Raw genomic sequence first — 72,089 nt, 5'->3', positions numbered from 1 at the left:
AATACAAAATAAAATTTATGAAATTTAACATTAAAAATCGAATTTCTTGAAATGAAATAATTTTGACTTTTGAGTGAGTATACATAATTAATTATATATCTACACATGTGCAATACTCACAATATTAAAAAAGGAATTAAGGTCATGTTCAAGAACACAACAAACAGACAAATTTTGTCTCATAAAATCTTACTTAGTTTGCATATTTATGCAATCGCTATCAATCCATTGGCGTTTCAACACTTATACAGAACCTGTCTCTTTTAAACCACTTGGGATGAAAAGACACGAAAGGACCCTGACCGAGTTTATAACGCTTTAATTTGGGTTATGATTAGATATTGTATATTAGATAAATTATGGTGTTCAACAATTCGAACTTGAGACTTACAGAAACCAATTCGAGATGTGGTTCCCGTACATCGCTACGATTCTCGCCGTCGTGACTTGCGCACATGGATTCTCTTCGGGTGCCCCTCAAAGTGTATGTCAACACATGACCCCAGGCCACCCCGTTTCTCCTCAAGAGAGTCAGTCTCCTTATGTTATTACAACTAGTACTAAGGTAAGTCTTGTAGAAAATTACTTTTTTTAACAAAATAAGTAGGTATTACAATAATATATTATAATACTAGCGACCCGCTCCGGCTTCACACGGGTATAAAATATAATTATAGCCTATGTCATTCACTGAAAAAATGATTAAAATCGATTCAGTAGTTTTGATTTATAAGTTACTGCCCGTGGCCTGAACGCGTTAACTTTAGAGTAAAAGCCGGCCGGAACCGCCGCAAACGCTACGTCCCGCAATTTTTAAATCTGTAATATCTTTGAAAATATTCATTTAAATCATATGCTGTAAAGGGCCATATAGATCTATATTAAATCAACAATGTATTTAAGGTATTTAATTATATAAGGATTAATGCTGTATTGGTTAAAATCGTTTCGAAAATTAGCCATTATTTGTCGTAAAAAGTAAATGACAAAAAAATGTTATTGTGGGATATCCATAAGAGATAGACATATACCATAGCGGAGTTTTCTGTAGACCTTTTCAATGTGTACAATACTAGTACATTATTTTGATAAATCTCGTAGGGTTCAGCCTGCGTTTGCAATTTAAGCGGATATTTAATAGATGTTATTACATATAAACCTTCCTCTTCAATCACTCCATCTATTTAAAAAAAAACCGCATCAAAATCCGTTACGTAGTTTTAAAGATTTAAGCATACATAGGGACACAGGGAGATAGGGACAGAGAAAGCGACTTTGTTTTATACTATGTAGTGATAGGTTATAATATTATATATTTATATAAATAATATGTTATAATATTCATTTATTTCGTCTACTATTAAACAACTTAACTTAACTGAGATAATTTAACTGAGGTAGGGCACAGCAGGAAATTTCCTGCTCAAAATATGGAGCAATCCAACTGGGGTAGTACCTCGAACTTAGAAAAGATAATAGCTAAATAATACTACTTTTAAGCAGTGTTATGTTGGTGAGAAGGTGACCAACGCTCCTGGGGGAATTGGGGATAGGGTCGGCAACGCGCTTGCGATGCTTCTGGTGTGCAGACGTCTATAAGCTACGTTAATCGCTTACCACTAGGTGAGCCATACGCTTGTTTGCGAACCTGGTTATAAAAAAAAAACAAACTTTCTTTGAATGCTTACAAAAAAGACATATTAAAATAAAAAGGTTTAATAGTTAGGAACACTCAACCTACAGTAATATATAAAAGGAAGAATTATTTGTTTCAAGAATTCTTTTGGCTCTACCCCGTACCCTACGCACCAGAAACCCGCAAATTTATCTCATGAAAGCGTAAAACCATTCAACACGCGCTTTACCGAACATCCCTGAGGCGCTTCAGCATCGAGGCAGCCCCGACAGTACCCTGAACGCGTTATTGTATTGAACGCGGAGAGCACTATAAGATTTTTGAATATATCCTACCCATAGGCTGCAGATATAAAAAGATGTACAATTTTTGAATATCATATCAAAAATTGACCGCTCCAGCGGGGTTCGAACCCGCGTCTTCGACTGACCGTGTCGGCGCTCTAGCCAATTAAGCTATGGAACGATGCACCCGCTCGAGCGAAATTTTCGATATGATGATTTTTATATTCGGTTTAAGCGAACCGTGGCGCCGTGGAACCGGGTTCGAACCCCGCTGGAGCGGTCAATTTTTGATATGATATTCAAAAATGTTTAGAATTCCTAATGTGGGTAACACAAAAAATAAAATCTTAGATATTAAGATGTATAATGTTATATTATCTATAATATATATAAACGCGAAAGGTCACTCACTCATCACAAAATCTCCGAAACTGTAACACCTACAAACTTGAAATTTAGCAGGTAGGCTCCTTATAAGGCGTAAACTACCGGTAAGAATGGATTTTACGAAACTCGACCCCTAAGGGGGTAAAACGGGGGTTAGAAGTTTGTATGAAAGTCCTATGTTTTAGAAGAAAGAGACTTGAAATTTAAAATGTATGCTCTATAAATGATGAGAAGGTGTCTAAACAACGTATCTTTAGAAATCAACTCCCTTTTGGGGTTAAAACGGGAGATGGTAGGTTGACTTACTCATCACGAAATCTTCGAAATTATAACAGTTATAACCTTAAAATAAGTCAAGTAGGTTTTTATAGGGTGTAGACATCCGCTAAGAACGAATTTTATGAAACTCGACCCCTAAGGTGATGAAACGGGGTTTGGAAGTTTCTATGAAAGTCCTATGTTTTTGAAGTAAGAGACTTGAAATTTAAAATGTATGCTCTATAGATGGTGAGGAGGTATCCAAATAATGCATCGTAATCTATATATATAAAAGAGAAAGGTCACTGACTCACTCATCACGAGAACTCAAAAACTGCTGGATGGTCCATTCATCCAGGATGGATAAAGATGAAATTTGGCCGGGAGGTAGATTATAATTAGTAGACGTCCGCTAAGAACGGATTTTGCGATATTCCAACGCCAAGGTGGTTTAATTGGGGTTGATAGTTTGTATGAAACATATACAGTAGGGTCGGTTTAAAGCAAAATAACTGCGTTGCAAACCTTTGTGTTCAAGAAAAATTTATATTGATCACTTAGAAGTAGTACAAGAAAATATATTTATTATAATATCTAACCTTTACGTTACTAGAATACTTTTTATTTACCCCTGTCGTCATGGAGTCACGGAGGAGCGTGCGTTTCGCTATTCCCTGGCATATAGTTACGTAGAACCATATTAAAAACTAAATTGCAGGCAGTAATTTTAAACATATTTACTCTACAATACTATATTATTACTACATTATTTCATACCACAATTCTGACGAATTCAACAAACCATTTTGTTAAACGCGACGCACGCTTCACGCGGACGTAGTCGCGGGCAACAGTTAGTGTATTATAAAACAAAGTCCCCAAAAGTGTATGTGATCGATTCCCTCAAAATCTACGGAACGGATTTTCATACGGTTTCACCAATTTAGAGAGGGCTTCAAGAGGAAGGCTTACGGAACGGCTAAGCCGATTATGACGAGAGTTTCACTGGAAGTTTCCCGAGAAAACTTTGTGTCATACTGATTTCAACGCGGGCGAAGCCGCGGGCACAGCTAGTTAGTTTATAACGTTAAGTGAACTACGTGCTAACCTTCGAGCAAGCGTATTCGCTCTCACCGACAATGCTCTCCACTCCCGTTCAATATCAGTTTCGTCTTTTAAATCAGATGTCAGATAGTGTCCTAGACATTTTAAATTATATACCCTATCCAGAACATAACGTCCCACGAATGGACGTACACGTTAAACTGTGTGAATGCTGCCAAATACTTTAGAAATGACAGCTGCCAATGAAATGGGCCTATAGTTATTCTTATCAGCGTTATCTCCCGTTTTATTTTTTACTATAGGAACTACCAACGTACGCATCATATCATCCGGCATATAACTATGATTTAGGCATAAGTTAAATAACATACACATAACACGGAGTAAGTGAGGACGAGCCGACTGTAAGTGTTCAATGCTAAGACCATCGTGACCAGGTGACTTATCTCTAGTCATTGTCATTATAGTTTCAGTAACACTTTTAGTTGTTATTTTTATCAACCTGTTCACTCCGGTCCCAGCATTCTGCATATGATTCGCCTGACTAAGTGGTGACTTTACAGAAAAGTGATCCATGAATAGATTAGTAATCTGCTCAGGATCAGGCTCAGTTAAACCGCTGATTCTCACAGGGACAGAGCTTCGTTTGCAATCTGTTAATTTACTTCCAAAAGGAACAAAAATGTTTTTTTTTGTACGATATGATGCTAATATATTCATTTTAATTTTTTCCGCGAGGGTTTTGACACCATTTCAAACCTTTAAATTGGGTTGATTTATATATATATATTTTGTAATTTTTAACAGGAAGTTAAGGCGGGCCACTCCATGACGGTGACCATTTCTGGCAAGACCGCGAATGACACCATCCGCGGGCTTATGGTACAAGCACGAGTGGGAAACAATATCGTGGGGACTTTTGATGTGGACCCCAACGATCCTCTCATCACAAGCTTGAAGTGCACGGCTGATGGTGTAAGTACTATTTAGATGTAATGTTCATTCAATTTTAAGCTCTTCTGCCCTGAAGTAATTTTTGAAATTCCTATACCAATCCTATCATTTTCTTTTCTCACATTTTATTACTTATTTATTTTTTTATGTTTTATTATTAAAAATCTTATCTGCACTATACTGTCATTTAAAACCAGTAAGTACCACCAGTTGTGGATAACCGTAGCCAGAATAACGTGGATAACGCTATTTAAGGGGCTACACTACCTCAGCTCGAATTCAGATTTCACCCGTGCTAAACACACATGAGAATTGAGAGCGCTTGGTTGTTCATCGCGCGAATTATATGTATTTTCTCCCCACAAACATTAACAATAGTTAATTTTACGATTTTTTTGTATCGAGAATATTTTATCCCACCAAAAACATTTTCATGTAAAATGTTGCCAAGACGAGGTCATATGGCTCGCACTGTCAAAAAGTTATCAGATCTCATGTAGAGCCAAGCTTCTAACTCTACACGCCCTAACTCTACAGGCCCTAACTTCACAAACTCTACACCTTAGTCAAAATATGTGGCTTGGCCGTTTCGCTACCGTCACGTGGGCGTAAGGTGAAAAAATTACAACTTAAATATTCAGTAGTTTGGAAGATATGGACAACCTGCCGAGTGGAAAATAAGCAATTTGAGGTACCATACAGTCTTAATGGATGACGATACAAATAGTATTTGACAGCGAGAGGTAGAATAGGCCAGTAGCACCTGTTTCTTCTCAATTAATAGACTGCAACTTTAAGATTAATATATGCAAATAGAAATGTCTCATAAATATAGTAGAATTCGATGGTAAAAAATAACAATGAATCAAAAACATTTTACTGTCATCAGTCAAATAGCATTATCTACAACTGGTAAAACCGGCAATGATAACTTAATTATTTATTTAATTGAGCTGATTTAACATTAATTTTATCTATTTTAATTAATCATTTAAATTCATTACATGAGCTAAAGACAATAAAATTTATCACTACAGATATATACATAACTAATGTTTCGTTTATTTTTTTGTTTGAACAATATTTTTTACCTTAAGTCTCTCTACATAAGAAAAATAGTACGTAGAGGTGGATAATAAATAAGTAGAATGGCTATAAGACACTCAACGAATTACAGATCACCGCGAATAATACTGTGGGGTCGTATCTAATGTCATAATGTCTATAATATGAACCATTCAAGTTTTTTTGACGACTCCATTGATTGATTTATTGGTTGATTGATCGATGATCCCAATTATTTGATAATTTTTTTTTTATTCTGATGTATTTTGCGACTTTGCGTTAATATTCCTCTCTTTATCGTGGCTGTAAGGAATACGCGCGGAAAAAACCGTCCGGGATATCTAATATTTTACAATAAGAACCTAGTAATAAGTGTACTGTTTATATTTATTTCATACTAACTACTTTTATACTAACAACACTAATGCAATAGATTTTCATGTACCTAATAGACACGTATATACATATGATATATTAAATGACTGTGGAACATTTATACACCCTCTGGTGTCAGACAATCGACCTTACAAAAGACATATATTGTACGAAAGTGAATTTTTTACATAACAACTGAACATAGGTAAAATAAAATTATAGAGGAAGGAGGTCAAGTATATGATTTTTTACAACAATTTTTAATACTCAAAAGTACTTTAGCTTTTTATTAGTAAATGGTGATCAAAAATTTAAACTACAGTCAGGTTTTTCCGTTGTAAACTGGAAGTACCCGAAATATAAACACGATCAAATCATGACATTTGTTATACGAATAAATTAAAAAAGAAAATAGATAAATTTACATCTCTATAACAACTATGCAGAACATGCAAATAAAATTTAAAGAATATTAAATGGCTAATTAAATATTATACTTACGAAATATAAATAAAGTGAGACACAAAACAATAATGTAAACTAAATAACTGTTGCAAACCATTAATCCATGTTGTTTGGATACACACCAATTTAATCTCCAGGTTTCCTTTATTGCCCTTACAAATGAGTTGGGACTCTATGTGTAATCTATACTCTATATACCTATACTGAATATATCTAGTTAGAAGACTAATTGTATTACCTACAAAAGCGTACTAGAAGATCGTTTACATTATTTTTTGCAGAAGGCACTACAAACAGATATTGCTTTCGATCAGAGCTACTAGTGACCTTCAGCAAAACATAGCTCAAAACAGTGGTGTCAATTTTGGAATCAACCAATTAGCAGTGGCAGCGCTAGGCGTCGGCGACGTCGGACACCGCCGACGGCCTCGCGCCTGAGGGGCCTCTCAAAAAAAGTTTTACAAGTTACCTATTTATTTTCGTTTAGCCAATCATACTGGTTTAGCCGACCTGAACAATTCGGGGAAAAAGCTAAGCAAATGATAATGACTTTTATTATTTTCGAACACGTGGGTGATGGAAGTGAGTAGTACTTTTTACGGGTATTCAGAATCGTCCGTCTGGCAACTAGTCTTAGCTACGATACAATATTGATAAAATTCAGTGAGGCTAACGCCGAGTTGCACGAAAAGAAATTAAAATTTACTTAAGTAGTTATTAAACTAATTTAGTCGCAAGAATTGTATGAAATTCTTGTGATTAAATTAGTTTAATCTCTTCTTAAATTTTAATTTTGTTTCGTGCAACTCGGCGTAACAGTCGAAAAGTTCGAGTATTTTAATTTCTGTGTGTAATTATTTTTTGTCATCATTTGTTTATCAAAAATAAATCTCGTTTACTCATACTATATTTTATAATTTGGCTCACTTAATTTAATTTTTTTTTTTTTTGCGAAGTGAAATAGGTCTCACGAACTTAATGTAGCCGACGTCCACATGTGGTCTAGCGCCACCACTGCTAATTTGTATAACATCAGACGGTCACTAACTTGACGTCTGACGTATAGTATAGTGTCTCCAATTTAAAACGCCTTAGCCAATCCGAACGATTTTACGATGTTTGGCGTAACCCCAGTTTCGAAGCAAGGCTTCATACAAACCGCTTCTGTATCGCTTCTATCCTATTAATGTGATTTGCATAGAACGGTGACCATACCACTCTACTGTATTCAAGCAAACTATTTACCAAGCTAGTATATCTACAAAGTAATCATACCTTTATTATATATTTACACTTTTATATTTGTACTCGCATCTTCATATGAGGTTAGTCATATTGCATTAGATTCATCGTCATCATCATCATCATCATTTCAGCATAATACAGTCCACTACTGGACATAGGCCTCCACAAGTTCGCGCCACAAATGGTGTGAACTCATGTGGTTTGCCCATAGTCACCACGCTGGGCAGGCAGATTGGTTACCGCAAGGCTTCCTTTGTTGGACCGAAGACGCTGATGCCCGTCTTCGACCTGTGTATTACAAAGCCAGCTGTTGGATGGTTATCCTGCCATCGGTTGGCTTTTTAAGTTCCAAGGTGGTAGTGGAACTTTGTTATCTCTTAGTCGCCTCTTACGACACCCACGGGAAGAGAAGGGGTGGCTATATTATTACTGCCGTAACCACACAGCAAAAGAAAACACAGCAATAGATTAGAATTAACAAGCCAAGGTCTGTTGTCAGCCTTTAAATATACATCCTCCTAAATACCTGTCATTTTGCGTGTTTTGCTGTGTTTTGTCACAACAGAAAAAAAGATAATACTCATTTACATATAAACTGTTATAGTCCATTACATTCTAAATTGCTTTTTGGTAAGTTAGAAAGTATCAATAAAAATTATCTTTATTGTACCTACGTTTTAATAAGTCATTATTTTTTTCTTATCTACATAAATAAATAAAATTGGAGTGTCTGTTTGTAATATTAAAATAACCGCTCTTTACTAAATGCATATGGATGTATACACAGTACATATACCAAAATAACATTTTTTATGATTATGCAAATTTCACGCGGACGAAGTTGCGGCCACAGCTAGTACGAAAATTTAAATATACGTTTATACTAGTCCTCTCGACACTATACTATCTACTTTTTTTTTTGTAACATAAGTTGTATTTTAACGATAATTTGAACGACTCATTAATTTCATTTTATAATATCTCTGTTAAATTTACTTATTCATTATTGACTATTGTAATTATGAGAAATATAACAAGCTAGTGCTTCGTTTAGTGTGTTTAATGATGCAGTTACATTTTACTTTTTTATTTATTAAATAGTAATTGAAGATTACCATTTTCTAAAACCTATTAGTCATTGAAGACGTAAAACTTATGAAAATAGGTAAAGGGAATATTGGCTGAATTTTTTGTAACAAGTGCAGCTTCCTTAATGCTGTCTAACGTTCTGCAATGTTGATGTTTAATAATTCCATTTAATATTTTTGTGTTCCGTGTTTTTTGTCGCCTATAGACATAGACATCGTTGGCGCACAGGGCTCGCAAGTGCTTTTCAAGTATAAGGTGATTTTAGCGTTCAAAGGGTTAAAAAACTTTGAAAATAACAAATAATAATTTTGACCGTAGTTGAACGGAACCGTCTAAACGAGGCGAAACGTTTAGGCGAGGCTACATACAAAAGATAGTATCCAAAATTTAAATTATTATATATGTATATGTGTGTGTGTGTGTGTGTGTGTGTGTGTATGGGTGTGTGTGTGTGTGTCTATTTAAAAGTGGTTTCGGCAACGCGACGAAAAACCCAAGCACAGCTTATGTGTATAGACTCATAATAAGCAGTAATTTTGGGAACAATTATAACAACGAACTCGTGTTTGTTTCTTTTCTAAATACGTTCCCATTTTTGTAAAATATATATAGGTAAATATATGAATGTAACACATGTAACATTATCAAAATCTTTCATGTACTCGATTAAAAATTATACAATAATACATGATAATTACAAAAAATTAGGTCCAATATAGTTAATTATCATACATTAATTTAGACATAGTAGGGACATATCCACCAACTCGCATTGGAGCAGCGTGGTGGATTAAGCTCTGATCTTTCTCCTACATGGGGTAAAAGGTCTAAGCCCAGCAGTGGGATATTACAGGCTGAAGCTTAACGCGTAGCGCGTACATTAATTTCATATATTAATAATATTTTTTCTGGTAATAATGCGATAGCATCGTAATAAATCTTGCCATCTAAGCTCGACCTCATTACTACTATTAACCTTGAGTGTTGCAATCTAAGGTTGAAAAGTTCATAATGTATGATTTAAATAAGCCTTTATTTAAGCCGCGCGGAGCCAACTCGTGAATGTCAAAGCTACATAACTATTCATTTTACTCAAAATTTTTGAATATCAAATCTTTATTAAGTATGTTATGCTTAATAATCATCATTATCATTACAGTCTATACAGTCCACTGCTGGACATAGGCCTCCACAAGTTTACGTCAAAAATAACGTGAACTCGTGTGTTTTGCCCATACTCATGCTTAATAATAAAAAATAATAAATATCTTCATAATAACGTTAACAATATAATAAGTACATGTAAAGTAATGTTACGTGACAAAAATATTTATAAACATTCAATTGATTTTACATCTAAATTTATTACGGCCGATATTTGTTATATCTCTAAAGTAATAAAAATCACTTAATACCAAAAAATGAGTTGTTTTTGTAGATTTGTCATGTAAGGATTATAACCTAAATATTTAAAAACAGGCATTGTAAGACCAATTATGAAAAGAAACTTTGACTCATAAAAATTATAGACCTATAACTTTTTTACCAACAATTAATAAAATAATCGAGAAAAACATTCATCAAAAAATTAAAAAAATATATATAATGAAAATAATATATTATAATAATCAATTCGGTTTTCAGACAAAAAAAATGTACTTCACAACTTGTCATATTTTCAATCAATATTTTCAAATTCAATAAATAAACATTTGAACGATAGAAAACACATTTGATAACGTTTATAGATTATAGCAAAGCATTTGACTTTACTGTACAACATAGTATATCTATTTCTTGAAAAATCAAAAAATAACGGAATCAGCCCACTTTTAAATCTTCAAATAGAACATATCGTGTTAAAAACACCCTCAATGATGAAATACAGTTAGGACCTCTTCAATACATAACTCTTATATACATATGAAAGATACCTCATATATAACGATCTTAAAAACATAATTAAAATCTTTGAAATGCATCAATTATGCAGATGATACGTGTCTTCTGTTGGCCCATTGTGGTATAAAATCGTCGTGGTACCCGATCGAAAGTTTTTTCTAGGTCGATGAATATCATGTGCAAGTCTGTTTTGTTGTCTCTGTACTTTTCCATCAATGTTCTGACCGAGTGTATAGCATTAATTGCGCATTTACCAGAAGCGAATCCGCATTGGTTTTCAGTGACGCTAGTTATTTCAAGTAGCCTTTGGTTGATGATCCTTTCCCATATTTTGAAGGAGTGTGAGATCAACTTTATAGCTCTGTAGTTGCCGCAGAGTCTTATATCACCTTTTTTTTATAGAAAGGGATGAGAAAAGTTTTTCACCATTCATCGGGATTTCCGTCAACTAGGAACTTGTTAAAAAGTTTTGTCAGGAATAGTACGCCGGATTCTCCAATTCGCTTGCAGAATTCAACAGAAGTATCGTCAGGACCAGAGGCTTTATTGGCCATTCGTTTAATTGCCAGAATTATCTCTTCCGGCTTTATACATGGGATAGGGCCTTCTGTAATAGGAATATCTTGTGATGCCTCACTGGGGAGTACCTCATTTAGCAACTCCGTGTAGTATTCTGTCCAGCAGTCTCTGATGTCTTTATTTGATGTTAGTACATAGTTTACCTTCTTTATTGTTGATTAATCTGTTTGTAGTACTATCCCTACTACTTTGGTGTTTGCGTTTTGCCATCTTAAAGATTTCTTTATCATTTAAGGCAGATATTACGCGATTTGGACCCCTTCCACTTCGTTTCCTGAATGCAACAAATGTTGATGCGTCTTCGATGTAATAATTTGCTGAGTTCTGAGCTGCGTCCTGTCATCGAGCCCAGATTCCAGCTTGCTATGCGCATCGTGGGTGATATCCCGGGTGCTCCGATTACATTTGCGTCGCTTTGGGGGTACGCCCTAGCATTTGTTACGTTTCCATTACTATTGTCGTAGTTTAAGGGGGACACCCTAGCATTGATTGCCCTTTAGTTATCTGTGCCTTTCATGATTTGGAGTTAAATGACTGGCTTTGTTTTTACGGCTGGTTGCCATCTGACGCCAAGACTATCACCCGCTGCGGAGTGTGAGCGCCGCCGTTGGCCCCGAAGAATTCTTCCGCCGTCGTCTCTTCTGCGAAGCCCAGCCCAGACTCACAGCACTGCTACGGCCTCTGCTCCGAAGATGTCGAAGAGGCCCGCAGCAGGGGTTTTTAAATCGCAATGTCCTTCTACAACTTTTTGGTCCACGGGAGCTATTTTATTTCGCTCCTACCCTCCTGGTTCTGCTCGCACAGCACCAGATGAACACTCCCCTATCCGCCACCTTGGGGATGCGTTCCCATAGGGGTTAAAGGGCGCCAAATGGTCCGCAAAATAAAAAATTGCTGGACTATATAGTTTTCGAATGGGGAAATAAGCTCGCTACGTCACTGACTAACCTCAGCTGGGAAGAACAATGTTTGCGACAAACTACGTGCCCTTTTAGCAAAATTAACTACAATTAGACCCAAATTTTCTTTCTCATTACTATTAATGTTTTATAATTGTTTGGATGAATCTATTATATCTTTTGGACTAACGTATAACCTTTAATTTAAATCACATCTCGATAGTACGAGTTATCATCTGCAAATAAGAATATTAAAAACGATTGCACCTACCCATATACGAGTACATAATAGATAAATACAAAAACCCTTAAGTCCTTAAAGTTGTTTAATTACTGCAAAGTAATGCCTCTACCAAAATAAAATATGTATTGATAATAGAACAATATGTTAATTCAAACATCGAAATAAAAATGAGTCAATAAGTTAAATAACAAGAAATATTACAAATCAAACATTAAAAATCCCTAGACATACTAGTTTTTATTAAAAACGCACGCTTATACGAATATATTAACGAATGCCATCGGATTTAAAAAAAATAAATTAAAAAAAAACTATAAAAATATACTTTAAAAATTCTTCTTAGACCAACATATACTTAGAACGCGAATGAAATGGCCGCATGTAGATATTTTTATATAAAAAAAAAAATTATTAAATAAAATTAAAAATAGAAATACAAACCTTTTTTTATCATTATTTTTTTTTAAACCATTATTTGTTATTTTTTCCCAAGTATATTTATATTATGTATAACCGATGATTTGTGTAGTTTTTAGCATATTTCTATAATAGTTTAATAATATCTATAGAAACACAGTGCACTGTTAAACTGTTGTTTTTGTTGCACTGTTTATCACATAAATTGCATATTTTCTGTGAATAAATAAATAAATAAAATAATTACAATTAGTTCAATGAAAAAAAAATTATAACAACATCCACGGGATTGTAGTTACTTACCCGTGGCGTACAGGAAGATAATATTGATGTCGAGTAGTGTTTTTCCTGTGGTAAGGTAGCTAATTGAAATGATCGGTCTAGTCGGAAACGCGCTTGCAGTGCTCCTAGTATTACAGGCGTTCTTAGGCTACGATATCCGCTTATCATCAGATGGTCCGTACGACGAACAAAAAAAAAAAAAACTTCAATCACATCGACAATTAATACAACGTAAGTTTAGACGAAAAAATAGTCAAGTAAATACGCGTTATCAAAGATTACTCAAAAAGTATTTATCAGATATCGATCAAATTTGAATGGTACCAACAAGCAGTATAATACAATGTACGTCGACGACAACAGTACATATACAAATACACAATTAAATAAATAGGCATTATTAGATATAGCTTGAAAAGTATTTGTTAGATCGCAATTATATTAAAATGGGACCACATGACATACACCACCTTTCGATTAAAACAAAAATCATCGAAATCGGTCCATCCAATCAAAAGTTCTTAGTTAACAAACATTAAAAAAAATACAGTCGAATTGAGATCCTCCTCCTTTTTTTGGAAGTCGGTTAAAAACGAGTGCGCTTAAGACCACACGAATGGAGTAGTTATAATTTTATTTGCTCGCAAACGAAAAAAACCGACTTCAGTTTCATTAACAATAATACAACGTAAGTAGACGAAAAAAATTAACAAACGCATTAGCCATCACTGAGCATGCGGATTTTGAGGGCTTCCCCTCGATTTCTCTGGGATTCCATCATCAGATCCTGGTTTCGGTTCATAGACGACGAAGTTATTCCCGAACATACATAATATATATATATATATATATACGGTCGAATTGAGTAACCTCGTCCTTTTTTAAAGTCGGTTAAAAAACTTCTGCACAAAAAGCCTACATGGTATCTTAGATATACGAAACGTAACTGGCTGTGAGAGAAAGGGAGAAAGAAAATGTGTGCTCTCAACTCTCTCTTGCTCCATTCGCCTCGCCCGATCAAACTTTTCGTAACGCTCTCGTCACGCATGGGAGGAGTAAGCAATCCCCAAGTCAAGCGTGCGTAAAGAAGTTTTACTACAAAAAAACGTCCTACATATCCTATAGGGCCTCCTGTAATTGTTATTGAGAAATATTAAAGTTTTATTTAGTTTACTACGATTTTATTGGTCAAAGGGCGTGACTAAGCTAAATGACATTGAAGACTTACAATTTTCTTAACGCGAGATTATTGTGTAAAAATGTCTAACTTATAAAAGAAAGGTGTTAAAACTAATACTAATTTGATAATTTTTTTAGGACACAGTAACCCACAAGAGTCACGACTATTCGTATGACAGACAAACTGTCATCCTCAAATGGAATGCGCCGGCCGACCTCAACGATGTTATCGTATTCAGGTAAATTATTTCTATAAAATCGAACAATAAAAATAATATTGCTATCAGGTATCACTGCTGACTAGAAATATTTTCATAAGAATTTAAAATTTTCTACACTTATGTTAAAATAAAACACTCATATTTTTTCTTTTCTTCATTTACAGAGTTACAATAGTTTTCAATATCAGTGTCTTCTGGGTTGGCATTGAATCCGCTCCGGTAAAAATTATGCAATAAGTAATATTACGAATATTTATAATAATTTAAATAATATAATCTTGTTATTTTTTACGCTGTAATGGGTAGTTATAAAATAAAATAATATAAATAAATTATGTCCTTTATTTCAAAAACATAAAAAAGTACCGAAATTTTCGTAACAATTATTTAATTCTAATTGTAGCACCTAGAAAAATTGTCTTAGAGATCAATACAAAAAATTCGTATAGAAAATTACAATAGATGCAAGCACTCATATTTAAAGGTAAGATAATAATTTTTAGGCAAGAATTAAAGGAGTCAGGATATTTGATTGACTTGACTGTGAATAGGAGTGCTCGCAATACGTAATTCAAGTGCATGAGAATCACAAAACCTGTCTTATTTAATATTAGTTTAATTAAGTCTAATTGAAGAACCAAGTATATTTACCTCAAAGAAAAATCAATTCCAAATTTTTTTGTACCAACTACTTAAACCTATAATTATAAAATTTCAAGTCTCACTAATGGCAGTATATTCGACATTTACAGACTTATTCATTACTTCAGACATTTATATATGAATATAATCATAATACACATATAATCTCAACACACTGAAAAGGAATATGTATGCCATTTATTTACATGAAAGAAGAATCCGCCATATATGAGACCAATGATTTGGCAATATTTGATATGAAATATAAAATAATTGTTATGAGTATATATTTAACCAAAAACCATAAAATGCAAGCAATGTGTGTTATTTTAAAATAGTTTAAATATCGGTGCTTCCTGTAATAAGTGATATAAGTCGAGTTAAAACCTTTTTTTTATCTGAACATGGGCACGTTATTCTGTCTGCTATAATTAAGTCATAAAACTGTGTTCAAAAATTTCCAATCCACCAATCACTCAAAGTATTTTTCGTGTTTTGTGATTTAAATGCGATTTTACGTGTGGTATATTTAATTTGACATTTATTTCTCTTTACATTTTCGTGATAACTGATTTAGCTATCTAGATTTATATCCCTTTGTACCTAAAACTTTCGTAAACTGGTAAGATTCAGGAAATTATATGAATAGGGGAGTGAAAAATTAAATCCAAAGGGTTATATTATTTTCTTTTGTTTGAGGAACATTGCGCTAGTATCATTATTCTAGAGTTTAGGCAATGATAAGCTATAGGTGTAACGTAATGTAACTTCACAAGTATCATTTTATCACATCATTTTAGCATTTAATAAATGTGAAAAAGGTGCAATTTTTTTTTTTCGTAAATTTAGTTTTTAAAATTAAATATTTACCAGAAAATTACGATTTTTGAATTGTATCACTTGTCATAGGAGGATATATATTCGTAAAAAGTTTTATATCTTAATTTTTTTTATCGTTTAAGTCACTGCTGGCTGGATTCTATATAAATCAATATCATAATAAATACTTCATACCCACAAATATTAGCGTATCACTTTAGTTTTGTATCTCTAATGCAATGTTCTAAATACTGATTTGACTAGTCAAATACATGTTTGTAATTTTAATTCCTTATTTAGACTCGATATAAAGCTGTACTAATATGATTTCTGTGAGAAACACAGAAAATATTTCATACCTGTACATTTTTTAACTCATCATAAAAACATTTAATGACAGTTTTGGCTAAATACAGCTTCTGTATCTAACATAAATGGTATTATAAAGAATTCCTTTAGAAATTCCTTCCTAGAAAAACTATAATTCCAAACATCGCTTGTGTTACATATATAGTCATAGCATTACTATCAATCAAGTCATAGGACACCAACACCTTCACAGACATGATGATCTACTACGTGGCATTACAGCATTTCAAAGACTCCTTAACATTATGTACAAAAACAAAGTAAATAATGTACAAATATTTAAAAAACAGAACCTACTTATTCAACTTTTTTCTCATCATTTAATGTTGTAACATTAAAAAGGAAATGTTTCTTCATATTACAAATATGCAGTACGTATTTTAACATTTAGCGCCGAGGGCCTATGAAGTTTACTGCTCAATTAAAACAAGCGTATATTTCAAAACTAAGCAGTGAGGTGCAGCTTCAAGTGCCACTCGCTGCTTACGGCACCGGACCATGACTCTTTAGGCCCTAGAGTAAATACGGCAATTACAAATATAACAACTTTTCGATTTTTAATTTAAATATTACAAGGACTTATACTATTTAATTTATGTTATAAAAGGAATACACTGTAAAAACCCTACATTTATCTAATAGAAGACGAATATGGAACGACTTGAATGTATATGAGGACTTTATAGAATAATCATGAATGTAAATGTTTAGAAAACTCTAATTGACTACAACATATAACTTTTTATAGATACATTATATGTATTAAATCGTTTTCAATACACTGAGATATAGTTCGATTAATACTAATAAAAGGATATGCAACATCGACTTAATGTAAAATTGGTTACTTTTAATCGAAGTTTACTAACTATAAGCACTTTATTTGTGAGAGCTAACTTAATTCAAATAAATAAATCAAAAATTTGTTTATGGTAACATATACATTTGGAAGATAAGTATTTTCTGGAAATAATACACTATATAAAATCATTTTTAGACATAAAACTAGGCCATTATAAATTGATTACTTGTAGTAAACTTAAAGAAAAGTAATTATTAGTCTTTTTTTTAATAATATTATTAAATATATCTGGTCCGTTCAAAAACAGAAAATGTAACACAGCCTCTCTTAGCCTTTGTTTGATTTTAATATCTTATCCAATTATATATAGATTAGACTGTGATAGATTTAAGTAAAAACCAGTTTTCTTTTATTACCAATCAAAAGTTAAGTAAATATAAATATTTAAATAAATAAGAAATCAAATAAATCTATTTGGTTTAAATTAAATGCATTTAAATTTCAAAATTACTTATCTAAATATTAGAAATCACAGATAATACTGAACTCATAAATAAATACATACAATTAAAAAATAAATTAGATAGGCTATCACTGTTTCTGTATGAAATAACTTTGTCTCTTTAATTGTCTATATAGTGATATATATTTTCCAGCAGCAGATGTTCGTGGTACCACATACTGTTTACAAAATAGTTTAGGGTCCTGTGCTCTTTCTGACAGTTCTCCACAGTCAAGTGCTCGGAGAAATGCTAATACAAAGGTAAAGCAGTTGTGTCTTTCCTCATTATACCTCTCTGCCTCCCACAATGGACTAAGGCTCACCTGAAATAAAATGAAATTCACATGCATTTCATAAAATTTTACAATTAAAGAGTACAAGATTTATTATATTACTATAATTTATGTACTTTTATTTAAGTTGTACAACCTTTTATATGAATTCTATACCATGGCAAACTCATTAATATTACAAAATGGATATAAAAAATAAAAATAATATACCTTCAATAACACTCCATCCCAAATTTCATTCCACAATTCATCGAATTGTTCTAATAAAAGACATTGGTCCCAGTCTAGACTAGTTTCACACTCACTCCACTTTTTAGTGACAGGGTCAACGGCCCGGATGCCCTCCTCGCTGAACTCTACTACATACCCTTGTGAATTAGTGACGCCTATATGTAAATCTTTAGAGTTATAATAGTCACTGAAATACAATGAACATATTGTATTCTTATCTAAAAGGGATGTGAGTCACAAAGAACTCCATGACCTCTATTGCTTTAATTCACATAACAATAGAGATACTTACTTGAGAAAATCCCCATGAGTAGGTTTCATAACGATGGCCCGCGGATGTTGAGAGGCTTTTACGAAGGGATATGGTACTCTAAAATGAAAATAGGATGTTTAGCAACAAGCTTTTTCTAACGTTTTAGTTCTTAAATATGCATAAATAACATAATACATAAAATTGTAATCACCTAAAAGGCAAGAGATTATAGTCGTATCTGTCTAGTTTCTGTTGACAAACAGGACAATTTTCTGGTATTATGGTACAAAAAACTTTGTGTTCACAATGGTGGAAACAAAGAATTCCCGGATCCATTTTATCGGCAAATTTTCTTCGGAAATTTAAATTAAATAAGCACTTTTTATGTTTACGATGTGATCTTAAAGCCGTACCGAAGTTCTTCAACAAAATAAATTTTAAAAATAAACAGCAAGAAATGACTGACTAAGCAAATCTTTTTCTAATTGGAATTTGGGCTATTGTTCTACCGTCAAGCTCCTTCCACATCTTTCAGGTCTTGAGAGTAACATTCAGAAGTTATATATTAGCATTAATAACATTACTAACGGAAATTTAAAAATTTCATTGCATTGATATGAAGAAAATAATTACGTAGAAAATTGTCACCATTGCAACATAATAAGTTAAAATGAGCTATTAATTAAATCAAACATTTTTGGGCAGTACATTTTGTGTTAAATTCACAGTACAAACAAATTCGTCACTAGGTTTTCGAATGTTCTTTTAGTTAAATGTCAGTTCCAACCAAATATGAACCATATGATAAGGGATGTGTTCCACTAAACGACCGCAATGATTACAGAATCCTTTCTATCGATTCGATCCAGCTAAAGCCCGTGATCGTCGCGAGCGATGTGAAATTGTGAATATTATTTCTCATCGAGTCACGAACAGTGACATCATCTATGATGTCGAGCGATCGCTCGCGACGACCACGGGCCTGGGACGATACAAAAGAAGTTACACTGATTGTGGACGTTTAGTGGAACGTACCCAGTGACTGTTCAGTAGAATAATAAACGCCATTGGTTAAATTTCTTCATATGAGGAAAAAAGCGGTAATTTAAAAAAAACAAAAACGTGTTATTTTAAATACACTTCAAAACTTTCCTGTTATTTATTTACGAGTACTTTCGTTACGTTTTGTATCATTCTCATTATTTACCTTACTGACCTGGCGAACTTCGTACAGCCTTATTTTTTTTTTCTTAATTAAAATAATTACATAGATATATCAAAATAAAATATAGCTCATCTTTCAAGTTGGATCAAACTGCACACGGTGTACAAATTTGATTTAAATCGGTTAAATAGTTTAGAAGCCCATAGCGGACAAACAACGTGACGCGTAATTTATATACCTACTAGCTGACCCCGCAAACGTTGTTTTGCCATATATCTTATTAACCCCCTTAATCCTCCCCCCCTCTACCACTTAGGGGTATGAAAAAAAAAGTTGTTCTATTCTCAGACCTACCCGATATGCACACAAAATTTCATGAGAATCGGTCAAGCCGTTTCGGAGAAATTTAACTACAAACACCGCGACACGAGAATTTTGTATATTAGATATTAAGATTTATAGAAATTTTATAATAACATGGATAAAATAATTTTTATATTACTTAAATAAATTCAATTGAACACAAAATGTAGGTATGCTATATTTAACTACTCCACAATTTAGAAATATATCATCAAAATATTGTCAATATTTGAGGCATCATTGACCGCGAGTATTGTGTTCATGGTTACCATAGTAATATGGGCTCGGTGAACCACACCTAAGAAGCAATTCTGTTTAAAGTCGACTGGCTATACGCAATTTGTGCTGTATTTTTTTTTTTTTTATATATAAAAAGTATTATTTGTTTCTGCATATCTAATTTATTTAACAGTAATTCCCAATTTATGCTACCTATCAGAAAATAAATTTCGATAAAAGAGAAAAGTAACTTTTAGAATATTTTGAATTTAGTTCAACGTTGTGTCATTGTGTTAAGTGCAAAATAGTATAAATTGTGAAGAGTGATACAGAAAAAAACATTCTTTTTACGTATTATTCTGACCATGTAGCAACTTGTCATAGGTACTTAAAAATGTCTAAAGATAAGAATGACAGACAGTTACAATTTATATGTTGGGTAGTAGTTGCGATACCTGTAGTGTCTGCTGGCATTGCCTGCCTTGCCAACCCTTGCTTGCACGGCATTTGCATCGATGACATTAATAGGTAACTAAGTGTATAACTATTTACATTGCGAAAAATATGCAGGATAAATAAATCCCATATTTATTATTTTAAATTTATACAAATAAATAAAATTGAAGCGTCTGTTTGTAATATCAAAATTACCGCATTTTACTAAATGCATATGTATGATACACAGTACATATACCAAAATAACGTTTTTTACAATTTTTTATCTGTCTGTCTGCCTGTTTGTTCCGACTAATCTCCGAAACGACGAAGTCGCGGGCACAGCTAGTTCTTTAATAAAAACGGAGAAAGCACAAAGTTTGTCTGTTAACTGATGATGATTTATTTTTCATTTCCTTCCTGTAGATAATTATATTTGTTTACAGCACATATGCCTGTTATTGCATCGACGGCTACACGGGGGTGCAATGTCAAACGAATTGGGACGAGTGTTGGTCGAGCCCTTGTCAGAACGGAGGTACATGCATAGACGATGTCGCGAGTTACAACTGTTCCTGTCTCGATGGATTTATAGGTTGGTAAAACGTTTTATAGTATAATCATTTTATATGAAATCCATAATCTCATTGGGTTTTATTGAAAAATACGAATGATTTCTTGAAGAGTTATCTACTTTAATACTTAGTACCGGGGTGACTGAGTTTAGCTCGGTATTTTTTAGTAAATCGTGTTTTTTGGAAATCATATTTAATACGAATTACATATTTATAAAATATGAATAATATTTTTATTGCCGGCAGTAATAAAAAATTTAAATAAATATAAAAAAATCAAAAAGAAAAAAATAATAATGATAAAATATGAATAATATTTTTCGATTCTACCGAAATAATAATAAAAATATGAACTGGCTATTTAAATAAAAAATCACGAGTGCAATTAGAAAAAAAAAGAAAAAAAATTGTCATGGGACAAACACTAGATAGAAACGAAAGTTCCTTCGGATAGAATAGAAGCAACACAATTTGAAAAAAAAAAATGTTGAATTTTATATATACTTTCTAGTTCTTGATTTTTTTTTTTTTTAATTTTGTTAATTGGTTTTTAATCAAGTACACAAAAGTATTTAGGAAATTTAGTATTTTAGAAAATAACAAATACCGTAAAATAAAATAAATCAAACAAAATTATAATAATAATAATAATAATAATTCAAACTATTAAATGAAATAAAAAAACATGTCTTTATTTATTTTTGTCGACGGTATAAAATTACATAAATATTTAAAAAAAAGTTTTCTAGTAATATTTTAGTTTTACAAACGTCAAATTATACAGTCATGTGACTGATATTACGTCACTTTCGTTATATATTTTTCTTACGGTTTTAGTATCACATTTCTTTCAGTTCGGTCGCCCAGCCAAATGTCAAGCCTGCCGTAAGGAGCTTCGTTCCAAAATAATAATCGATCTGGAAATTTGGGGATTTGAACCGTAGTCTTTTCGGTCGATCGCGATCGGTCTTCTAGAAAATCTAGAAAATCATTAATCGAATAATATCCTTTACTACACAATCGTTTTTTCACAATTTTTTTAAATTTAGCAATAGAAGCTTTTTGAACGTTTTCTGGGAGCCTGTTGTATAAGCGTATACATTGTCCATAAAAGGAATTACTGACTCGGCGTAAGCGAGTTACAGGCACTGCAAGTTTATGTTTGTTCCTAGTATTAATGCTATGCATGTCGCAATTCCTGGGAAATTCGTGTATATTTTTATGAACATACATAACATTTTCGTACACATATTGAGAAGCAACAGTCAATATTTTTATTTCTTTAAACTTATCTCTTAATGATACTCTAGGGCCTAAACTATAAATTGCACGAATAGCTCTTTTCTGCAGGACAAAAATAGTATTGACAGTAGCTGCATTTCCCCATAATAAGATTCCATATGACATAATGCTATGGAAATAACTAAAATATACTACGCGAGCTGTATCTACGTCAGTAATAAGTCTAATTTTTTTAACCGCGAACGCTGCAGAGCTGAGCCTATTCGCTATCCCCTCAATATGAAGATCCCACCGCAATTTCGAATCTATAGTGATGCCTAGGAATTTAGTGGACTCCACCGGTTTTAACATCTCTCCTCCCAATTCTACACCATTATCAACAAGTTTAACATTAGGTGTCGTGAATTTTATTAATTTTGTTTTTTTTTTTATTTAATAATAAATTATTTGAATCAAACCAGTAGACAACCTTTGAGAGAGCATCGTTTACATCGTCGTATATAAGTAAATTACGTTTCACCTTAAAAATAAGTGAAGTGTCATCAGCGAACAATACTATCTCATGCTTGTCCTGTACAAAAAATGGCAAATCATTTATGTAAATAAGGAAGAGAAATGGGCCAAGGATAGAGCCCTGTGGAACCCCCATATCCAGAGGAGCCCCAGGAGATCTCTTACCATTTATATCAACCCTCTGTATTCTATTATTCAAATAGGAATTCAGGAGGTCGAGTGCCTTATCTCTAATCCCATAATGATGCAGTTTCCTGATCAACGTCTCATGGTGCACACAATCAAAGGCCTTGGATAAGTCACAGAATATCCCAAGAGCATCCTGCGACCTCTCCCATGCCTCAAAAATATTTTTAATTAGCTCAACACTAGCATCTGTTGTGGAGCGACCTTTTGTAAAACCAAACTGTTTCTTATGTAGTAGATTGTGTGCATTAAAATGCGATAACATTTGCCCGAGGATGATTTTTTCAAAAATTTTACTAAATGTTGGGAGTACTGAAATTGGTCTGAAATTATTAGGATCTAGGGTACTGCCTGATTTAAAAATAGGAATTACTTTACTGTGTTTCATTAGATCAGGAAACACACCATGTTCTATACAGCCATTAAATATAGTAGCTAGATGAGGTGCGACAACATCAATTATCGAACTAACGACTTTTACAGATAAACCCCATAGATCAGCTGTTTTCTTGACGTCCAGGCTTCTGAAGGCTATTATTATATCTTTGGGGTTTACAGGTTTAAATGTAAATATTACATTACATTCTTTAACGTTTTTCTTTAGCAAAAATTCGGCAATGCCTGGAGACGAATTAAGTGATTGCGTTGTAGAAAGCGGAATGTCAGTGAAAAATTTTTCAAACTCAGATGCAACTTCTCGGTCTGAGGTAACAAATTTATCATTGACATTTAACTTAAAATCGAAGCTGCGATCTGTGACTCTTCCACTTTCACAAGCAATTATGTTCCATGTCATTTTAATTTTATTATGCGCATTTCTTATTTTGTCTTTAATATACAAGGATTTTGCCATGGAACATACTCTTCTAAACATTTTTGAGTAGGCACTTACAAAAGAAGCAAACGATACACTATGATTATAGGCTTTTTCACTGTACAATTCATAAAGCCTTTGCCTGCTCTTATATATGCCAGTAGTTGCCCATTCACCAAATGTCAAGAGACCCCCTGAATTGACTGTTTTTGAAGTGAATATTGTAGAAAATTCAGTTTTTACTAATTTAAATAAAGAGTTATATGAGTAGTTAGGGTCATTAATGTATGATAAATAAGGAAGTTTTGCCACAATACTACCTCTAAACTTCTCCACACGTGTAGCACTTATAGGTACAAAGGTCTTTTTTAAAATATTTTTGTTGACATTTAAAGAATAAGAAAAGGAAGCTAACTGGCCACAATGGTCTGAGCTTAACTTATTAATAATAGCTTTAGAATAAGGTTTACAGTTTGTAAATATGTTGTCAATACATGTAGCACTAGTAGCAGTGATTCTAGTGGGTTCAGTAAATAAGTTATGTAGGTTATATGATAGAAGCATAGACTTAAATCTCAGACTTATATTAGAATTATCTAATAAATCAATATTAAAATCCCCACATACAACAATAGCCTTATTAGAATTATTTGATTTTAACAAAACTTCTTCCAATACTTTCTCAAAGTACTCATATAACCCACTAGGAGGTCTGTATACGCATACAACAATGAAGTGCTCAAGCTCTACGCAGGCTAATTCAATAGTTTGCTCAACAGAGAGGCTCACAATGTCTTTACGTTCTTTATATTTAAAAAGTTTACTTACAATTATTAAAGAGCCACCGCGTATAGCTTTTTCTCTGTTGAACATACTAGCTACCTGGTGACCGCTGAAGTTAAATATGGACTGGGAAATAGAGAGCCAGTGTTCTGTTAAACATAAAATATTGATATTTTCACCATTCATAAATAACTCCAGTTCAAGATCTTTACCTAGCATGCCCTGTATATTTTGGTGCACCAGGTTTACAGTATATAAATTTTTACAACTGTGGGCTTTCCTTACCAAATTATTATGACATTTATCTGATTTAATGTCATGGATTATTAATATGCTAGAGGTTTCCTCTGTTGTCTTAATAATTAATTTAAATTATTATTTGGAACGGATTCCACGTCAGAAAATGTCACATTACAGTTTTGCTCAATATGAGCAGATATCAAAGTAACCAGATTATTGGCTATGTCTGTTTGTATATAATATGATAGCACAGATGCTATCTGTCGTTTAAAGAAAAATGGTAGGCTCAGCCTACTATATGTCAACATATAATTATTATTGTTCCATAAATTATTTATGTCAATAACATCAATTTTGTTACTTTTTTTAATATTTACATTTAAATACTTACAAGTAGTTATTGTGTGCATTAGATTATTAATGTCATATCTTAACCTATTTTCCTGTGGCAATTTAGCTAAATAAGGTAGTGTAAACAATAAAATTTTATTTATATTTAACTGATTCAATCTATTTAAAATGTTTTCCATTAGGTGTTTGTTTACATTACCCCTTCTCCCAATTAATAAAATAATAGTTGTGTTGGGACAGTGAGCCTCACTCAAAATGCTATTTACTATTTGATTATAAGTGGCTCCGGGCATGCAATGATTGATTACTCGCTGGCCCACACAAAAATCACTCAATAATACTCCCATACCTTTTCCTAACTCATCACTGTAAATTTTTATTTTATTTTTTTCCTCAGGAATAGATATGGAATGTACAGGTAGTTGTACATTATAATATTTGGGGTCGGTGTGAGTCCCCGCAGGCCGAGTAAGGGATTCACTAGTTAAGCTAGTATCTATCTGCCCTGTTGGACCGGAGGCTGAAATGTGGCATTCGCAATTATGATAATTAATAAAAGAGTCAAAACGCTCGAGGTTATTGTTGCCAAGTTTCACCAGGTCATCCATGGCAGATATGTGTTCAGCAATTTCTTTCTGAGCAGTACTGTATTTAGATGTTAATATTTCTAAACTATGCTTTAAATTTCCAATCTCAGACTGCAGTGAGCTAACATCCGCCTCATAGTCTTTTTTTAATATATTAATTTCTTGACAGTATGATATCATTTTTGTTTTAATTTCTATTTTCTCTTTACAAATATTATTATACTTTTTATAAATATTTTTTGTTTTTAAGAATTTGTGACATTTTTTGATGAGTTTATTAATTTTGATATATTTTTTTAATTTATTTTTACTTGGCATAGGGATGGTAGTGTTCGAGTCATCACTGGTTAAATCTATTACACTAATATTATTTTTCAAGTTTGAGACAGAAGACACTAAGTTTGGTGCGTTTTCAACCAATTCATTGTATAGACACTGGGTTTGAGAGGCTGTTAGACTGTGGTTTATATTTTTAAGCTGAATAACTTGTTTATTTGCCTCATGCAGCTGATGTTTCAATTCACTGTTGAATTTGAGGGTTTCCTCATACTCATCTCTGCACTGGTCAAACCCATTGACTATTTTGAGAAGATTTTCATTTTCATTTTTTACATTAGTATATTCAGTATACATTTGTGACATTTGTTTTTTTAATTCTGTATTTTTTTTGAAAATCTTCTCCAACTCCTTCTCATTTTCGTCTCTCTCCCTTAGTAATTGCTCACACTGTACCCTGTATGTCTTTAGCTCCTGGAGCGCCAGCTGGAGTTGTTCCTCCGCCTGGCGCGCCTTGGATCCACGAGTCATCATTTTTATTTTTTATGTTTAAGAATTTAGATAAATGTAACAATCTCTAACGTATGTACAGGTTGTGTGGACAATGTATTATACTCAACAATCTATGAAAAGATCAAGGAAAGAAATTACAATGACAAAGATACAATTTAAATCTCGAGTTCGTTACCTGTACGATGACAGCCGACGAACACAATTTATCTTTTGGGTATTCCTTTTATGAATACTTATTACAAATTTGGCACTTCGAGTAAATTACTACTTATTTAAACTAAGCTAGTTATTTTAAATATACAAAATTTATCAAAAATAAATAAAATAATTGGGAGAAGTTATTATGACATGTACACTCAGTCAATTTCCCACCTGAGCTATTACAACTTTATTGACAAGTGCGAAATTTCTATTCGTTCTATTCTATTCTTCTTTGTATTCTAACGATATTGTAGCCATTTTTTTCATTGCCTAAAAACAGGGATAAAACGATGTTTTCTAAAAATGAATCCTAGCTAGATCGAATTATCTCCTCCAAAATCCTCCCTACATACTAAATTTCATGAAAATCGTTGGAGCCGTTTCCGAGAGTCCGATTATATATATATATATATTTCTGGTATATATATATATATATATATATATATATACCAGAATTCCTCACTAACCTCAAAAGGTAAAAACGGCAACCTTCTAGGATCATTAGGTTTCTTGTTCATCTGTCTTTCAAGACCATTTTTCTCAAGAACGCGTCGAGGTATCAAGCTGAAATTCATATCAAATACTCACGTCTACTGTCCCTTGGAGCTGTGAAAAAATCAAACTTCTAGGCCAACGCAGTCAAAATATAAAGCCGTTTATGCTGCAAATTTTCGACACTCGCAAGGAAATCAAAACCTACAGGATACTTACTTTCCGTGAACTCAAAATCTTGAAATTTGATGCGAAGCAACGTTTTATAGCACAGATAAAAGAAAAATTGCGAAAAGCATAAATTGTTAGTTACATCATATAAAAAAAAAATCTTTTAATAATTTTGTTTGTACGGGACCCTCGGTGCTCGTGGTCCGACTAGCACTTGGCCGGTTTTTTTTTATATCGTTTAAAAATCTTTTTTTTTTATACTGACATACAAAGAAAAAAGATTTGATTATTTGTTGGTTGATAAGTATTGGTAATTCAAGAACTACTGGACTGATTAAGAAAATTCTTTCAGCAGTAGAATGTTGCATTGTTACTGAGTCATCTGAGGTACATACATTACAACGAAGTCGAAATTGTGCAATTGCGGGGGAAGCCGAAGGCGGAAGACTATTTTTTTATAAATTTGAAAATGCTTATCCCTAATTCGTGTATTTTTATAAAATTTTTTTTACGTAATTTTCGTATTATTTAATTATACCTATAAGTGACTACATTAGATTCTACGAGACTTACCGTGCTTGTTATTTAAAACTCTTTAACGCGCGGTGACTCTCATGGCCGTAGCACCTAAAACGTCTATGAAATTTTATTCTAGCCCGTTGGCGCAGTTTGTAGTGACCCTACTTTCTGCTCCGAAGGTTGTGGGTTCGATTCCCACCCCGAGTCTGGGTGTAATATAAATATTTATTTATATATTTACATATGTATTATTTATAATTATGTTTATCGAAAAAAAATATATATAGCTATATACCAGTCGGCTGTAACCTATAACACAAGCATTAAGTTGCTTACTTTAGGAACAGACGACCGTGTGTGTATTGTATAGATTTTATTTATTTATTATTTATTATTTATTTATGGATTTTCAACCGTGAAACCGTGGAAGCTTAAAAACTTCTCAATTTTTCAATTTTCTTCTGATTGCTGTTTACGAAATATTATTTAATGCGTTAATTGTATTTTCTTACATTAAAGGAGACAACTGCGAAACCAACTTCAACGAATGTGAATCTAACCCTTGCCTAAATAATGGTACATGTATCGATATGACCAACGAATATATCTGTCACTGTATACCTGGTTTTTCTGGTGAACATTGTGAGCTGGACGTCGCTATGTGCAACTCCACAGAAGAAGTAAGATGTTACAACGGTGGCGAATGTGTGGAAGGTCCAGGATTTAAGTTTTATTGCAAGTGTTTGGCAGGTAAACTTGAAAGACGCAGCTAAAATAAAAATACATTCAAATTAACAACAGAACTACAGTACATTAAAAAAATATCATTGATACTCGTAATAGGTGTGGTTTTTGCACACGTAAACTTTGTATACATATTATTGGCTTTTGATCGCGTGGATCACGTGATCCTGTTATATAAATTACAAATTCTGGGTATCCACGGGAACTTACTTCGGTGGGTAAAGTCATATTTGACTAATCGTTCTCAGGCGGTAGTCATGGCTGGATATCGCTCAAATTAGGTCAAAATTTCGACAGGTGTTCCACAAGGCTCACATTTAGGACCACTATTCTACAATGCATACTTGTATGGTATTGGTTCAAGTTTGAAGCAATGTAACTATCTTATGTACGCTGATGACAAAAAGATTTTTTATGTTATTAATACCATACAGAATTGTTTATCGTTGCAATGCAACCTTAATAATTTATATAACTTTTATGCAGATAATAATATAACAGTCAACGCTGGCAAGTGTGAATGCATCTCATTCACGCGGAAACCAAAGCCTATTCTATATAGTTATCATTTTAATGGCGAACAAATTAACAGAAAAAAAAGTTTAAGAGATTTGGGGGTCTACTTTGATCAAAAAATGATACTATCAAATCATATAGAAAATATAGTAATGAAAACATATTTTTATATGTTACAGTTTTTAGTTATTTACAGGTTTTTACCTGGAATTTGTTCTTCGCGTGTGTAAACCGTTTACAAATATATCAGCTATTAAGTGTGTTTATTTTGCTATACCGCATTTATCAGAACCGCCAGAACATATACAAAAAAAAAATCATAAAACATTTAAACTTTCGGTGTCGTAAATTTTGTGATAGTTATGAAGATGGTTGCGCGGAACATGAATGCTTTCGTTGGAGCAGAGACTTATTCTTTTGGATATGGGTCTGCTCTATGACATAATAAATAGTAAGCTTGATTGCCCACACCTAATATCTAAAATAGGTTTCCGAGTTCCTAAATATCGTACCCGTAATACATCTATGTTAGAAATTCCTCAACATTATTCGAATTATTTAAAAAACTCCCTGTTACTGAGACTCCCTCATACGTATAACACTATTTTAAAAACGTCGACATCTTCACAAAGTCTAAAAGGATATTCAAAACCAATATAATAAAAATACTATCTGAGTCACCGTAACAATGTATCATCATTACAGCCTATACAGTCCACTGCTGGACATAGGCCTCCACAAGTTTACGCCAAAAATAACGTGAACTCATGTGTTTTGCCCATAGTCACCACGCTGGGCAGGCGGGTTGGTGACCGCAGTACTGGCTTTGTCGCACCGAAGACGCTGCTGCCCGTCTTCGGCCTGAGTATTTCAAAGCCAGCAGTTGGATGGTTATCCCGCCATCGGTCGGCTTTTTAAGTTCCAAGGTGTTTGTGGAACCTTGTTATCCCTTAGTCGCCTCTTACGACACCCACGGGAAGAGAGGGGGTGGCTAAATTCTTTAGTGCCGTAGCCACACAGCCACACAACAATGTATAAACTATGTATAAGTATATATTATATATCTGTATATGTATGATGTGTAGATATATATATATATATATATAGCTATATATTATATATGCCTCTTTTACTATGTTATTTATATATGTGTATTGTTAAGTGTTAGTTAACTGTATCTCAACATCAAAATTCTCTTATAAGCATTTTTTGTGTATTAGAATGGACTGATTGCGACTGTTGTTTAATACCAATTTTTAACTTTAGGAAAATCTGTTAATGGCTATATTATTTGTTATATGCTTTATGATAAGAATAGTCTATAAGAAGCTGTTGGTTTTCTGAATTTAAAAAAAAAATAAAAATAAATAAAATAAAAATTAATATAACCATAATTTTTAGGTTGGACGGGTACAAAATGCAATGAGCAGATTGATGAATGTCAATCAGATCCTTGTAAAAATGGTGGTATATGTATTGATGCACATGCAGATTATATGTGCGCATGTGCTTACGGTAAAAATGGTTTACTACTTATTTTCAATAAATCATTAATGATACATAAAATGTTATTCATTATGCAGTCATTCAGTAAACAATATTAGTTTTTCGTGTTACTATTAGACTCTCTTTTTAAAAATTCTCTAACAGGCTTCCGTTAACATTTTAGAAATACGGAAGAATAATATTATACAACACATTTATTATTTATTCAGTTGTTAATACCTAATCTACTTAATTTTCATTTTGTATACCACTTTTAGGTTATACCGGAAAAGATTGTGAAGTCCAAATAGAGTTTTGCGACGAGGAGTCATGTAGCAATAACGCCTTATGCGTAGTTGAAGATGGTGTCAGGATATGCTACTGCGTCCCTGATTATCACGGAGAAAGATGTGAGCTGCAATACGATGAATGTCTCTTGGGACCTAGGTAGAAAATTTCTATTTCCTTAATACAAATTCTTATTGTTTTCATATAAGTTTCGAGATTCTATTTGACATCTCAAAATCTGTAAACTGCTTAAATTGAAACATCTTATGATTTTTAATTCAGATGTATGAATGGTGGAACTTGCATTGACGGCGTTGACAATTTCACATGCTCCTGTCCGCCAAAACTTACTGGAGCTTTATGCGAATGTCTCATTCTCGACGATGATAGCTACGACTGCGAATATGTGAGCCCCACTTTACAGCCAGAATATAATAGAACTACTAAGTTTATGACATTATATACGGATTCTACCACCGTAGGCAGTATTACGACCACTGACTATACTAAAAACAACACGAGCACTAGTACCAGCGTTGTGACAATCCCTAAAAGTTCTACTTTGATTACTTCTAGTGAAACATCTACTGTAATTACATCTGTACCCATTACAGCAGAAACAATTTCTACGGAAATTAGTACTATAACAAATATGTCTAAAACTGACGAAACAGATATAATTACAACAACAACAGGCATTCCTACGGTGGAAACAGAAACTACAACTAAAATTAATTTAACTACAGAGACACTAACATCATTGATAACTCAAGAGACTTTAGAAATAGACAATTCTAAAACTGAAACCACAACAGAGTGTGTCGAATCATGCGTAAAATATAATGCATCGACAATGAATTTACCACCTGATACCCCAACGGTTTTACCCACTGATACAAGTAGCAGTATAGTAATAATACCTAGACCTACAACAGAGTCGACGTTGCTCCTTGAAGAAACAACTACATCGGTCCCGACGATGACAACACCAACTGTAAAAACCACTGAAACTGAAACAACAACGAAAACATTAACTGAAACAACAACAAAACCGTCAAGTGAAACGACATTATCAGCAGAAATCGACACAGTTACATCTTCTCCAGAAGATGACGTGCACACAGACAAAATGTTTACAGACATTCCCGTAGACGTTACAAATTACGTCACATCTACAGTTTCGTCGACCGAGGCAATGGAAACTACCCCTGGACTTGATACAACACAGACTTATCCAACAATACACTCAGAATGTACAGATTTTCTTTGCAATAATCACGGAACATGCATCAATGGTTTACACGGTGTAAGAGTGAGTATTAAAAGTAACGTGCTACTTAATGTTTAGGTTATTACACTATAATCTATTTTTTCTATTATTTTAGTGTCACTGTTTTTTTAATTATGGCGGCCGCTTTTGCGAAGAAGAAATTGTTATAACATCAGCTGCATTCGATGGAATTTCATTTATTTCACATCAAGTTCAGAACTCTACTTCGATAGCAATACAATTCAACGCGAAAACTCTCATAACTGATGGGCAAATAATGCACGTAGACATAGTAAAAGGGGCTTATATGAAGCTTTTTATGAACTCTGGTTTATTGAAGTTCGAATTTTCCTGCGGTTACCAAACAATGTTATTGAGTGAACTAAAAACTTATGTTAATAAAGGATATCTCATGAAGATTGAAACAAGGTATTTTTTCAAAAAAAGTGGACTATATGAAGTGATAGAAGAATTGCTAAAATTTCCGTATAACTTTCAAAGTTAATATTTTCAGGTTGGATCTATATTTGAAGGAAAACCACTGCAACGGTACTCTACGTCTCAACGACACCGTGGCTATGAGCGGAGGACAAGTCGCTAGAATCACATCTCTCGACAAAAACACTGTTATATTCTTTGGAAATGTGCCATACACTAACAATTCAGAGGACAAAGCATTCGTTGGATGTATAAAGGATTTAATTGTAAATCATTACATCGTATAAAACAAAGTTGCTTACCACTGTCTACTAACTACGCATAGGATTTAGATGCAGTTTTCTTTAGTAAATAGAGTGATTCCAGAGGAAGGTTTATATGTATAATACATGCATGATATAGTAGAGAAACACTGATAGTTTTTTCAACCGTGCGAAGCCGGGGCGGGTCGCTAGTATTATATCTTGTGCTTTTGGCGGTACCTCTGCGAAACTCTACAAACTTTTTCATGCTTTACTAATGCTATTTTTAAGGAGTTATATTAAAATCATCTGCGCAGCGCTCCGACGAAAATATCTGATCCCATTATTTTAAGTCGATGTTTTAAAGAGCTCGTAGTCTGTTTTTAATAATTAATAATAAATAAATAACACAACATAATAATAAATACCATAAATAATAATAAATAAATAAAATATTTTTAATTAATGATTTAGGTCAACGGTGAAAAGCGCGATATATTTGGCGACGCCTCCGACGCAGCCGAAGTGACTGAATGTTCGTCTCTGTCCTGCCTTTCATCTCCATGCCTGAACGGAGGCACGTGCAGCGACCGAGGTGACAGCTTCGCTTGTTCCTGCGCTAATGGGTAATCCTAAGAGTATTATTTTAAACTAGCAATATCAGTGCAAATAATTCGCACTAAATAATTTTAATAATTAATTAATTTACAAAAGCAATTATCTAAAAATTAATATATATAATTTATGTGTAGTAATTGTAAGTTTTTTTTTTTAAGGGAGGCAAACATCTTAACCTTTGCGTATTAATATATATGATGATAATGAGACATTTCATAAATAAATTAATAGTACGAGTGGTATCAAATAAAATGTCTGTTATGTTTATTTAATTATATAATTATATAGTCGGCAGCAGCCGCGAGGCTCCATGACGGACGGTTCGGCAGTCCACCTCTAAAGTTATTTCATTAAACTCTTGACAAAATAAGTTGACTCAATTTCCACCTATACCTCTTAAAACTCTGAAAGCTGGCTTACGCGCACATTTGAAATATCTCAGCAACGATGAAGAAATCAAGGATATACTTGAACCGCTATCTTTAAGAATATCGGTAAGAATTATGGCAGTTTTCCTGGCAGAAGTTAACATTATTCGTGTTACGAGAATCATATTTAAGTCTTGCAAAACAAGTTTCAATTTTATAGCCCATTTTTTGCGGAAAGTGCCAGGTTCGTATTTATTTAAACTCAGAGAAGAACTATCCTTCTTATTGCTTTCATCGTTGTTGATTTTACTAGAAATGATTTTAGACTTCTTAAAACAATGAAACTGTATGACCACGTTGGTCACAAAAAAATATTTGCCTTCCTCAAATTTACGTCTACGATAGTTTGCATCATGATTTAAATTAGAAAAACGGCTATTAGGAGTGCTATCGCTAGATTTCTTATTAATCGTTGAGGAGTTGACACAAATAGAGAAGAATTCTACAAGCTCATTTGGCATTAACTTGGCATTTGTATCCGAAGGAATTGCGGATCCGTAATGCCCCGTATGACTGTCGCTGAAATAAGTTCATCACTCAACCCCCTAACTATGCATAACTTTAATAAGGACCGGCGAACATAAATCAATATCCGGTTTCCTAGGACACAACGGCTTAAACTCTTTCTTAAAATTGCTCCAACTACGATCGTTAGTAATAGTAGTATATTCATTGAGCCAAGTCCTAGCATCCCCTTTTAGACAGTTACCGATGCGAAACAGACACTCATTGTCGTTCCAATAGTTTGTACTCTTAGCAGAGTCAACTTCCTCACACCAGGTGTCTATATCGTGGATACTAGGATCGAAATTATATATGTAATAAGATTGGTTAGATCTCATCTTTTTTTTTATTTACACAATACACACACGGTCGTCTGTTCCTAAAGTAAGCAACTTAATTCTTGTGTTATAGGTAACAGCCGACTGGTATATAGCTACATATTTTTTTTTTCGATAAACATACTTATAAATAATACATATATATATAAATAAATATCTATATTACACCTAGACTCGGGGTGGGAATCGAACCCACAACCCTCGGAGCAGAAAGCAGGGTCACTACAAACTGCGCCAACGGACTAGTCATATCATATCTTTGTGTTGATTGAACGTATCGCATCGATAATACGATCAGTCCCGCTGGCGTCACGGTCCGTAATGGCACTCGCGCGACACCCCAGTGAAGATGGCACAGCAGACTCTCGGCCTTCCACCGCCGACCTCTGATACTCAGCTACAGTTGCGGTCACAGGTCGCAGCCGTAGTGGCGTTAGCGCAGACGCACCAGCGCTCGGCTCGTATGGCCGCGGCTGTGAGGAGCGGCGTTGCCCCTCCAATACAGTTAAACGACTGAAAATTTAATTCATTTGTTCGAGTAACACGTTATTAGGGGATATATGTCGTTTGATGTGCGTAGAATGATACTTTCGGCGTCTAGAACCAGAATCACTGAAGCGCGCACAGCGCACGTGCGTCATTCCTTCTACGATGACCTTTCCTCAAACATCTAACAATATATATATGTATATAAAATATAAATGTAATATATATTATGTATGTATTTATTATGTTATATATGTATGTGTATTTTTACTCGCTAATTGAAATTGTCCTAGCCTAGGTAATCATTATACCATTTCCTATATCCCAAATGTTGTCTGGAAGAAATCAGACCGCCAATACAAAAAGACCGCCATTGTGCACTGATCTTTATTTGTAATATACGTTATTGTTTTGATTCTTGTTGTGTACAGTAAAGAGTATATTATTATTATTATATTTAACAATGACGTACAACAAGTATTAGTATAAAACGATTGTCTTTTCAGTTGGATGGGAGATCATTGCAACCAATCTGTATGTGAACATAATCCCTGCCAGTCCGGTGGCAGCTGTGTTCGACATCCAGGAAGTGGTTTCTTATGCGTATGTCCTTTTGGCAAACATGGAATATTTTGCGAGTATAGTAAGTATATACCTATAATATATCAGAAAATTGGGACATTTTAAAAATATTTTACAATTTAACACTTAAAAAAAACTACTAGTATCTAGAAGTGATCATACCTACAGAGATAGAGTTTACCTGATGAGAGTTGCATATACAACTACATTTTACGATTAATACTTTTGGAGAGGAACATTTGTACATATTGCGTACACTATATATATACTGCCATTTATGAATCATATAACTAACTACTTTTTAATTTTGTAATATATATACGAGTATGTGTGATACTTTTATATGCAAATAGATGAACTTTGTAGTTTTAGTTGTCATAAATATTTTGTCCGCGGACAGGATATTAATAATGTTCGTATACGCTTACCCGAAAGCATTTTTCAAATATAATTTCTTATGGTTGTAGATGTTGAAATTACTCGTCCATCATTATCACCAATATCATCAGGCATATCTACGTACGTAACGTACCCTCTAGCTTCTACCGCTATAAACTCTGATCGATTTGACCTGCGTCTTCGCTTTCAAACTGCGGACATGGATCAAATAGCTCTGTTGGCGTACATTGGGCAAAATGGCAGACACGACTCCAGAAGTCAGCACATTGCTCTAACCTTCGTGAAGGGTTACATCATGTTAACTTGGAATATGGGAAGTGGTGAGTGTCGTTTTGTCATGTTAGTGAAATTATAACCCAAAATGTAAACTAATTTAAACTGATATCATCTCAATATATATAAATATACTAGCTGACCCCGCAAACATTGTTTTGCCACAAATGTTATTAACCCCTTAATTAACCCCCTCCTCCGTTTCGGAGGAGTATTTTAACTAACATTGTGACACGAGTATTTTATAAATAATATATATATTACGCGTCACGTTGTTTGTCCGCGATGGACTCCTAAGCTATCAATTTGAATCAAATTTGCACACCATGTGCAGTTTGATCCAACTTGAAAAATAAACTATATTTTATTTTAACGTATGCAACTATTAAATTTAAGAAAAAAATTGCGGAACGAAGTTCGCTAGATCAGCTAGCTTTAATATATTTTTAACATAATAGCTAAGTCGGTTCCCTGGAAGTGATCCCTCTATAACTGATAAATCAGCTGATTACTGTATAAAAAGCGTCGCTTGTATAAAACAAGAAAAATATGACACGGTTTGTTATTTTTTACTGTTATTTTATACTTTTTTTTTAAATCACTAGGTCGGCAAACAAGCGTACGGCTCACCTGATGGTAAGAGATTACCGTAGCTTATAGACGCCTGCAACACCAAAAACATCGCAAGCGCGTTGCCGACCAAATCCCCAATGCTCCCCCAATCTCCCCCCCCCCCCACAGGAGCTCTGGTCACCTTACTCACCAACAGGAACACAATACTGGTTGAAAACAGTATTATTTAACTGTGATCTTCTGTAAGGTCGAGGTACTACCCCAGTCGGGCTGCTCCATATTTTGAGCGGGAAATTCCTACTGTGCCCTACCTCAGTTAAAATACTATATTTTTATATAGTATATAAAAGAAAATGTAATTAATTATTTCGTATTAGCTGCATCGTATACATTACCAGATAAATAATCACCAACATAAAATCTAATTCAAGCATTTGACCGCTTTACCTGCCAGTTATAATACATATTATGTATGGTTGTGACTTTGGCGGCAGGTCCGCGGCGCGTGTTCACGTCCCGCGCGCTGGGCACCCGGCGCGGCGGGCACGCGGTGCGCGCGTGGCGGCGCGGCCGCAGCGCCGGGCTGGTGGTGGACGGACGGTTCAACGTCAGCGGGAACGCGCCCGCCGGCCGCGCCAACATGACCCTCTTGCCATACATATACATTGGTAACGTTTATCACGTTGCGGTTTTCTTGCTCAACAGCGTTGTCAATAGTACAGCGTACACACTACGGTCTACTGAAGTGGTTACCTGTGCAGCCAGTAGCCCAGGTGTGAAGTTCAAACACAAAAGAGTCAATTTTCTTTCAGTTTCAAAGAACTGCATAGGTCTATACCCCACACACGCTCCGACAGGTACTGTACAGGTAGACCTCTCCAGTGTTCCTTGATTAGTTTGGGTTCTTTTTTATAAAAGTCACTACTTTTATAAAAAAGAACCAGCAGTACTTTTATTTTCACCTTAAGCAAATAACAGGTATTTATATAATAATATTTTCTTGTATAATCCAACGCTGAGGGTCTCCTTCACCTATAGTTTATCTAATTTGCAATTTTTCAAAGAAAGTTATTGTTGATTTGTCACGGATGAGCTAAGGTGAGTTTAAGGTGGATGTTAAGATCAATTGTTGTAGAAACACTGTATGTTTATGTTTTTCTTTTACATTTCATATTCAACTTTTCTACTACCCAATATTAAGGTCGGAAGATATTATCGCTGCTAAAAGACGATTTTCAAAAATGATCTACCAACATTTCGAAAATTTAGGTGGTCACCCATCCGAGAATTTTCACGATCTGCCCCATGACCTACCACTGCACAGTGGATGGCGCGGTTGCATTTGGGAGGTGGGGGGTCAAGCGGTGGGAGGGAGTGCCGTAGGAGGGCGTGGAGTTGGGCAATGTGGGGTCGCGCAGTGCACGGCCAGGTCATGCAATGCACCACGTGGAGTTTGCATACAGTCTCCTGCAACTTATGGGTATGACAAGCTAAATTTCATTCAATTGTTAGAATGGCTAGCTCTTGAGATAGTTTTTTTTTAGCTTTTTACTCATTTTTAAACTTCATAATTGTTCCAAAAATTTTAACGAGTTAAATTGTGTCATATAAATATCACATATCATAATTCCGTAAAAAACTTATATATTGTAGAAAATGTTATACCTATACAAATTTCGGATCTTCAATGAGAAAAGAAACCTACTATCGGGGACGGCCACGCAATTATGACGTTCCCGATAAAATTCTCAATAGGCGGGCCTCTCGCTTGTTTGCCACCTTGTTGTTATAATATCAAAACATTCTAAAATCTAAATCAAAATTAAATCAATAAAAAAAACTAAATTAAGGTTTTTTTCTATAAAGTTTCTGTACAATTCGCAGATGTATTTGCAATGAAGGTTGGTACGGAGCAACGTGTGCACGCAATCGAAGTCTTTGCGACAGCGCCCACTCGCATTGCAAGGGGGTGTGCGTCATCACCCTTGATGACGCGCAGTGTGACTGTCCATACGGGAAAACTGGAGCCAATTGTGACCAAGGTTAGTTATATTGACCCTGACAAGGGCAATCACCTGTATATATAAAGAGTCTATGTAAGAAAACATAGTAAGTGTTGTGGCTTAAGTAGGTAACTACTTGTTTTTTTTTTAGTTACCGAACAAACGATTAATTAAGGTTGATACAGCTTTAACTAGAACTGATTTCGATATTTAGAAGGTTTACGCTTCGTACATTACTGAATTAAATTTACAGAAATTTTGATTTAGATAAAATAGGATTTAGAAAATCGTTCAAATACAAAATACAATTTTAACAATTTCAGATTTAATTCCGATGGACTTATTATTTTCTGGAACAAGATCTTATCTAACGCTGCACCCTAGGTCGATATCCAGCGTCAGTTTGTCTCTGGAAGCCGATATTAAGCCGACAAAGGAGCGAGGACTTGTGATATTCGTGCAAACTCCTCATTTTTACACCTCCCTGTCATTGCAAGGAGGACTGCTTGAGTATCGATGGACAGGTAAATGAAAAAAATATTTTTCAGTAGACCACCATAACTAAGTAATACCCACCCCTTCCCCCTATTGAAAAATAAGCGTTGGTCAGAATTAGGATGTGAATGGATTCTTACAGAATTTTACAAAATAATAAAGAATCATAACAAAGTAAAATAGGAAAACTATATGTTCATCGTTAATCAATTTATTATTGTTTAACCGACTTCCAGAAAAGGAGGAGTTCTTTTGACAGAATTGACCGATTTCGTTAAAAAAAAAATAATCGAAAGGTGTCATGTGTTCCCATTTAAATTTAATTGAGATTGTTAGAACACGAACAAAAAACACTCATACACACTAACTCGCATTCGAATGTGTAGACCAGTTGTCGGGCTTGACGTCGCTGGTGCGTTCGGGCGTGGTGCTGTCACTGGGTCACTGGCACCGCGTGCGTGCGGGCCGCTACGGCAACCGCCTGTACGCGTGGGTGGACGGCGCGCTCAACACCGAGCCCATGCTGGCGCACGCCTACCCGCACACCGCCAGCCTAGCCGCAGTCCTCATAGGTATGTACCGCTACGGCAACCGCCTGTACACGTGGGTGGACGGCGCGCTCAACACCGAGCCCATGCTGGCGCACGCCTACCCGCACACCGCCAGCCTAGCCGCAGTCCTCATAGGTATGTACCGCTACGGCAACCGCCTGTACACGTGGGTGGACGGCGCGCTCAACACCGAGCCCATGCTGGCGCACGCCTACCCGCACACCGCCAGCCTAGCCGCAGTCCTCATAGGTATGTACCGCTACGGCAACCGCCTGTACACGTGGGTGGACGGCGCGCTCAACACCGAGCCCATGCTGGCGCACGCCTACCCGCACACCGCCAGCCTAGCCGCAGTCCTCATAGGTATGTACCGCTACGGCAACCGCCTGTACGCGTGCTATTTAAATCCACAGACGAAGTTCAAATCCCCGACGGATCTTCTATGGGTGGCGATGCCTTTTATTATGAATACAAAATATATATACAAATATCAATATGGGTATGCATGGCGATAAATATTGCACATCGATTTTGGAAAGAGACAATCGGCTAATTTCAGCTTCGTAGAGCGTTGCCGCACACCTACTTATGTTGTCAGTCATTGTCAAGTGTGATAGATTGCAATCGCTTCCAGTTCAAAATATAATATACATAATACATATATAGAGCTATAACACCCCAAAATTTAAATAATCTAAAGTTGTGCTATGGCATCTTTAAGAAGAATGGGAAAACTTTTGCAAGGTCAATTACAATAAATTATCTTCAATTTTTATAAATATTTTGGTACCTAAGCTGCAAGATTATAAAAAATGAAGTAATAATTTAAAAAAAAAACTTCTTTAGCTGCCCCTAAAGTAATGTACAAAACGTAACTCTCTCTCTCTCTCTTTCTATCTTCACTAACTTATCTCCCTTTCAATATCCATTCGCCTCGCCCGATCACACTTTTCGCAACGCTCTTGTCACTCATTCACCAGCTTACTCTCCAAGTCAAGTGTGCGTAAACAAGTTTTACTTCAAAAGTTCAAGAGCAAATTGCAAATGCCACAGGAATTTTGAGAAGAACTTTGAACTATATTATAAACGATGTCAGTACTAAAGCATACTCTACTGCAATTAAGCGAAAAAAAGGGAGACTAAAACAGCAATTTCTTTTAGATATAGATGATTTTGATTATGATGTACTTTTTTTACACCAACATAAGGACAACACTTATAGAAGAAATTGATATACCTATTTTATACAAAGTAAAATACAATATAATACAAGATAGGTACTAAAATCCTAAGCCCCCCAAGACATTTTAATTTTTGGCCATATGAAAATACCTAAAGTAGTAATTATTATGTAATAGGTATAGCAACTATAAGGTATTTTTTGTAAAAATCCTTTATCACATACAATAAAGGTGGAGCGAAAGACCTCTCGACTCTACCCTTCGACGTGATGTCCGGGCCGCCGGAGTCTTACAGCGGATGTTTCAGAAACTTCCAAGTTAACAACATAGCGATACCACTCGAGCAACAGAATATAGCAGGTAACATTTTGATTAATATCACTTAACACCATCAATACGTTTCAATTTGTGCCACATTAAAATAATATAAAAGACTTGTCGGGGTTGTAAATACTTGATAAAATTTGATTGATGATGATGAAAGCCGGACTTTTATTCTGAGAGGACAATGGCCGTTTCTTTCCATTTCTAACTCAACATAAACTTCCTTAACAATACGCCCGTGTGGTACAGCCTCGTGAATAGCGAATCGAACTAATAAGTAGGAAATAATTTTTAATTACAAAGAGTTCATATTACAGTAATAGAAGATCGAACAATTAATTATTTAATTTAAATAAGTAAGTAATCAATTAATTAATTACTTCAAAATAAAATTATAATAAAATTTAAGTAATTAAGAGAATAATTCAATTCAGAGTAAAAAACGTGTATATTTTTGTTGTTGTCGTTAGAATAATTGTTACATTTAATATATCAAGCACCCCACGCTACCGTACGGCGTGCGGCGCCGTGTCGTGGACACGGGCCCGGGCCCTTAGTCCGAAACTGCAGGCATGCACAGATCGCCGTTAGCATGCATTATTATTTATTAATAGCATTTTATCGCAGTTTAAGATGATTTTTTTTTTATATTCGAAAGCTTGCGAATATTGAGTCCCATGGCAAATGGCGAGGTCCCATTTAAATTTTAACGAGATCGGACAAGTCGTTTTTGAGTTACCATAATAATACGTATTAACTGACTTCGACCACGGTGACAATGTTCTCATTATATTACTTGTGGATGTAAATTGAAGTCGGTTTTTTGTTTAATAACAAATGCGACAGAAGGTCAGAATGTAGGCGCGTGTGAGGGCAGCGCTTGCAGCGCGGGAGCGGGTAGCGGGCCGCGGTGCCGGCGCGCCGCGTGCCGCCCGCAGCAGTGTGGGTCGGGGCGCTGCCACCGCGGCCGCTGCATCTGCCCCGCGGGCCAAGCCGGGCCACGCTGCGAGCAGCGTAAGATGCTTTATTAATCGGGGGGCTATCTATCTATTATTAAAGGGCTTGCAAATAAGTTTAATTTTTGGAGTTAGAAGATGCTATTAGGATTTTTTTTCGCTAAAATAAAGAAAATATAACTGTTAGATCTTAGCTAATATAAATATGCCATGAGATTCGGTGGAGATAAAGAATGATATATCATAAACTTTTATCCGTTGGATATCATCGTTGGTCAAATAGCAGTATTCACAACCGGTGAAACAGGCCCTAAGAAATTATGAAACTCGTTTAGATTGTATGGGCCTTTAAAATAAAATCGTCATCTTAAATACATTTTAAGTTTTATCACAAGATATGTTCTAAATTTTTAACGATTATTTTCTAGTTGGCATTATCTATTCCAATATCTCCAAAAAGATGTAAAAAAAACTACGTCTTAAACGTGAACCTGTGGAATTATAGACATCTTTTTAATTTGTGCTTTATTTGGCGTTCAGTACCTAGCTAGTACTTCAAAGTAGTTCTCTCATGGTAATATTTGTTAATAGTATTGACATACATATATGTAGCTACATGTAGGTATATGTAGCTACAGGATGGGCCATTTAAAGTGGAAGTATCGTGCAACCCTATATCTTTAACAATAGTTGCCAGATCGATTAATGACATACCGCATTGGAAGCGTCATTTCAGTAGAATTTTAACCATAGAGTAGTACACACCAAAAGAAGGCGCTAAAATAGTTCAGCTGTACATTCAAAATAACTTTTCAATCGTGAAAACTAAACGTGCGTTTCGTAAAAAAAGTGAAATTTGCTCCGGGTAATAACACTATCACATGCTTATACGCAAAATTTGTGGACACCGGTAGTCTTAGTAATGCCTGACACCTATCCAGACAACGAACAAGACGTTCCGATGAAAATATCGAAGTCGTACTAGCCAGTATTGAAGAGACTCTCTAACAACATACGGTACCGTCAATGCTGAGCGTTATCGGACCATGATAACGGATTTTCTGATGCCAATTGTTTGTGAAAATGACATCGACGATAACTGGTTCAAACAGGACGGCCCCACATGCCACACAGCTCGAGTAACACAATCAATTTATTGCGACCATTGTAAAAAAGGCCGATTTTGACTGGCTACCGAGATCACCTGATTTGACGCCACCAGCCTTTTTTGTGGGTGTATTTGAAATCCAAGATATACGCTAACAAGCCAAGGACTCTAGCTGCCCTCAAGAACAATATTTGTCACGAAATTGTCGCCATATCCGCCGAAACATTGGCCAACGTGATTGAAAACGTCGAAAAAAGGATACATTTAGTTGCCAAGGCCAGAGGTGACCATTTGCGCGATATCATTTTTAAAAAGTCATTATAACAAATCTCCTTAAATCAAAATAAAAATATTTTACAAATGAACAACAACAAACAATATATTTTTCAACAAACAATTGTTTCAACTTTTAATGGCTCATCCTATACATACATATAGCTCTGCCTGAATAAAGATTAATACTTTTAACTAAATTTACCTAACGTTCTTCAAGTTTGATTCGTTCAATAAATCGTGGTACTACTAAGCTTGATTTTCATTTTACTATACCCATTTAAACTCCCAGAAACTTCTTGACCCAATATGATCTACAATGGGAATTGGCGACTTTTCTCACTGATTATATTCCCATACCGGTAAACTCGTGCTACCAACAGACATAAACGTGTCAATCCCACAATTCGACGGGCAAGCTCTGGTGTGGGCGACTCGCGCGGCCGCTAGGCCGGCACAGCCTGTTCAGCGCCTTAGTGCAGCGCTGCCCGCACGGATAGCACTCTCCTTTACGACTGCAGAGCCCGATGGACTGCTGCTGTGGGTTACCAGGGTGCGTATCTGTCACTGTACATAAATAGGTTTTTTGTTACAATCTTTGAAACGAGAAACATTAAAAAAAGGTTTTCTTTTGGTCATCATCATCATCATCATCATCATTTCAGCCTATCGGCCTCCACAAGTTCACGCCAAATATGCGTGAACTCATGTATGTTGCCCATATTCACCACGCTGGGCAGGCGGGTTGGTGACCGCAGGGCTGGCTTTGTCGCACCTAAGACGCTGCTGCCCGTCTTCGGCCTGTGTGTTTCAAAGCCAGCGGTTAGGTGGTAATCCCGCCATCGGTCGGCTTCTTAAGTTCCAAGGTGGTAGTGGAACTGTGTTATTCCTTAGTCGCCTCTTACGACACCTACGGGAAGAGAAGAGGTGGCTATATTCTTTGGTGCCGTAGCCAAAAAATTCTTTACTACTAATTTTAGGTACTAATTCACAATCTGGTAACCAATCCACGTGCCCATCAATCATCGGCTCTCGTTGTTCTATCATTTTCTGAGCCTGCTATAGTCCTACATAAATGCAAATTGTTTTTCACTATGAAATAGCTATGTAATGTCATTACATATCACTGCATGCAATAAAATGAAGTCAATCTTCAAAGTTTTCTACTGCCCATATAATTTAAAGACACCATAATGATACAGTAGAGTATGTATATAAATAAGATCTAGCAATCTTAGAAAATTGTTAATTTGCAGGGGAATGACTACATTGGCCTAGGTCTTGAAAATGGATACATCAAGTTAACCTGGTCTTTACACTGTAATAACACAACAAATGAACAAAATACAAGAGACTACTTCCCTGTACCTCCGAAACTGATGTCCAGGTTGACGCAAGCTGGATTTATGGCGGATGGAGAATGGCATTCAGTAGTGTTGACATTCAAGAAATACATTACCTTTACTGTGGACCAAAAGACATACGTCGAGGAGCAGTGTTTGAACGAACAAGAATACGAAGATACTGATTTATTTATAGGTGTGTTGTTTTCAACACTAAATTGCTAGTGTTACTAACGATTAATTGGGAGCCGATATATTTGTAAACCGTTCTTGTGTAATGCTGTAAAAAGTTGTCTGTATTTGTAGGAAAATTATCCGTTTACCTACAGTGAAATAGCATGGTGGTTAAACCTACTCCTCTTCTACATGAAGTGTAAACCGTTGACCACCAGTAGAACGCTTCCAGGCAGATTGCAATATTATTTTTTTATTATGTAACTTTTATCTCGTTATTACAATAAAAGTTAAAATCGAAGGTCTATGTATACTGTAGCTATGTTTATGTGTGTGTAAGAAACTGGATAAAAATATTGCAGTTCAAATTTATTGTATATCAAAAATATTTCTTTTCAGGTGGCATAACAGATGGAGATATCAACGTTAAACAATTTTTTCCCCAAAACTTCAAAGGTTGCATAGACAAAATCTCTACCAAAGAGGGCACTGTTTTAACCAACTTTACCGAGGTCTACAGCGAAAACATACAGTCATGCCAATTGTTCCCTATTGCCTAGTGTAGGATTTAGTTGTAGTAAATATGTGTTACAATACTCGATATTGTAATATGAAATGTAATATGAAAATGTATACTGCCATACCCATTGCTAACACTATGATATTAAGCCCATTTTGGAAAGGTTTTTATATTTATAAATAAAGATATCATCCCGGTTATTAGTTCTTCACGTTGTTTTGCTGTTCGTTGTTAGTTAAGAATTAAATATGTTAATGTAATTTGGTACAAATTAACCACATTATAGTCAATAACAACGTAGTCAGCATCCAAATCATAAAGATTTCAGTATAGTCTTTTAAAAGACCTCTTATTTAGAGTCCTAACATGACGTCTAAAGTAGTTCATTTTTATGAGCTCAGAGTTTTTAATTAAGTCAAAAATGGAAACTAAATTTTTTGACATCTAAATGCCTTTTTATCTCCTTATGTGTTCATTTTTGCAAGTTCACAAAAAAAAGCCGTTCAACTTCTTAGGAGGTCTTAAAAACGTAATTCAAGGCGTAGTATCTGAAGTCCAAATCATAAATTTGAGCTCATACGGGCTGAACTAAAACGTCATTTTGCTATCTGGGAATTAAAATTTTTAAAAGTTCAATTGTAATTTTCAAATTCCTAATGTTACTCTACCTAGGACTAGAATTATACCTACATACTATTAAAAGCTAGAGTAAATATCAATGGTATTTGAATGCATAAAAATAATGTGTGCATAGTTTTATGAAAGTTAACTGTATGTAAAATATAAATATTAGTATGTGTCTTAAAATTACATCTTTTTATAGTACATTTTAAAACAATAACGTTGAAATTAAAAAGTATTAACTGAAAATTTTTTTCGTAATATATTAAGTAGAAAAAGAAATTTTAGTTGTATTATCGGATATTAAAAGAACCATTATATACCGTGATGACGTACGTACGCATCAAAAGGCCAACTTTTTTGTATTTTTAAAATATAGCTATCAATAATTGAACATTGATTCTTCAACTTCCATTGACAGTACCTACCTGTTGATTTAGCTATCAAACATAAAATTGAATTGTAATATTTCTAATCTAAATATTAATATACAAACATACATCTAATCACGCTTCTTTCCCGTAGAGGTAGGCAGAGACCACTTCTTTCCATTTGCTACGATCCTTACATACTTCTTTCGCTTCGTCCACTTTCATTATTCCCTTTATACATACTCTTCAGCTTAGGGTACTCTTAACCTAGCCCTTTTCAAGACGTCCCTTATTTGGTCTCGGAACGTCCGCCTCGGTCTACCCCTTCCAACCCTTCCATTCACACTCGCCTTATACACTTTCTTAGTCAATCGTTCTTCACTCATTCTCTCGACATGGCCAAACCATCTGAGCATATCTTTCTCAATTTTTGTCACTATATCTGCTTTCAGACCACAACGTTTCCTTATCTCACTATTTCTTATCCTGCCACTCAATTTAACTCCTATCATACTTCTTAATGCTCTCATCTCAACTGCATTTATTCTGCTTTCATGTTTCTTCTGCCATACCCAACTTTCACTTCCGTACACGAGTGTCAAAACCAACACCCCCTCTTGCATAGCCAAACGAGCCTTGTTAGACACCTCCCGACTGCTCATAAAGGAGTGCAAAGCTCCATTCACCCTGTTTCCTGCATTCACTCTTCTTTCAATATCACTCTCACACTTTCCATCTCTTGTAAACTTTGCACTCAGATACACAAACTCATTTACCTGTTCAATTCGTTCATCTCCAATCACGATATTGCAGTCTGCCACTGCCTCATCTCTTTCAAACACCATCACTTTCGTCTTCTTTACTTCATTCCCTTCTTACAAAAGCACCACTCATAGCAGTTACCATCTGTTGCAGCTTCTCGGCCGAAGATGCAAGTAATACTTGGTCATCAGCATAGAGAAGACATTTGACGAGCAACTCATTCATTCTCAACCCACTATCATTCTCTTTTAAATCTGTCAAACAATTGTCCATGAACAGATTAAACAGCTACGGTGATGCTTCACATCCCTGTCTAACACCTTTTTTCGATATTAAACCATTCAGTGTATGCCCCGTTTATCCTCACACAAGCACTAGAATCCCTATAAAGAGATTGCAATGCTCGTATAAGGACACTGCTCAGACCATTCACGGACAATGCCGACCACAATTAATTCCTCATCACTCTATCATAGGCGTTTTCTAAATCCACGAACGCGCAATAGACTTTTTTGTTTTCAGCCAAACACTTCGGCTATGCACCGCAAAGAAAAGACCTGATCCGTACATCCCATTCCCTTTCTAAATCCCGCTTGTACATCCCATAGTTTATCGTCTGTTTCATTCACAACCCTCTCAATCAACACTTTTGCATACAGTTTACCGACGACGCTGAGGAGGCCTATACCGCGGTAATTTATGCAGTCCTGCCGTGACCCTTTTCCCTTGTACAATGGGACGATTACGGCTTTGCACCAGTCTCCCGGCACTTGCCCATTACGCCAACACAAATTGAAAAGGCGGTACAGCTGGCTAGCCACTATGCCATGCCTAGCCTTCAACATTTCGACGGTAATCCTGTCATACCCTGCAGCCTTACCTAATCTCATACTTTTCAACGCTTTCACTATTTCATTCATGCTTATCTCACTTTCATCACCATTTATACTCTCTTCCATGGAAGGTGCCGTATGTTGTACCTGCACTTCCTCTCTTTCGAACAAACTTTCAAAATACTCTTTCCATCTCTTTAACACACATTCTTCTCATTTTATAATGCTCCCATTTTGACTCCTGATTGTACTCAGTTCCGAGGTAGAGGTTTTTTTCTCTGGCAGTTTTGTTGGATTTCCAGAAAAACTTGATGTTTGACTGGAAATCTTCAGTGAGCCTTCTATCAAAATCAACCGTTTGTTCTTCTTTCTTTCTAGACACAACTTCTTTCGCCGCTAATTTCAATCTTTTATACTTCGTTCTTGCTTCCTTTATCTCGTCATCCGTTGCCTTTTGAACTTTTTGGTTAGCTTTTGTCGCTAACCAATCCAACCAAGCTTTCTTCTCTTTCATCTTTAACCATCCACACATTATAGTTCTTTCTTCCTTTCCTTCTTTTAGCTACCCCGCATACCTCAAGAGCAACATTCACGATCCCTTTCTTAAATTTATCCCACAAATCTTCAATCACACCTATCTCTTCCATGCCTTTAAAACTTTATTTCAGTTTCTCTACATACTTGTCTTTCTTTTCCTTTTCTTGTAGGTTTTCCACTTTGACTCTGTCCAAAACACTCGTAGGCCCTTCGGTGTCGTCACCGTTTAAAGAGGCCACGCATTCGGGCTACGACCAGGAAGTTGTCTGTGTCGAGGCCTACACCGCGATATGCCCGAGTGTCTAGCACTTTCTTCCTCAGTCTTTCATCTACTATTATAAAATCAATTATACTTCTAGACTCACCCTGATCTCTTGTATACAAATGGATCTTTTTGTGGTTAAACATTGTGTTGGCCACGCAAAGATTCCATCCCAAGCATACTTCAAACAGGCTTCTCCCATTGTCATTCACTCTCTCGTCCCCAAACGTACCTAGAACTCTTTCATACCCATGACGCTTGATTCCAACCCACCCATTAAAGTCCCCTAACATCACGATCTGTTCATTTTCTCCGCACTTATTCAAGACATCTCTCATGCTATCCCAAAATCGCTCTCTCTCTCTCTTGTTGGGCTTTTGATGATCCACCTCAGCGCAGCAGCAGCGGCAAATATAAATATAAAGATCTAATTGTTTGTGCATCTAAATACCTAAGTTTTTTATAAGTGTGGCTCTAGTTTATAAGTATTACTCATAGTACAAACATTTCTAGTCTTGTTTAATACTAATTTTTAATATCGTTTATTTTCGTAAAATATTAAATAGTTTTGTTATTGATATTGTAATTTAATTCTCTAGTGAAATAATATGTCAAGCAGTAATTTGTTTATGGTTTGAATAACCATTACCAGCTAAATAGTTAAGAGCCATTTCACAATTTTTCGCTCTTCAAGTTTGGTAAATTTGGTCACATCGCGCGAGTCGTACGAGCCGCGCGATCTATGTACTTGGTATGGTGTGACAACCATAAAACCAATATTTTTCTAATGTATAATAAAAATTAATAACTATAATTAATTTGTTAAAAATTTAAAGTATGTTATATAACAACACTCAACAAATTTAAAATAAAAATAAAAAATCAATTTTATGAAACATTTTTTTTAATTGATTTAGTTTTTTAGTTTATGAATGAATCTAATATTTACGATATAAATAAAATAGCATTTTATTATGCTCCAGAAACACTGATTGTGAATGTGAGTTGCATAGTTTTGGTTGCAAGTATACCATCAAATTTTGCTGGCTTCAATTTTTTTATAAACTCAATGACACCGACAAACATATTTATTAACAAATAACAAGACCAACAGTTTTAAATGCCTGTTTTGTTAGAAAAAAAACATTAGATTATACATTTGTTTACAGAATTTATCATTATATTATTTTACTGTAATTTTCGCAATTTTTATTTTTTGAAAGTATCAAATGCGGTTTCCACATTATAACAACAGTCGCTTGGCGCGTGTGAGCGAGACGTCTGCACAGAATTTGGCGTGGAAATTGCGTGCGTTGCTGGCGTGGGTTTGATGCGTGGTCGTGGATGTAAGTTTACTTTGGTATATAGATAGTTCCTTAAAATTTCTTTGTTTTCTAAGAAAAATATACCTTTTAACCCATTCCCTGCGGCGATAAAAATTACGCTTATTAGCCAGGTGCGGGAAGGTTTTCGTCGCGAACGCCGATGGGCGTCCTCCGCACCTCATTAGGATAATATGGGACGCCGATCGGCGTTTCCAGCATTGTGCAATAAAAATGATCATTTTAGCGCTAAAATCTTAGAAAAAACTACAAATACTCCAAACGTGTGGTACTTTCACGATCGTGTTTGGTGTAAAAAATAAATTAACATTAATTAGGATTTTTTTGTGAAGTTTTTGTTCTTTAATAGTTGGATTTTGAAATTTTGAAGACTATAGCGATAAATAGTAATTAAATTATTTTAATTATATAATTATACTTCACTTTTAAACTACAGTCTCATATATTTTAGTTTCAACTGATAACAACGGCTAAATTATCATTATAAATTAATATCAGAGGTTGCAAACCTTTTGATTACTTTTATAATTTTATTATTATTTATTTACAGACCTTTTTTTATAGAGATCTTCGTTAACATGAAAATTAGTATCAAAATGAACTTTTGTTGAAATAATTGATCCAATTCGTCGACATTATATAGAACGGACAAGTTTCAAGTCGTTAAAATTTTAACTTCGTAAATATTTATCTAATAATTTATATAAAAATGAGTAGATGAATTGATACATGTTTATTTGTTTCCAAACACGTTAAATTTTGTTGACTAGTGTTGTCAAAGGATAACTAATTAAGTGATTGATACAATAGACTGAGTAATTTATTCTCATTAAAACGGGAATGATTCTATAATTGATCTAATTTATCCTTTATATTGTAGAATAAGCTTTAACTTATCTAAATATGTGTAAGTTAAATTAATAAAGTTCATAATTAGTTAAGTTAATAAATAAAACGTCCAAGGATTTCGGCTTATAGTAAAATCGCGAATAAAGTAAGACTCACGGTCTTCACGAACGTGCGAAGTTTCGAACTGCGTTTAAAATCATTTTTATCATTATTATTTCTTTTGCCAGGTCTCTTTTCATTTCGTTAAAGAATGTCACAATATGAATAATCGTACGCGTTTGAGCGCTTAAGCGGCGGAGGAGAAGCAGTACTAATACTCTACTACTACTACCTCTATTATAGAAAAAATAATATTAACTAAATACATTAAGGAAATATTGCAAAAAAAACATAATAGGTATTTATTTAGAATCAAAGGTTGTTAACTCCTGAAGGACGCCGTTAGGCGTCTTTCGCACCTAGGATGGAATACGCATTTTTCAAAAAGTTATTTTTCAAACAAATATTCGGAAACGGCGAGCAGTACCTTGTTGTATTTTTAAAAAAATGTGCCTATATTGCAAGTATAATTTTTTGTGACTTGTTTTCGCCAAAATAAAAGGAATTGAAAAAAAACGCCGATGGGCGTCCTTCGCACCTCAATGTTAAATCAAAAAACGCCGATAGGCGTCCGCCGCAGCGAATGGGTTAAAATTGTATTTATTTGGAAAATATTTGTAAATTTAAAATTTTATTACGGATTAACAGATATACAAATGAAAAAAAAACTGCATTATGTATCAACAAAAACATTCCACGTATGACCATATTTTTTTATACAGTTTTAAGGTAACATTTCGACCGTTTACCCAGGGAGGCGGCTGATGAAAAGGTTAATAATTTTGTATACACAATATAAATCAAAATTCTGATCCATTATCTTTTTACAACAAAGGTTGCTCATTATATTTCAAAAATATAAATTACATTATTGCATCCAATACTGAGATTAACGACGTAAAAATATTACAATTTCGCAGATTATCGATTTTTGTGAAATGGCTCTTAAGAAATAGACAACTTATTGTGTTGCAGAATTTTATATAAGTTGAAGTGGTTTGTTAAAGAAATTAAAACTTTCACCGTACACAAAATATAATTTTATTGATATATCCATGTTTAATAAATTGTATACATAACATCATCAAATATTATATTATAAACATATACATTTCGTTATACGTTACTTATTCAAACACAAATACAATATGAGATGTTATCCCCATTAATCATATGTATTATTTTAAAACGTTTAGTCTCAACACTGTAATAATTTCCATTGGCATACGATTCAGTGCCTCTTTTAAGAAGCTCATAAACACGAGTTTTATGTACATTCCCACATTAAAGCAATATTAAGTCATAAGAGTTCATTAGGCCTATTTACAAAGTGGAATACAAAGTTGGAATGCTTTACTGTAATACACAATTTTGCTTGCAATTGATGTATCGTACAAAAAACGTTTAACACATTTAGGAACATCGATTCCTTCATTTACACCGAGCTAATATTTATATAGTTTCTAAAAAATAAATATTATATTAAGCCATTAAATAAATAAATTGCACATTAGTATTATAAAACTTTCAAAAATTAACCAGTCCTTCCGCATGCCGTAAGCTGTGCTTACAGCATTATATATTCCATTTACATGCGTTAGAGCGTTACTTTTTCCGCCTAAACGAAATAATGACTATTTACGTAATTATGCTTTAAAAAAAACAAATCTAGGAATGTGTATGATTATAATAATATATATAGGTACGTATAAGCATATATTTATATATAAACTGAATACGGCGATCACAGAATATTAGTAGTAACAACATTATTTAAGCTTAAATTCGTGCATTAAATAAGCTTTATGTCCTTGACAAAATATAAACATTGATGGTTCAAACTAGCAGACATTGAATGCGATAAGGCTTACAAGATAACAACAATTAATGTTACCATTACATTAATATGACATTACTTCACAAAATTTTTAAACATTTATACGTGAATAATGACACTTAGAACACCAATGTAAATCCAATATGCACTTTCTACTATAATTCGTATAATTTAATATAATTAAAAGATACTCTGCTTAACTATAGAGAAACTAATTAATTTAAAAATATAATTAGACTGATGTCAGTTATTTTTCTAATATATCGATTAATTAAAGTAACAAACACCAATATGGGATCATTCTATATGTATTTTTTTTTTGTATTTTTTTTTTGGGACACAGTTATTTCTTAGAAATAGGATTAAATTTGACAATTCCATATTGATATACACCGGGTGGTAACAATCTCAATAAATTTATAATCTCTAAATTCATAAACAATAATTCTATATTACATAATGTCATCAATTAAAAGTCATGTTCTACAATAATAAAAAACAACTACCATCATCAATAAAAACTTGGAAGGTACATTATATGGTTACACAGTATTGGCAGAATACAAAATGGCGTCATTTTTTATAAACACCGACGGCGCCAACTCGTCGCTTGTTGAAGGACTCAAAACACCTTTCTCAGATTTCATCTTGCACTAGGTATAATTAAAATATTTAAACATTTTAAAAATAAATGAAGATAGGATATAGAAACAATTATGTAGACACAAGGCATATCTTTTTTTAAAATCAGTCTCATTCGCATAAGTGATCACAGCACGCACACTGGAAACTCGTTGCAGAAAGAGGAGCCTTGTCCCTCTCAACAGAACAATTATATTAGAGCACCTTGGTTGTTAACTTGCTATACTTAAATATGATAAAAATTTGCAACAGACTGATCGGTTTTCTTATAAAAATATCAAATGTATGGAAAACACGGAGCCAAGAAGACTAATAATATACAATATATATTGGAAGTATACTTTATATCACTATGAATAAATTTGCTTATTAGTAAATTTATTTTTAAATTTCACAGTAAAAGAAATGAAAAGTTAAAAGCATAGACTAGATTTGAAGATGTGTGAAAATTTACAGATTTGTGTGAATGTATGTCACATTTCCTAAAATACATTTCACATTAAAATGGCAGTCACACAACGTATTTCCTAAAAAAATACAAATTTAAGAATGCAATATAGTCATCGGTGTAGCGGTACTAGGCCGTATGAGATGCAGTTTAGAGATAGTACGTTATTTAAGAAACAAATATAATAATAAATTCTCACATGTCACATTATTTATTGGCTGAAGTTAGAATTTAAAAATAAAGCGATAATGACACATTACCTCACGCCGTCCGTCATCTCATGACGGCGGCACACATTTTAATATTTTATTATCTACTATATACATATAAATATTTTAGATGCTTTTATAACGGGTGGTCGTCGGCGAGGAAGCGAGGATCTACACGGAACGATCACGTAGGCGGGGTAGGGTGGCGCCGCGCGGCTCCGGGAGCTCCCGGGGCGGGCAGCGCGCGATACGGCACAAAACACATCGAATGAGCTACGAAATATAAGAATAATTGCACTCCTAACGCCTCGGGCGGTCCGAGCGGTCCGGCCGGACCGACCGGGCCAAATTCGTATAACGTATAACGCGAACCGGTCTCGTCGGCCGCGGGCGGGGCGGCGGCGCGCTCACAGGCGAGCGAGCGCGCGCGTGTGCGCCGCCGCCAGCGCGCGTCACGGGCGCGGCTCCACCAGGCGCTGCAGCAGCACGGCCACCAGCACGGCCAGCAGCAGGAAGCCGGCCGCCAGCAGCAGCGCGGCGTGGCGCGGCGACAGCGAGCGCGGGGGACGCGCGCGCCGCCCGCGCCCGCCCGCCGGCGCCGCGGGCGCGGTGAAGCGCGCCGCCGCCGACCAGGCGCCCGCCAGTTCGCCGCGCACGGCGCACACGCGCACCTGGTACTCCGCGCCGCACTCCAGCTCGTCTAGTCGGAACCGGGTCTCACTTCCGGAGTATACCTACGCGGGAAAAATCTAATTTTAGCTCCGTCACTGGTATAAAATACTGCATCGAAATCGACGAAAGAATTATTAAAACAATTTCACCGTACAAGAGTTCCGTAGAGAGAAACTAAAATTAAAAGTTAACAAGATCACAGATTTTACGTACTTAACAAAACCGCATCGAAGTTCGCAAGCGGATATTGCAATATTTACCTCTTTGAAAACGGCGTCCTTGGTGCGCGCCAGCTGCAGCACGTAGGCGGCGTCGTCCAGCGCGTCCCAGGCCACGAGCGCGGCGCGCGGCGGCTGCGGCGCGACGGCGGGCGCGGGCAGCGCGGGCGGCGGCGCGGCGGCCGTGCGCGCCGCCAGCGCGCCGCCCCACGCGCCGCGCCCGCCGCGCTCGTCGCTCGCTCGTATCCGGAACGAGTACACGGTCGCCTCGCGCAGCTTCTTCACCCTGCACGAGTGCGCGGAGCCGCGGTACACGGGGCGGAACTCGCGCGCGTCGGGCGCGCGCATCTCGACGCAGTACTGCGCACCCTCGCCACTCGCGTCCCACTCGAGCCGCAGCTGGTTGTGCGCGGTCTGCGCGCAACGCATCGCGGGCGGCGCGGGCGGACGCGGCCGCGTCGCCGCGCGCGCTTCCTCGGACCAGTCACCGAGACCAAGCTCGTTGAGCGCCGCGACGCGCACACGATACACGGTGTCGGGCGCGAGCCCCTCGACTAGTCGCTCGGGCGTCGGTCCCTCGGTGTCGAAGGCGGCGTCGTCGATCTCGATCCGATATCGAAGCACGTCGGCGCCGTGGCCGGCTGGCGTCCGCCAGTACAACCGTAGCGAGTCGGCGGTGGCCTCGTGGCGCAGGCCCGCGGGAGCGGCGGGAGGGGCGCGAGGGGTAAGGACGTCTCTCACCTGGGACCAGGCACCGCGCCCCGCAGAGTTAGTTGCGCAAACGCGAAAGAAATACGGCGTGAATGGTGTCAATTTTAATACATTACAAACGGTTTCCATTCCTCTGTACACTTCTGTGTAAGTATCGTCCACGTTCGCCGCGCTCATTTGCAAGCGAAAATCTAGTATGGGAGCGCCGTTATTAGGAGGAGCCGTCCATTCTACTCGAGCGTTACAAGAAGTCTCTAAGGTGACCACGGGAGCTTCGGGAGCGTCGGGCGGCGCCGGTGCCGTCGTGAATCTCAACGCCGCGGAAGGTGGTCCTGCACCTACCCTGTTGCATGCCGTTACCCACACTCGATATTCGCGGCCTGGAAGTAGTTCTTTCACGACGCATTCAGATTCGAGCCCGACGTGAACTAAACGCACTAAGCCATCGGTATCGGCGAGTTCGAGTCGGTATTCGGTGAGCGGTGCGCCGCCGGTACACTCGGGTGCTTTCCACCGTACGGCCGCTAAAGTCGAACGTGCCGGACTAGCCATTACCGGAGGACTACAGGCACTCGGACATGTCGCTTCCGTCACTACGGTCTCACTCGATGACCAGTCGCTCTCTCCGGCGACGTTCGAGCAACGGACGCGAGCTCGGTACTGCGTGCCAGGCAACAAACGATCGCAGTGTGCCTCCCGATCGGGACCTCGGTACGCACAGCTGTAGCCATCGCCCCCGTCTAATTCTAACGTATAAGATTCGACTGCCGTGCCACCATCGTCACTAGGAGGGTCCCACCTTAGACGAAAAGCACGGGAATGGATTTTACCGCGAGGTACAGGTCTGCCCGGTAGCCCCGGCCGTTCAGGTAATGTGCGGTACGAGACTTCCGATGACCAGGGGCCTTTTCCATCCACGGTCTCACTTCGTAAACGAAAACGATAGTCACTCGCACGACGGAGCCTATCACAGACGTAATCGCAGTCGGGACCAGAGTACACGACCAAGTAGCCGTGACCCTGTGATACGTCGTCCATTTGGAGGGTGAATTCTTCTTCAGCAACTCTTTCCCAGGCGAGGGAGAGCGAGGTGGGCTCTGCGCCGCGCAGTACGGGCGGCGCGGGCGCGGGAGGCGGAGGGCCCGCCGTCCACACGACAGTTTCTTCGCTCCATTCGCTCCGCCCACATTCGTTAACAGCAGCAATACGAAATCGGTAACGTGTTTGAGGTTGTAGATTATTAACTGTATGCTGTGGAGTTCGTGGACGCTTTAATTCCGTGAATCCCTCGCCAGCGTCCATTTCTAGAATGTAGTGTGTTATTCTCGCTCCATTATCGGCAACTGAGGACCACCTCAACAAAACTGATGACCGCGTTCTTTGTTGAACACGAGCAGGGCTCGGCCTTTCGGGAGGGGCAGGTGGAGCGCGGAAAGTAGCAGCCTCACTTGCTGACCCAGTTAACTCACCTGCTCGAATTTGTAAGCATACTGAATACTCACAGCCAGGCCTCAAGTCTCTAACCCTACAATAAAATTGAAAAGATTAGCAGAGTAATAAAAATATCAAACTAGTTTAGAAAGACAAGTACAGCAGTGTTATACTAACCGGCATGATAATGAAGATCCACTATATATAGCTTTATATCTACCACGGTCACCAAGTAGGAGGTCATAAGTTAGGTCGACATTCGGAAGAGTAACACCTTCAGGTAGTGGCGAATTCCATTGCACAAGTGCACTAGTTGGAGTCATATCACTGACCTGAAAATAATTATATAATTTTTTTGGAACTGTATCTTTTGGATTATACACTTTTTATCCATCACTACATAGTATAAAACAAAGTCACTTTCTCTGTCCCTGCACATGTATGTACGCTCAAATCTTTAAAACTACGCAACGGATTTTGATGCGGTTCTTTTTAATAGATTGATTCAAGAGGAAGGTTTATTAAATAGTGGAGAAATACTGTTATTTTTGAGTTTTCTAATGTTATGTCGTAAATAATTATTATTTTTTTTTCGCTTAAATTGCAAACGCAGGCTGAACCCTACGAGATTTATCAAAATAATGTACTAAGTATTGTACACATTGAAAAGGTCTACAGAAAACTCCGCGATGGTATATACCTATCTCTTATGGATATCCCACAATAACATTTTTTTGTCATTTACTTTTTACGACAAATAATGGCTAATTTTCGAAGCGATTTTAACCAATACACCATTAATCCTTATCCAATTAAATACCTTAAATATATTTTTTATTTAATATAGATCTATATAGCCCTTTACAACATATGATTTAAATGAATATTTTCGAAGATATTACAGATTTAAAAATCGCGGTACGTAGCGTTTGCGGCGGTTCCGGCCGGCTTAAGTTAACGCGTGCGGGCCACGGGCAGTAATGAATAAATCAAAACTACTGGATCGATTTTAATCATTTTTTCAGTGAATGACATAGGCTATAATTATATTTTATACCCGTGCGAAGCCGGAGCGGGTCGCTAGTTAATAATAATTTATACAATTCTATATTGAAAGCCATAAAATTCACAGATGTTTTTAAAATTAATATTACAGCTATTACGGGTTCCAGTGTAACCCGTAGCGTGCATTTCATATAGACAGAAAGGCACTGCCTACCCTGGCATGTTACTAAAAATAATATATAAAACATGAACATTACATATTTTTGAAAAAGACAAACCATAATTCAATTTAAATCCGCTTAAAAAAAACCCGCCGTCATATATGCGATATCAGCGCTTCGTGCGCATCGACGACGGGTCTTTTATGAAACTTCTGCCTATAATCGCTTATTAAATGTTAGCAATGACAGTAAGACATATAATCCTACAATTTTATAATGTCGCGCGCGTCATATGGAATACGAACAAAGTATTGTTTTTAACATTGGTCGGTTTAACAACAAAATTAGGCACTGCCTAAGAATAACCTGTCAAATTAAATTGTCTTGAATTCGATACCGTTTGTATAAATAATTATGATTTTTGAAACGGGCGCGTAATCGCAACATTCCACAGAGTAATATTATGACAATTCACTTTTAATTTTTCGTTTGTGCGTTCTTGTTATTAGTGAAAATATTAATATATATATTGATGAATAAGTTTACTTGTGAAATATGTAACGGAGACGTGTGTTTGATGAAAGTAAAATAAATTAAAAACTGTGCAGGCGTATCGATTTAACACATAAAATAATAACAATGACGTTATAATTTTTCATTTATTAATAAATAAACAAGTACTTTCATTAAGAATACAAATTCGTAACTAATTAATAGTGTTATCAATGATTTCCTATGTTTGACACAAACGAAATTATCAGAGTGCCGGTCTTATGAGGTCACTATGTCTATCCAGTAACTGATTTGTTTGATGTTTCATTTGTATCACTCACTCATGAGTTACCCAAGTCTAATGGGTATCAGTTGGTTGTTGTACGTGTATTTGTATGTCTGCATTATTAGTATAAATGCACTTTACGTGTCCAATGATTTACTTGTCTGTTCTTGAAATTATCTAAAAGCCTCTATCCCCAACAAAATTAAAATAAACTAGAAAAAAAAATTCAAATTTTATTTTGACTGCCTACCCTGTCTAAAAACTTTATGCACGCCACTGGGTGTAACTGATAATGATCTAAAGCCATATTGATTTACTTAACAAATTTTCAAACATTAAAATATTTTTTTTATTAGTCATATCAAAATTAACACAAAAGTAATTAAAACTATACTATAACTAGTCGACCTAGCGAACTTCGTACCGCCTTATTTTATTTTTGAATTAAATATATATACATAAGCAAGCAACGTGATGCGTAATTTATAAACATTAAGATATGATAATATTATATGGAAAAAGTTGGAGACTTTGGAAAGTTTGGACTTTTACCCAGAGGGGTTCAACCATTAATTTAGATACATAATTATAGGACTTGTATAGAGTAACTGCTATGTAGATATTTTGTTTAGAAAAATTAGTATTATTATGATATTTTATTTTATTTTATTATTTTTGGGAAAACTTACAGCTAGACAATTATATTGTAGTTATGGAATTATACTACTAAAAGGTCAATTACAAGTTTTCACTGTTAGGTAGACATTGAATAAAGTAAAGCTTAAAGATATTGCACTACAATGATCATACTCATTATTATTCAATTAACTGCACAACTTTCAAATATAGTCTTAAGTATTTATTTTTAACCGACTTCCAAAAAAGGAGGAGGTTCTCAATTCGACTGTATTTTTTTTTTATTTTTTTTTATGTATGTTACATCAGAACTTTTGACCGGGTAGACCGATTTCGACAAATTTTGTTTTAATCGAAAGGTGGTGTGTGCCAATTGGTCCCATTTAAATTTATTTGAGATCTAACAACTATTTTTCGAGTTATATCTTATAATGCGTTTTTACTTGACGCTTTTTTCGTCGACCTACGTTGTATTATACCGCATAACTTTCTACTGGATGTACCGATTTTGATAATTCTTTTTTTGTTGGAAAGGGAATATCGCTAGTTTGGTACCGTGATAAGGAAACCAGGATCTGATGATGGAATCCCAGAGAAATCGAGGGAAACTCTCGAAAATTCGTAATAACTTTTTACTGGGTGTACCGATTTTGATAATTTTTAATTTAATCGAAAGCTGATGTTTATCATGTGGTCACATATAAATTTTATCGAGATCTGATAACTACTTTTTGAGTAATCTTTGATAACGCGTAGTTGCTTGACTATTTTTTCGTCGATCTACGTTGTATTACTTGTCGATGTAATTGAAGTCGGTTTTTTTTTCGTTTGCGAGCAAACACAATTATTTTGAAAAAAAATTTGTGACAGTATGAAACTTAAATTAGACAACAAGATATTAATAGATTTTTCTACAAAATATTAATACTAAATTTAGCCTAAGAATGTAAACCTATACTTGATATAATATGATGACTATGATAATATTGAAAGTAAACAATATGTATAGATTTGTATTAGTTTTGATTTCACTCAGAAATATAATTACTGCTCTTTGCATATTCAAATAGGGCTTGGTTTCACTAAAGTGAGGCAAATTTTCAATAAACAAACATACCTGAGGTGTACGTGTTCCAGACAACAGGTCGAGCAATGCTTGTGTATCGTTTTCGTCGTCGCCCTGCACGGAAGCACCCGCTGACGACCCCTCACCCTCGGACCACGCGCCGGAAGACGCGCCACCACTACCCCCGCTTCGCTCATTCGAATCTTTCCGAGGTGAAAGTGATGGTGTACTCGCACCAGAGTTTACCCCTGCCAATATTAAAAGTAATATTAAGTTACAATCTCTATTTATGCGTTGGCACAATGGTCACAGCACTGGTTTGTGGCTGTTGCGGGTTTGATCCCTGCAATTGACAAACATTTGTAGTGACCATTTAGACGTTAAGCCGTCGTCCCGGTTGTTATCATGTACACCTTATAGCAATATATCCGCCAACCCGCATTGGAGCAGTGTGGTGAATTAAGCTCTGTTTCTTCTCCTACATGGGAAAATAGGCCTATGTCCAGCAGTAGGATATTACAAACTGAAACGAATCTCTATTAATTTAACACAAGGTTTATGACATGTATTATTAAAGTTAATACATTTTTAAAGATTTTAATATTAATATTATATAAGTATAATTCCATGTTTATGCATGGTATTACATACATATAAATCAATTTAAAAAATTATTATTTATAAACTAAAATTATAAAGGTTAGGCATTTAAAAATATACAATTATCACACAAAAATCTCACTTTTAAATCATCAGCGCTAAAACATACCTATACCATTATTCCTATTTGTGTGTTTGCGTTCTAATTTCTGCTTTAGTTTCGAGTACTGACGCTGGGTTCGTTCATCCTTTTGATACACTGGCGGAGGTGGTGAATGTTGCATGTGGTGCGGAGGCACATGGTGAAAGTGAGTTGGGTATCCTCCGCCATAAAAATGTTGAGGACCACCGGCACCATTTGTGGGGCCCTAAAATATTAAATATTGTATAAAATTACAACAACATAAAAATTTACGTGACTTAGTTTGTAATACATCATGTTGCAATGTTGTGAATCTAAGAGACATTGCCACAGTAGCAACACATAACTTAGAAATTCATCAATCATTTTTATTATTAAGAACTGAGCAGTTTATGAATTTTGATAAAATATAATTTTAAGCCTGCCATTTCCTAGTATTAACTTACATGATTAATAAATAAAATATTTGATGTTATACATACAAATAAACCATAATATACCTTAACCGTATCTTTAGTAGTTTCTTCTTCTGTATGTTCAGATACACTCATGTTATTATCAGGATTTATATGCTACTTTTAACTCTGCTAACATACCAACAATATACACGTCACTAGCCACGTATCACCAACTCGACTGATAAAGTTCGTTGTATATGTAATATAATCGCCACAATTTTCATACGACTTGATAAAACAACTCAACACACGCAAGAAAATCAACAGTAATAAGCGTTCACGCAAAATAGTCGTGTAATTTTATGTTTTTAAGCATTGCACATGTACTTGTTCGAATATACTGACGAAAGCGAAACAATTGATAAATCGACGGAAATTGTTTGCACAGGCGGTAAATACATTTATGTATTCAGAAACTCTTGTCCGTTATTTGACATTCCAAGTTTACGTAGCTTTGTCTTTTTAACTAAACGAACACAAAAAACTGTGTTCCAATAACTAAAATCAGAATGAAATAACGATTTAAATTTATTATTTTTTTAAGCAATTTGAAACTCATCACGTTACTAAACTTATTACAGTTTATTTAATTCAAAAATGCATAAGCATTCTGACACGCTATTTATGTAAAGCGACAAAATCGAATTGAATAATAAACAAAAACTGTTAGGTACATATAGATACTTCATCCTATTTGACATAATGTCTTACGCAGTGTTCCCCACTTTTGAAAAAACTTTTCCCTAAATCTTTTAACAAGTCCCTAAATTAAAAAAAAAACCCTTAAACCTAAGATAAAGATTGTTTAAAAATCGGTCAGATTTTTTTTATTCGTTTTTATTCATCAAAAGGTTTTAAAATAGAAAATATATTATTTTTTATACTTTGCTTTAGTTTATTCATTGAACATGTTATTTTAAAAATTGATAATTGAGGAATTGTTATTTTTTATTACTTTTTATATTAAAGTATATATCGTTCTGATGAAATAAAACTTCAAAAAAAAAGTACGATAAAAAAAATCCTTCCTTCAACTTTCCTGCTATTTTCAACATATCCTTAAATTTAGAGAAAATTTCCCAAGTTGGCAGCACGGGTCTGATTCGCTGGTGTGTCACCCTAAAGCTGGCCAATGACGATCAGTTTTTCGCGTCAGTTTGACTGATCAGTTTTTTGCGTCAGTTAAACTGATCGGTTTTACGTGTCAGTTGAAATATTTCCCCACTGACTGGCGTCACTCCGGCTCTTCAGTTTTCGAGCGACCGCCCGGACCTTAAAGGTGGGCATCGACGATCAGTTTTTCGTGCTCTCCAAAATTTGATCGTGAGTGTAGAACCATCGCTTCAGAGTTTGACTGACACGCGCCACGAAAATCAAACCACTACACTCACGATCAAATTTTGGAGAGCGCAAAAAACTGATCAGTTAAACTGTCGCGAAAAACTGATCGTCAATGCCCACCTTAATACGATATAATTTCTAAATAACACAAAGCTTCTTCTGTCGACGACATCGCAATACAGAATGAGTACCTAAGCTTCACGAGTGTCACCGACGTCGAGCCGAGTAAGTTCGCGATATTAAAAACCGCGTACTTTAAGGGGGTGATTGAAGTGCGAGTAAGTTCGCGAACTTGTGGCTCGACGACCTTTTTCGCCAGTGTCACCACCATACTCACGCGTACTTACGCGTACTTTAAAAACGTCGAGTAAGTTCGTTGGCGATCAATCAAGTTTGAAATTTTGCTCGTAACTCGCTTCCGCTCGTGCGTGTGGCAGCACTGCGAGCCGCCAATTTTAACCGCCTTCCAAAAAAGGAGGACGTCCTCAATTCGATTCAGAAATGTGTTACTTGTCGATGTAATTGAAGTCGGTTTTTTTATCACCATTATTTTTCACTAGTCCGTGGACTCGCAACGCTTGTAGTATAGGTATTTGTAATTTTTATTACTTTTGATTGAGAAATTACTCAAAATGAATTATTTTAGAACTTCGTCTTTTTTGGTTTTTAAAATATAATACGATAGAATTTCTAAATAACACAAAGCTTCTTCTGTCGACAACATCGCAATACAGAATGAGTAAGCTTCACGTGTGTCACCGACGTCGAGCCGAGTAAGTTCGCGATCTTAAAAACCGCGTACTTTAAGTTCGCACGTCTATTACCCCCGTTAAGTTCGCACGTCTATCACCCCTTTAAAACTTCAACGTCATATTCATTATGTCAAATTCAAAACGATATTTCTTAATGACTGTTGGGGTCATGGAGCATACGCCCGCAACACCCGCAACGCCCTTTCTATCGTTCCACCTAAGGCCCGTGGTCGTCGCGAGCGATCGCTCGACGTCATAGATAACGTCACTGTTCGCGACCACATCGCGCCCACTTTGCCCGCAAAACATAGGTGGGTTAGGTTAGTAGTTAATAGTAAACTTCGCAAGTAAACAAAAATCATAAATTACATTAATATTAACTAACATTTTTATATGAATTTAAAAGAAAGTCTTACCTTTTTATTTTAGCCCTATGACTATTGGAAACTTTTTACTTACATAGTGATGCGGTGGTTGATGGTGTGGTGGCGGCTGGTGGTGGGGCGGCTGATGATGTGGGGGCGGGTGGTGAGGTCCATGATGTGGATGCGGCTGCCCGTGGTGCGCTACCAAGTAGTGCCGCATGCCCTCATCTAATACTGGTGGCAGCATAGGTGGCATCATAGTCGCTGACGTTACTACTGGCATACCACCTAAAATAGATTAAAGTACTCGTGAATTACATCAGTCAAACCTGTACTGAGTACACTAATTAAAAGTAGTAACTAACAAAAAGTAAGTAAACTACCACAATATTGTCAAAACAAAAATGTAATTTTGAGGACTGAGTGCCTAGTGCGAGTTTTGTTTAATCCATCTCGCGATAACGGGCGTAAATTTTATCTTCATTTTTAACCGACTTCCAAAAAAGGAGGAGGTCCTCAATTCGACTGTACTTTTTTTTATGTATGTTACTTCAGAACTTTTGACTGGGTGGAGCGATTTTGACAATTTTTTTTTTTTAATCGAAAGGTGGTGTGTGTCATTTGGTCCCATTTAAATTTATTTGAGATCTAACAATAACTTTTCGAGTTATATCTAATAATGCGTTTTTACTAGACGCTTTTTTCGTCGATCTACGTTGTATTATACGGCATAACTTTCTACTGAATATACCGATTTTGATAATACTTTTTTTGTTGGAAAGGGAATATCCCTAGTTTAGTACCATGATAAGGAAACTAGGATCTGATAATGGGATACCAGAGAAATCGAGGGAAATTCTCGAAAATCCGCAATAACTTTCTATTGGATGTACCGATTTTGATAATTCTTTTTGGAAAGGAGCTATCCCTAGTTTGGTACCATGATAAGGAAACTAGGATCTGATGATGGGATCCCAGAGAAATCGAGAGAAACTCCCGAAAATCCGCAATAACTTTTTACTGGGTATACCGATTTTGATAATTTTGAATTTAATCAAAAGCTGATGTTTATCATGTGGTCACATATAAATTTTATCGAGATCAGATAACTACTTTTTGAGTAATCTTTAATAACGCGTAGTTACTTGACTATTTTTTCGTCGATCTACGTTGTATTACTCGTCGATGTAATCGATGTCGGTTTTTTTTTCGTTTGCGAGCAAACACAATTAAGTATGGGAAATTCGGCATTTCAACCTAGTTCTCGCGTTTGCCGCTAGATGACTCTGTATCGATTCTATCGTATACTATACTTTATCATCTAAGCTGCAGTGTTCAAATTCCCATGTAAAATAATCTTCACGTATAAACGCGTTTCTCTCATGTTTCTGTGAATAAAACTCGCACTATAATACTGAGATCACAGCAAAATAATACTGTTTTCAAGCAGTATTGTGTTCCTGTTGGTGAGTAAGGTGAAGGGATTGGGTCGGTAACGCGCTTGCGATGCTTCTGGTGTTGCAGGCGTCTATAAGCTACGGTAATCGCTGACCATCAGGTGAGCCGTACGCTTGTTTGCCGACCTAGTGACATAAAAAAAAACCTATGCACTCAGATTGACGCACTATGCAGAAAAATTAGCTGATGTACTAGCAATTGCGGTTTCACTTCCAGCATAAGACAATCTTTTATGCATAAATATGAAGTTTTTACTATAGGCATATGAATCCTTACGAATAAAAATACTTCAACAACAAGGCAATTTTATGAAGATATACTTTTTCTTTGATATATTTTTTAATTAAGTCGCTTAATTTAAGAGATAAAAAATATCATACTAAAAATCAAATGAAACGACGACGCCGCGTTGCGCCGCGCGGCCGTGTAAGGCACTCGAGTTGCACAGTAAGTACCTAATGGTTTAAGAATATTTTAATAAGTTTTTCCCAAAGAGCAACAACTCCGTGTTGCTCTATGGTTTTTCCTCAAATAACGCGTGTGAAACCGCGGGGCACAGCTAGCTTTTATAATAAAACTGTCGTATATGCGCATTAGAAATTTTTGATGTAAACTAGTCACAAATAACAACAGTACCTACTGGCTTGACACGGGCTAGTAGCTTTGCTCAATACTGACATTAGCGTCGTGTCGGCCGTTCCGCATTGTATCACAGCGGTTTATGAATGAACTCGTTTTGGATATTCGCCGAATAGTAGAAATAACTTTTTATGGGACAATCCACTTTATGTTTGCAGTGTGAATGTTTTTAATGATAAACTTCCATGCCATTATCTTGCTACGCAATCAGACCGCAAATTTTAAGCAATCCACAAGAATCCCGAAGTAACCTTGAAAATCTTATTTAATCGAAGTAAAAGGGCCTCTTTACTTGTCAGTCATAATTCCTTTGTTTTCAGTTCTACCGTTTATAATTACCTAATTGCTCAATTTTGTAATAACGTGGTTATTTGATAGGTAATTTACATAATATCACATATTATACTTATATGTATAGGTAGATACTAGCTTTACCCACGAATTTTTTGCGATTACCTACAATGCATTTTATAAAGCCTATAAATATACTTACGCCAGCCATGTTTTAAAACATGTTTGGATTTTGGATAGGGGTTATGAATAATAATGTCTGTAACCTTTGAAGTTATAATTCGTCTTTGGTTTTAAATACTCAGATAGGTATGCTTAAAATATTTAAAATATTATCTTTATTAAAGAAAAATTAATGAACAACACCGAACTACGTATTAACAAATAGTAACTAACGTAGTACACTTTTTGACTTTCATCGTCTCCTACAAGACGACGGACGAACAAAAAAAATACGTATTTGACATATAGGATCAATTATGAAGAGCCCTCAAATTTTTTTTAAAGATCTTGAATGCATATAACTGGAATGTTTACAATTTTATTATTAGTATTTGCATAGAAACTATAATTCTGGTCTTTAACCCCATAGACCAATTTGACAGACAAATTTATATAAAATAGGGTTCATCATTTTCTCAATTATACCTAAGTCTGAATTGCAAACAAAATCTGATAAGAGTCATTCCTCTCTTACATTAATAGTTCAATATTATCAATCTTATATTATTAGCATAAATAAATATATTTTGTATCGTACTCTGTCAATATGTTGCTGCCTATCTAATTCTAAGTATAAAATTTCCTTACACGTCAAAAAGCTTAAATAAACTAGTTTTACAAATAATAAGAATTTACAAGTCAATAAATTAATTTAAATATCAGAAACGGCAAATGTCGCATCCGACAACTCATAATGAGTTTCATTATACGCCGACAAGGAACCAGATAGTGAGTAGGTATACCTAATCAATTTTGTACATTCTTGTTCATACTAGTTGCTACAAGTGACTTCGTCTGATGATACTTTTCACAATTTTTATTCTCAACCAAAAGATTAAGACAAAAAAAATTAAAAAGTGCAACCCAAGGAACCTAAGGAACTAATTTAGGCAAACGGGTAATCTTTTTTTTTTCTATGTTATGTTCCTTAGGCTACTGAAGTTTCTTCAAAATTGCTTCAGACGTTTGTAAACCTTAACAAACAGGCAAACAACAAACGGCACTACGGAATGCAATTTCAATCTCGCATAATATTTCGAGATCTTTACTAAATTTCCAAGTATCCTATAAAGAATTATGCATTTCGTTTCAGCCTGTAATAGCCCACTGCTGGGCATAGGCCTGTTTCCCCATGTAGGAGAAGGAAAGCTTAACCCACCACGCTGCTCCAAAGCGGGTTGGCGGATATATTCCCTACCATGAGTAACGATCGCTATCAGGTGTACATGATAACAACCGGGACCGACGGCTTAACGTGCACGGCACTTAATACATTAACAGGCACGGTGCGGAGACCCACAAGGACTGCACATACGTAAGATCATACGCAAGACCATACCATACATAAGACCACGGTAAACATCTGTATGGCCAATACAAATGTTTGTCATATGCGAGGATCGAAAACATAAGTGGTCTGTTTTATAATTAGCCCTTTTTGCAAAAGAATTTTATGTACAATACCTTATATTGCTTTTATATTATTCAGTTTTAGTTTTTCACTTAAAAAATTTGCGAATCTACACATAAAAGCCCAGTAAAACTTAAACTTTAAGGGATTGTTCATATTATATAGGTTAGTTAAGCTTTCTTCTATTACATACCATATTCCGTGTGCACAGTGCACATGTGCGCATGTTGAGGGTGTTGCTGAGGGTGCGGGCACAGCTCAGGCGGCACGTAGTAGTGCTCAGGCGGGTAATACTCGCCGTAGTAGCCGTCGGGCACGCCGCCGCCGCCCCCCTCCGCCACTCCCACGCCCACCATTTCAACTTCTAGCAGCGCATCGCACGCCGCCGCCCGCGACGCATCCGTTGCGACCGCGGCCCCGCCGTACGCTAGTCAAACTGCAACAATAGACGTTAACTTATATTTTTTCCTATGTATGGGATTGTTTGTAAGAAATCTAATAGAAATAAGACCGCCTTTGCACTTTTGGAAGGTAGAATTTTTATTTTCTCTAATTAAATTTTACATGTGAAATAAACTATTAAATAAATAAATACCTTTTAAACTACATCATCTACTAGTAAGCTAAAATTAATTATAACTATGACAAGTTATACTAAAAAAAAACTTCAGTTACTTTGTTAACTGACGAAAAAAACTAATTTGTAAGTGCAATATTTGATTGGAGTAAAAGGCTCGTTGCTCGAGCATAAAACTCGCTACCGCAGTTTCAAAATTTCTTTAAGATTTTATTTACTAAGTTCAAAACCGTATAATTTTCTTTTTATTTTCCTTTTGTCTATCAGTTTAAGTTTTGTACAAAAAAATAATTTCATTAATCCATCCGTTTGGTTTAATGGGTTCCAATAGTGCCTACAAAAGTAGCGTGGATGGTTTCACCAATGTAACGTATAAACATTTTTTTAGCACAAACGAAAGCAATAACGATCGAATAATTTCAACATGACTCAATAGTCTTCGTATTTTACATATTACATATTTTATATATAATCTGGAAATGCCTCACTGGTGGTTGTTATTGATTTTTACTCAGAGCGATTGCCTTATGACCTTCACAATAGTAGCCTTATAAACCCCTTAGACTTCTTTAAAAATAATAATAGTAATTACAAAATGTCCGTAACAACGTTGTACAAAAAGTAAACAAGTCTCAGTCTAACCGAACCTGTAAACAAATACAAATACTTGTACGACTACGACTAGGTACTTGACTACGAACGAGAGTCGAATGCGTGACCGTCAGTTAAATCAAATTTACGTATAATATGTCAATTAAACGTTTTTTTTTTTTTTTTTTTTAATTTATTTAAGTAACATAATTTCTAAATAAATTTTGGACATTCTCGCCACCTAAAGTCCAAGGTATTCGACCAATTCATCTTATTAAGTCATGACAATTGGAGCCGAGACATTGTCGAGAAACGTTATGAATTAATTATTATAAGACCTGCCAATAACAGTCCTACTATGAGATTCTTCTTCCAATTCTACTATGAGAATCTTCTTTCAATTCTTCTATGAGAATCTTCTTCCAATTCTACTATGAGAATCTTATCAAAGTGATTAATCAGTCGGCAGTTTATAAATAACTTAATAATGGAGTCATCATAGCGAAACCATTTTTCATGTTTTGTTAAAAAACTGTATTATTTTCGGAGATTAAAGAAAAAAGTCCTGAGTAAACTTATTTGTTTCGGAAGAATTTATAACACCTATTCGCCAATCTGCAATAAAAAGCAGCAACTGTAGGTTATGTTTCAACTACAAGTTTATTAGGAGTCTGACGGTTATCCAACAATGAGATTTTACGAGCTGTTGGGAAAAAGTGTATTAAATTTTAAAATTTAATTATGTCGATTACGTATGTGAGTAAAATTGTTAAGAGGCCATCACGGGTCGCCTAGTTTAAAAAAAAAAACATTATTCACGCAAATAGCAATAATACAAACGTATTCTATAAAACAAGAAAGATTACCGTTACGTCAATCCAGGACTATTGTATTACCAGCTACACTACAAGTGTCACTAGCCGTTATGGTCTAATATGTTTGATATATTATATGTGAGAAAATCGATCATGAAATACAAGTATGCTCCACTTACTTATTTCCTCGCCTCTCGTATTGCCAAACAGTAGTCAGCAATACGGGCTTGGCCATATTATTTTTCTATCAACTTACGTAATACTCGTCACATGTGGGCAAAATAGTTTTAAAAATATCATTTGTAGAATTAAGAGACGTGTGGAGAGTTAGTGACGTTATATTTCATGTAAGATGTTATCAATTTTGTATTAAAACACAGTTTATTTTTTTAAAGAGTAACTGCGGACTTTCCTAATTGTCTGTTCTTTGCAGAATCTACATTTCGAATCGGTGGTAACTTCGCTTTTTAAAATAATTAAAATTTTAATTTATAAGATGACGAATCGAAGGTGCTTTTGAGGCCTATTTGAATACAGCTATTTTGATTTGATTTGATTTAGAGCAATGATTCTTATCAGTTACAAGTAAGTATAAGTTACATATTTTCGATATCATAAACATAAAATAATTTTTATAGACATTTATTTTAGGAAGTCTTATTAAATATTTTGCTTACAGCTTCTTTAATTTTATCCTGTATTAATAAGCGCTTGAAATGATT

At 35.5% G+C, this 72,089-nt stretch overlaps 5 protein-coding genes across 5 annotated transcripts in view; 3 read left to right on the top strand and 2 right to left on the bottom strand.

Annotated features, from left to right (window-relative positions):
* The window catches only part of LOC123669126 (putative defense protein Hdd11), a 14,884-nt gene extending 46 nt beyond the window's left edge, over nt 1–14,838 (top strand). The window contains exons 2-5 of the mRNA XM_045602760.1: nt 394–565; nt 4,438–4,605; nt 14,464–14,564; nt 14,711–14,838. Coding sequence (XP_045458716.1) covers nt 407–565; nt 4,438–4,605; nt 14,464–14,564; nt 14,711–14,783 — 501 coding nt within the window. The 5' untranslated portion in view covers nt 394–406 and the 3' untranslated portion in view covers nt 14,784–14,838. The remainder of the gene's footprint in view (nt 1–393; nt 566–4,437; nt 4,606–14,463; nt 14,565–14,710) is intronic.
* A 34-nt stretch (nt 14,839–14,872) lies between these two features.
* Nucleotides 14,873–18,793, bottom strand: LOC123669125 (MKRN2 opposite strand protein). Its single transcript, XM_045602759.1, has 4 exons — nt 18,669–18,793; nt 18,497–18,574; nt 18,184–18,391; nt 14,873–18,003 (listed from the first exon to the last, which is right to left on the bottom strand). Exons 1-4 carry the CDS (start codon nt 18,791–18,793, stop codon nt 17,770–17,772), a joined length of 645 nt encoding a protein of 214 aa, XP_045458715.1. The 3' UTR covers nt 14,873–17,769.
* A 1,805-nt stretch (nt 18,794–20,598) lies between these two features.
* LOC123669736 (protein eyes shut-like) lies at nt 20,599–43,781 on the top strand. Its single transcript, XM_045603327.1, has 19 exons — nt 20,599–20,732; nt 21,086–21,234; nt 28,622–28,852; nt 30,764–30,877; nt 31,126–31,294; nt 31,418–32,447; nt 32,521–32,834; nt 32,920–33,109; nt 33,560–33,711; nt 35,966–36,102; nt 36,509–36,760; nt 37,781–37,954; nt 38,556–38,766; nt 39,171–39,328; nt 39,613–39,813; nt 40,171–40,356; nt 41,748–41,876; nt 42,687–42,854; nt 43,711–43,781. The coding sequence occupies exons 1-19, from the start codon at nt 20,599–20,601 to the stop codon at nt 43,779–43,781; spliced, it is 4,170 nt and encodes a 1,389-aa protein (XP_045459283.1).
* A 61-nt stretch (nt 43,782–43,842) lies between these two features.
* LOC123669735 (protein eyes shut-like) lies at nt 43,843–46,254 on the top strand. Its single transcript, XM_045603326.1, has 5 exons — nt 43,843–43,935; nt 44,064–44,187; nt 44,561–44,730; nt 45,434–45,716; nt 46,094–46,254. The coding sequence occupies exons 1-5, from the start codon at nt 43,843–43,845 to the stop codon at nt 46,252–46,254; spliced, it is 831 nt and encodes a 276-aa protein (XP_045459282.1).
* Nucleotides 46,255–55,479: 9,225 nt separating this feature from the next.
* LOC123669734 (fibronectin type-III domain-containing protein 3a) lies at nt 55,480–69,740 on the bottom strand. Its single transcript, XM_045603325.1, has 7 exons — nt 69,578–69,740; nt 65,458–65,651; nt 62,475–62,673; nt 61,757–61,953; nt 58,237–58,391; nt 55,960–58,153; nt 55,480–55,761 (listed from the first exon to the last, which is right to left on the bottom strand). Exons 1-7 carry the CDS (start codon nt 69,738–69,740, stop codon nt 55,480–55,482), a joined length of 3,384 nt encoding a protein of 1,127 aa, XP_045459281.1.
* Nucleotides 69,741–72,089: the final 2,349 nt, after the last annotated feature.

This window comes from Melitaea cinxia, chromosome 3, assembly GCF_905220565.1.
Source record: "Melitaea cinxia chromosome 3, ilMelCinx1.1, whole genome shotgun sequence".
Classification (NCBI taxonomy): Eukaryota; Metazoa; Arthropoda; class Insecta; order Lepidoptera; family Nymphalidae; genus Melitaea; species Melitaea cinxia.
Note: the sequence above shows the minus strand (reverse complement) of the source record. Positions and strands in the feature narration are given on the sequence as shown.

Bases quoted from the DNA above. Each gene is read 5' to 3' on its own strand.
- LOC123669125 (XM_045602759.1), bottom strand. From the start codon at position 18,793: ATGGATCCGGGAATTCTTTGTTTCCACCATTGTGAACACAAAGTTTTT. The intron at 18,575-18,668 runs GTGATTACAATT...TTTTCATTTTAG, and splicing joins TATAATCTCTTGCCTTTTAG to AGTACCATATCCCTTCGTAA. The intron at 18,392-18,496 runs GTAAGTATCTCT...ATTGTATTTCAG, and splicing joins ACTCATGGGGATTTTCTCAA to TGACTATTATAACTCTAAAG.
- LOC123669736 (XM_045603327.1), top strand. From the start codon at position 20,599: ATGTCTAAAGATAAGAATGACAGACAGTTACAATTTATATGTTGGGTA. The intron at 20,733-21,085 runs GTAACTAAGTGT...ATTTGTTTACAG, and splicing joins TGCATCGATGACATTAATAG to CACATATGCCTGTTATTGCA. The intron at 36,761-37,780 runs GTGAGTGTCGTT...CTTTGGCGGCAG, and splicing joins AACTTGGAATATGGGAAGTG to GTCCGCGGCGCGTGTTCACG.
- LOC123669735 (XM_045603326.1), top strand. From the start codon at position 43,843: ATGATAACGGATTTTCTGATGCCAATTGTTTGTGAAAATGACATCGAC. The intron at 44,731-45,433 runs GTGCGTATCTGT...GTTAATTTGCAG, and splicing joins TGCTGCTGTGGGTTACCAGG to GGGAATGACTACATTGGCCT. The intron at 45,717-46,093 runs GTGTGTTGTTTT...ATTTCTTTTCAG, and splicing joins AGATACTGATTTATTTATAG to GTGGCATAACAGATGGAGAT.
- LOC123669734 (XM_045603325.1), bottom strand. From the start codon at position 69,740: ATGGTGGGCGTGGGAGTGGCGGAGGGGGGCGGCGGCGGCGTGCCCGAC. The intron at 65,652-69,577 runs GTATGTAATAGA...AATCTATTTTAG, and splicing joins CACTGTGCACACGGAATATG to GTGGTATGCCAGTAGTAACG. The intron at 58,154-58,236 runs GTTAGTATAACA...ATTTTATTGTAG, and splicing joins GGATCTTCATTATCATGCCG to GGTTAGAGACTTGAGGCCTG.